This window comes from Diplotaxodon limnothrissa, linkage group LG23 (assembly GCF_057381915.1).
Source record: "Diplotaxodon limnothrissa isolate DT_005_m linkage group LG23, D_limnothrissa_male_GT1.1, whole genome shotgun sequence".
Lineage (NCBI taxonomy): Eukaryota > Metazoa > Chordata > Actinopteri > Cichliformes > Cichlidae > Diplotaxodon > Diplotaxodon limnothrissa.
In genome coordinates, this window is record NC_140617.1 from 40,505,787 (window position 1) to 40,577,875 (window position 72,089).

Below are 72,089 nucleotides of genomic sequence, written 5' to 3' on the forward strand. Positions count from 1 at the left end.
GTCATGTGTGAGAGACGCAGAGAATATCAAACCCTGGGAGAGTTCAGCGGGTTGATGTGTGACAGGTGAGCCGCAGCTGGGCTCTTATGAAGAACATATGAGCGGGATGCAGCTTCTCACGAAGGACTGGAGGAGAGCGTGGGGGTGAGAGAGGAAGAGGAAGAGGAGAGAAGACATGGAGAGGATGGCAGTTTTGTGATGTTTCTCAGCCTCAGTTTAAAATGAAAAAAAAACAACAACAACAAAACACTGATGTGTGTGTGTGTGTGTGGGGGGGTTCATTACATTTATAGAGGCCCTGGAGGGGCTCCATGGGGTACTCCAAGCATGTTTACTGTTAAATGTGACTGTTTTATTTATTTGAATCAAGGTGTAAATATTTATTATCATATCCTTAACATTCCTTCACCGACACAGACAACTTCCGGGGTCCTTATTGCCCCAATATGGCTATTTAAGGCCCCTAAGACGGGTTTTTTTGCTGCCTTTTGTCTGTGGCATCAGAGCATTTATTTAGAATTACAATGAATTACAGCAAACTGGAAAGCCTCTCACCTTTTCACCCTGATGATCTGATCTCTCATGGGTTTGATGTCCTGAAAACTTTGCTGGTTGACCAGGCTGTAGACCAGGATGAAGCCCTGGCCGTTTCTGATGTAAAGGTCTCTCATTGAGGCGAACTGCTCGGTGCCGGCCGTGTCGAGGATCTCCAGCACCGACGGAGAGGAATCCACCTCGATCTCCTTCCTGTAGAAATCTTCAATGGTCGGGTCGTACTTTTCTATAAATGTCCCGGTGACAAACTGGACCGTCAGCGCGGACTTCCCCACCCCGCCGCTGCCGAGCACCACCACCTTATACTCCCGCATAGCGCTCCCGCGGAGTTAAATCCGGCATGCAGAGAATAAAGTGATCAGCAGCGGATCAAAGAAACGCATGCCCGTGCACAGCAGCCCAGACTCACGCTACAGGCATGACACAGCCTCCGGTAAACGAGATGCTCTTGCAGTTATAGGCGGCCGAATGATGCTGGAGCATTTAGCCCTGAGATGCACAGCCACACTGCCTTCTACTGAAATATTCCCACGCTATCTTGAAGGGACACCATTCCGGAGGCATCCATAATGCAATAAGGCGTCGGTGCAGTTAAAATAAGATCGGCTATTATTAGAAACAACTAGACGGCGCATCTTTTTATGTGCCGACAAAATAAAAGGCTAACACTACATTTCCCCTGCACAGTGGGGTACAGTGGAGTTAAAGGCGAAGAGCACTCTGGCTTATAGAAGACAACAGTGCTGGGAATCCACGCCTCTGGTGTGCTTCATCCACTGGATGCTACTATTTCCTGGAAGATATGGAGGGAGATTAGTGCCACATGGCAACAGGGAGCAGAGCACAGATGTGATGGAAAAGAAATAAGAGAGGCTGCTGTGACATAATTGTTTTTGACCTCGTTTTAAACGGAAATATAAGCTAATCTGTAAGGAATGCTGTCAGCAGCCAATGAGAGGCACAAGACAAAGCCAGAGGCTTGGACTTGGTTTGCAGCACATAATTTCTCAAGACAGTGTCAACATATGATGCTTGACTCTGAGCTCTTCTGAGGGATGTTAACTGAAGCCTCAGGTGAACTAAATAATTTGTTAAAAAGGTGAACATGTCAAATTTCCACTCTGCAATTTCAGTTTATTTTTATTTCTATGGCACCAAATCACAACAACATTCGCCTCATGATGCTTTATATCATAAGGTAAAGGGAATAACAGAGAGAAAACCCAACAATCAGATGACCCCCTGTCAGCAGACACTTGGCAACAGTGGGAAAGAAAAACTCCCTCTTAATAGGAATAAACCTCCAGCAGAACCACTGTATAAACACATAGTAAGTCTTTTAAAGGGTTTCCATTTAAACGGCATCTTAGAAGACCAGATCAACCAGAAGGGGACAGTGCTAAGCACAAATGTGAAGGTTCTGCATAATGCACTGTGATTGAGCACTTAAACAATTTTCCTACACATTTAATCCTTTAAAGGTTTCTGAACCATGCCAGAAAAATCAATTTTCTAAAGAAATGTAGATTCTGCTGAACCTTTTAACAAAAAAGTAATTAAAAATATTAATTTGCATTTATATAAGTTTTAATTTGTCTCATACTTGGTACATCTGGCATTTTTTATTTACATTTATTGCTTAAAATGTATCGTTATTAATTTAGGTTTTTATTGGAAAACTAAGAAATCTCAAAAACTCATGTATCAGATATAATACACTCAGAATTAATGGTTTAACCACTCATGGTTAAGTGTGCCCAGGGAAATATGAGTGGTGCAGGGCGTGGAGGCTCTTTTTTTGTCTTGTATTGCAGGAAAGCACTTTGGCCTGCCAGTCTCTGGAGCCATAGTAGCCCATGTCTGTATATTAGCTTGTGTTTTGGATTTGCTAAAAGAAAAAAACAACCTGCTGCTGGACTGTCAACCAAGCATCAGATATCAATGGGTGTAATAACTGTGTAAAGACGTGGTGCAAGACAGGAACAAATAATCTGGACAGAGGCTGAAATTCAAACAAATTTTGGGGGCATTTTTATGATGATTCTTTTTACTTTCTTTACAGTTAATCTTTGTCACCATGTTTCTGCAATAACCTGTGTTTTTTATTTATTATAGTTTGTGTTAGCTATACCCTCTGTGATTACTTTGTTCTAGTTGTAGTGTAAATATCAAGAGCACTAGAGAAGGGAGGCTGTGTTCGTGTCATTTGTTCAACGAGGACTGCAGCTCATCGTAATGAATTTAAGAAGGCTATTATCTAATTAGTGACACATGATAAGCAGCTGCTGAGAGGCCCGTCCACTGCTGTCATCAAACGGCAGTTAACTACACATTACCATTGTGGTACTAATAACCCCTCATAGCTGCTTTCCCCCTTCAGAAAAGCACTACTCCACTGCAGTAACGGGAAATGGCAGAAAATAAATAATGGAAAAAGCGCTTACTTGTCCTGCTCTTGGGTCCTCTCATTATGTTTTATCAACTCCGGCAAAAACTTCATGCTGCAACTCTCAGATGTTTTAATGCACGCAGCTTTATAATCTCTTTTCATGAGAGCTGATGTTTATTTGCTTTTAAGGCAGTGGGCTTTAGGGACCACCAGGGGCCCTCGAGAGGGCCTCTAATAAAAACTCTGGGTAAAGCAGGATGTTCGGCACTGCAGTAGACAGAGCTACAGTACTGTTACTACTTAGAGCAAACATCTCTGTGGGTTACTGAAGAGAGAGTGTGACACAAACGAGATCCAAAGCAAAAATCATTACTTTAATTTTCTTTATTTCTTTCTTTCAATAGATTTTACACTATCTTGCTGGAACCAAAGAAACATTTGACTATAGAAACATAAAGTAGCACAAAATATATGCAAAAAAAACCAAAACATTTAAAAATGTTTACACTGAAACTAGAAATCTGACGTGGGTCTTCTTGTCAATTGGTTTTCATGTCTTGACTTTGTTGGTGAGGTACACTGCAACAATGATGACACAGGCAGCCACACTTCTTAACCTTCAGTCTCTGGTATAGTGTCCTCTGCTGGCTAAAGCTGTGAATTGCATGTTCCATTGTAAGGCAATGGGACCCAAACGATTTCACTCACAGATTTGGGAGACAGGAAGTAAAGATCGGTGACTGTTTGCTCTGCTGCAGTCTCCTCTCACTTTTGGCCTTGTGACGCATACGTTAGAACCTTAAAAAAATGATTTCCGATATAAAGATTCATAGTTCAAATGAAACTCTGAAGGGATTTGAGAAGAGAAAGAGAGAGACCCACTTAGGTCTGTTTAATAAATTTCATAAGAGCTCTTTAAAACATAAAACCTTAAGTACGATGGACTCAAGATAAGGCAAAGTGTTTGGATAAGTTGAGTCTGCTCAGTCGGCCAACTGCTCAGAAAGTGCTGTTACCATCAGTCAATCATTGCCAACACAATAAAAAAAAAAACATTTCAAGAGAAAGTCCATACACAGGGGGCACCAAATAAGGACATTTTGTGTACAGACATTTTTTTTTATTCACTAGAAACATTCAGTACGTTATAATTTAGTAAGAAAAGAAAAGATTGTTTTCTCTCATGCAACGTGTTGAATTGAAGTCATTTACTGGTAATATCTGCCATTTACTGATGAACAGATTTACCCTTGAAGGAAGTGAAAAACAGAACAGATCAATAAACAATATGAAAGTGCAATCCTAAAGACTAGTGATACATAAGCCTCGAATAAAATGTATCTGTGTGGAACCTAGAGGTCCTTTGTCAGGGGGAAAGTTGAACATCTTATTAATTTATAGATTATTTAGTTCTTATATTTATATATATATATATTTTATATATATTTATATGTAATCTATGTAACATCGATGAATTTTATATCTCTAAGTGTTACAGTCACAGCACTATAGAGGCTGTTACTTACTAATGAAAATATTAGGTCACTGTCATAATCTCAGAGAAGAATAAGAAATGTTCATATCTTCTTTACAATCTACCTTGTACAGTGTTCTAGCAAAGAAAAAAAAACAGAAACAAAAACCAACTTAACAATGTCATTTACAAAAATACCCAACTTTAGTAATTGCAACATCTGGTTGCCACTGCAACAAGTTATGTTATGAAATACTATTATACTAGAGTGAAAAGTACATCTTTTTTGAAATTTTCTTTGCTTTTTTTGGTAAAATGTCATCTATACAATAAACATTTTTTTTCCCAACAACACAAGCAACTCTATAACTATGCTCATTACTGCAACACCGTGATCGTTTCTATGGATGAGAAGGCAAGAAAGGTCCAGTAGCTTTCCATCGAGGGGAGGGCTGAGGGCGGGTCGACGTTTAAACCCCTCCCACTCAAGACGTGCGCAACTTCTCATTCGCCGGCCCCCTACGGGTTAGACCTTGAAATGACCAACCGTGCAGAACGTAGCACAGCTCAATAAATTACATTCATTTCAAAATAGAATAGTTTACAACATTGTGTTTTCTTTTTCTGACTAAATTTTGACCAAGAGTAACATAAGATAAATTACAACAAAATAGAAATTTTTTTTTTTAAACCACCTTCCACAAATATTACACACAGATCAGAACGTGTGTGAGGACATTCAAAGTGAATGAAACTCAAAAAAAAGCATGATTGTGGATTGTCGATGTTAATCAAGCACCATGAAATTACATCCGAATTTTGAAGAATGTCAAATAAAATTTAGTATAATGAGTTAAAACACACCGCTAGTCGTCAAAATACAAAAAAAGAAAAAGAAAATAATGTTGGTGTAAAATGACCAAAGAACATTTTATGCTCTAAAAAAACAAAAACAAATGATTGTTCCAGGAGGTGGAGGGATTTTTTTTAGAGAGGGGGGGAGGTTCAAACATACTTTGATAGTAGACACAACACAAACTCTTAAATAACTTTGAATACATTTCTAGAACCATGAATATAAACTCTCAAAATAAGAGACACTTTACATACATTACACAGTTTACAATACATGTTTGTCTCACTCACGTTCCTCATGTAAACTATTCAGAACCATGGTAAGAAACAATGGTACACTGTGAAAGTCACCAAACATTCTACAAAGCTATTTTTGATTTGTCGTTTCTTACGTTTCTTTTTCAGTAAAGTCACTTGTGATGTTAATGAGCGCTTAGCTGGAAATCTCCTCCAGGGACGCCAAAAAGTGTGATGTCTTTTCCCCAAAGAGTCCTTGTAGCTCTCGACAGCCCAGTGTGTTGTGTCTGTGACTTTTTAGTGATACACTCTGGATGCAAGTGTTGTTGATGAGTAATTTTTTTAGGCACTTCTACAGTTTTCTAAAATGGAACAGGATTATCGGTGATAGTAGGGTTGGACAGAACAACCGACGGTCACAGATAGCCCTCCAGTTGAAGTTCAAGTCATCTGTTTGCTTGACGAGTGTCGTCGAATGCACCGTTTTTTTTTTGTTTTTGTTTTTTTTAATTGTTTAGTCTTAGCACTTAAATCCTTCACCCTCCTCCAGGTAAAAAGCTCTCCTACCAGGCTTGGTGTCACCATCATGTGCCAGATCCCACTTTAAGTCCCAGTCTGCCGGCAGACCATCAGTCTCTAACACACACGCACACATGCACACGCACGCACACGCACGCACACACACGCACAAGGCTTGGCATGTCTGGAACAAACCCTCGCGCTTTGCTGAGCCCTTGGCACACACCCCAGCCTTCAGGCTTTTTCGGTAATGGCCACGACTATCTTCCGACTTCTCCTGTCACGACTGCATGCACAATCTATCAAAGATCTGAACCCAGCAACGCAACTAAAAAAGATGGCGAGTGGGTCCTATTTGCAGTGTGGGCAATGGCAAAAGAAAAAAAAAAGTGACCTCTTCCAAGCCTCAACTTTGGCAAGATGTTTCCAGAGATGAAAAGTTGGCAGAGGGAAGGGAGGGAGGAGCTTCATCATGGCATCTTAACAGCATCGGGTGGCAGATGAGGGTCGCGCAGGAACCCTCGCAGGGACAATCACACGAAGAGCTCATGAGCCTGGCTGCCCCGAGGACATTCAACTTTTGCAGAGAGAAAAGCAACGACCGCAAGACGAAAAACCCTCGTGAAAGCATCGCGTGCGTAGGTGTGTTGTGCATGGGGTCTCTGTGACTCTTCCTTGTCTTCAACATTAAACACTATACTTTCATATAGTGCAAATCAAACATCTGTGTTTTTCTTGACTAACCAAAGGGATGAATATTGTGCAGGTTGGTTTTTAGAATAAATATGCAAGAAGAGGAGATCCACGGTATTCTGAGAGAACAGTTGTTAAAATGACCTCTATAGTGTGTCTGCTATGTATGTACTATACATAAGAATATTTTTTGATGTTTTATTGTTAATAGTTTTTTTTTCTAGCAATACATACAGTATATATCTTTTTATTTTTTCCTGTGTGTGTGTGTGTGTGTGTGTGTGTGTGTGTGTGTGTGTGTGTGTGTGTGTGTGTGTTACACCGGTACTGCAGTTCTTATGGTTAAATTGAAGTGTTACACTCTTAGCATGCAGGTTGCTGGACCTCTATGGGAGAGGTTAGGTAGTATTTACAGAGGGGATGTTTTGGGTTTCCTAGTGCAGCTTCTTGACACTCCGTTCCCTTCCTGACTCTTACTTCAGGATAATCTGCAAGACAGAGACAGAGAAAGCAACGACAAAGAAAAAAAGAGAGAGAGCGTTTCAGTTTACCTATAAGACAGAAATACAACTTTATCTGCACACACTATTGTGTTTAAAAGCTTTGGAAATTCTTTATAAATCAAAAGACTAGCACTACGCCTAAAAAAATGTGGCCATGTTTTTGGAAGAAAATCAACTTTGTTTATTTCTAAGATTACATAAAATTGATTAGAAATATTGTAAAACACAATCTTCCTCCTCTCACCCCCAACCTGTCAGACAGCTGACCTGCTCTGAGCCTGTTTCTGCCCGAGGTTTCTTCCTGTTAAAATTGAGTTTTTCTTTCCCACTGTCGCCAAGTGTTTGCTTGTAGGGGTTGTTTGATTGTTAGGGTTTTCTCCCTATTACTGTATAAATACACAGAGCCCCATATCCAGCTACAAGCAACCCTGTATTCAAGTGGAGCATGTTGCTATCTAATGCAAAATGTGCCGAGTAAAGAAGCAATAAATCTGAGCATCACCCTCTGTGGCTTTCTAGCATTCCTAACAACAAACCTAATAAGACACTTAAATCCCCATCACCTAGTCAAACATTTTAAAGAAGCTAACAAAGAAAAAGTGGTTAAAGCTAAAGCTGTTCGGAGTTTCGAGCTAGCCACAAGCCAGCAGCCTCGGTATGAGCAAAGGATCAAAGCAGATAAGTGGAAAAATATGAAGATGAGTGAAAAACAGAAAAGTGTCGACGTCCTGTTACTTAGCAGCTTTTAACACACTGAAAAATGTAGTACCTGAACTTTATTTTCTTCGATAATTCTGCTGCACCTGCTTTTGTTTTTGTATAAGTGTCGTACATCAGATAAATATGTGTGTAAAACTCATTTTCAGCGTTTTCTCCCTTCCAGGAGAAAAGCACTTCATTTTCGTTAGTTTCACACAGAGAAGGCTATTTAATTGTAAAGTCTAACAACTAATTTATTATGAAAATAATATTCTGCATTGAAGCGAAGTTGATTTTTGTTTGAATGTGTTGTCATTGACGTTGTTGGAATCCTTAAAAAATAGCAATTGGTGCATCTCTAATCATTTTATTTTGGTTCTAATAAATGACAGCTGTTCGAGCTGAAGATTTCATACAGCACCTGCTGCCTGCGGGCCCTTGCTGTTACCACAACAGATAGAAAAGGTCCTCAACTGGCATCTTCATTAAATGGTACTGGTAAATGGTACCTGCTACATCCAGATTATTCAGCTGTTACTGGCATATCTTTATTGAGCTTCAGAAAAAAAGCTCATTTTTTAAAGGAGATTTTGAGACTATACAAAACCTGCAAAGTCTCAGCTGTGCTTGCATGACACAGTAGTATTTTAATATGATAAACGTGGATGATGTAACATTATGGATCTTTGTTATCTCTGCAAAATTCAGACCTAATAGAAATATGATTCCATTACCCATAAATGCATTTTATATTGTGACATTTATGATCAATTTAAGCAGACTGGCACCAAAGCAACAGGTATGAGGTGTTTACCACAACAACAATGTGTGAGAAAGGTCAGATGAGCACAGATAAGTATTTGCCAGTGAATAATACATATCTGTCTTACTGATGAGCTGTGGCAACATCACCAGCTTGGTGTTTCATGCAGATAAGAACCAAGCTTCTAACTATTTGCAAATAGCATTTAACCCTCGTCTGGTAACCTCGGTTTGTATTCTCTCTTTAAGATTAAGCCTAAACCGCCACACAACAAAGAGAAAGCGAGACAGTGTGAGACTGTCTATAAGGGGGGGCTGACAGGTAGGAGAGATGCTGGCTGCCATCATGTGGGCGCCACTGGCAGCAAGCCAACGCAGAACAAAGCCACATGACGCTTGTTAATAGACAATGGACGGCCAGCAAAGGACAGAAGCCGCTGGTCACACCACACATCACAGGAGGTCACCACAGTGGGAGAGAGCGTGTGATGTGCACAGGTCGAGAGAGAAGGCAGTGCAGTGTGGAAATTAGGGGAAAAAATTTGGGCTGCCAGATGGGTGGGATTTAACAGATAGGACGCTACAAACTAATGCCAAGAACTGTTTGCAGGTCCTGTTTGCCTTTGATTTGGTGCAGTGATACCAGCAGCGTGTTTCAGCCCAGAACGAGTCAGAGAGACAGCAGACGAAGATGACGTGCTGCAAAATCACAGCGGACATTTAAACTGCTGTACTTCCTTTTTTACGCGTTAATATCAGCTAATTATAAGAACTGCACGGTATCACAGTGACCTAGTTTGCAAATTTCATAAGATGAAATATTAATTAAGTGATAAGAATTAAAGCAGGTTCCCTCTACAGCAAGGTGAAGCATCCAACTCTTATGCTCCAGCTGAAGAGCTCCTCGACATAACAATGTGAAATTCTACTTGAGCATAATCTTCCCATCAGTCCAGCAGCCAAAGCGATCCCCTCTAGGCTGCAAGTCTGAGTCGACTGCAGCACAGCGACAGCAGAGGGTGCTGCAACTTCACAATCTCCAGTAATATGTAGCACTTCACAACTGGAGACCCCGGCAGCATTAGGACATGCTTAATATGTGCAAGGACATGCAACGATGTGCGTCGCATGAATAGTTCAGAAGGTCATGAATCGACCAGACTCCTGAGGTCTTAACGAGTGTCAGCATCCTGGCGTCACAGGGGTGTGTAATACCCTTTAGACACAGATTTCCTCGGCTGAACACGACGCCCAATTAATTATCGAGTTCGGCTCAAGCTGTCTCGGCCCAGGATTTATGTTAAAGAACCAATATAATAATCAAAGCTAAAAAGCTGACGGCAGGCCGCTAGTATCGGGACAAATGCGCCACTGTTTAGGACAGAGTGACGTCGGCAGCCCCGTACCCTCAGAAAATGCCTGGGTGTGTATTCGGAAAAGCCATATGATTTTTATGACTGCACTGAATGCAGCACAGCTGGTGATTACAAGGGCTAACTGTGTCCGAGGCCCTGCTCATACCTGGCATTAGCTGGAGGGATCTTTATATGGGCTGGAGAGGAGGTGAGAGAAAGAGTCGGGTAGGGGGTGGAGTGTAAGTGGGGGGGGGGGGGACACACGGAGACAGAGAGCAAAGGCTGACGTCAGTGTTTCTCCGGCTCCTTGTCCCACATGCATCTTTAAAGAGCAGCTCTGCTTCCTGCTGCTACTGCTGCTGCATGCCAATTACAGGACGAGTCGGTGACTCACAGGAAGTGCACACGCTGCTGGCCTATGAGGGGCAATAAAGCGCACAAGTGGTGGGACCAGACCCGTGGTTAATGATGGAAAGGGGATCTTGGAGAAAGCATTTATGTTCCTTTTTTTAATTTGAAATGTGAGCAGTCATTTCTTACGGTGAGAGCTCTAATCTTGATGTTAGATATCACTTTTATAGGCATCATGAAAATGTTTAATTTCAAGGAAATGTAAGGGGTTTTTTTTCACATTGAGATAGTAAGCAAAAGTACAAAAAAAGAAAAATATGGAGGAGCAGAGTCTGAAAAAGAGGTGGGGAAGGATTATATTGGTCCTTGGTATAGTAGTAGGCACTGCTATTATAATAAGTGAGATAATTTTACGCATTTATTTGCGTCTTTCGTCATGTTGTCATGTTGAATGTTTTCCTAAATTCAATTAAGACACACATGCCGTGTGGTGGAAATATTTTTCATGTGCTCGCCCGTGTGTCCTCAGCGTACCTCTATACAGAACTACCAGTAAATGATTGCCAGCTGCATGAGGCATTGTGCTGAAATTTCCAGGTTTAAAATGGGGCACACATGCGTCACTCTGGCATTCAAAAAACTGGCCTTGCTTCCCTGGCTCTTGCTTGACACGTGGCAACAGGAGAGCCGCCGATCAGGGGCCATTTTTAGACAGCTTCTGTGATCTTCTTTTTTTTTTTTCCTGCGTCTCTCACCCTGACAAGTGTAGCCTAGAACTGTTGCCTCACATGATTTATTCTCCCTTTTATCCTGCAACCAGGAAAAGGTAAAAAGGTGAAGCCGAGAGGAGTGGAAAACAGGAATAGATCCAACATAGCTGCTGTTACGAACCGGCTGTTAGGTGCTGCGGAAATCGTCTGTGTGTATTTGCTTGAACGTGTGTGTTTGCAGAGAACACAAGCAGTACAGATGAGGCCCCTACTGCAGATGGAGAGGCTTATTTGACGACAACAACAAGAAAAGTGGAAAATAAAACTAATTTTAAAAAACAAACAAAAAACAAAAAACAAAAAACAAACAGAACATGCAAAAAAAAACAAAAATCAGGAAGTAGTGCAACACAACACAACTACTACTTGCAAATGTGGGAGCTCTGAAGAAGTGCTTATCGGGTTTGCCTAATGCGGGCTGTGATTTATAAGAGGTACACTGCTTTTTGCTTTAAATTGTCTAGAAAACACCCACTCACAGGCTTTCATGCCAGTGTGAGCGTGCTCTGTGCAGGTGCACCGATGGACAGATGGGGATGGGCTAGGTGTGGGTTAAGGTTATCGCAGCCCAGTACTTATTCAGAGCTCCGGGGACTGATGAAAGAAAGCTTTAAAAGGAGCAAACCTGATTGGCTGGTGCTGTTGCTGCGTAGGGGACACTTGTGGCAGGAGTTGTTGCTGCAGAGACAGTAGCAGGCGTAGCACTGTACATCATTGGGACTTTGTTTTGAGGGTGGGAAAGGGAAGAGGGGAGGAAGAGGAGGAATGGGGGTAAGAGGGAAGGAGGTGGTAGCAATGGACAGGTAGGTGGAGCATTATGGTAGTTGTGGTAACAGTTGTGGTGCGTGCGTGCGTGCATGGGTGCGTGCGTGCATGTTGACGAGGTGGTTGTTGTTTATTTTTTGTTGTTGGTGTTGATGGTGGCGGATGTTACAGAGAGCCAGCAAGCCATCGTTAGGGTTACACCGGCAGATGGCATGCAACCATTCACAATGCAAAGCAAAGGAGGTCAGGAAGAAAGAAAGAAAGGAAAAGAGAGCATGGGAGAAAAAAAAACAAGAGGAGAGAAGCTGATTACAATCACAAGTAAGGAAATTTATGTGGAAAATCAGTTTGCTGTTTTTCCCAGAGAAATTAAAGGGCACAAGACACCAATTAGGATGAATCGATGGCATGGGGATGGGAACTTTTCAATTCGTGTGGGCTGACGAGTCAAACAGCAGAGATGTGGCTGTTAGGGCTTATTTCTAGTCATTAGTTTACCTTGTTGCTAATGTTGGACCTGCTGATGTTATCAGCTGAATTTCTGGTAATTCCCATCCCCTGTTGTGCGGCGACAAATGCTCCGGTTTGTGTGTAATTTCTCTGGGAAACTGATTTAAATTTCCTGATCAACACAGCACAGCAAACAGACAAAACTATCCTACAGCTTAAGAACAGATCAGTCTGCGGCGTCCACGCTAACACTTTAAACATTAGCAAGAGAGTGAGTCAGCGGCGAGACGAGCGCTGAAAAGTCACATCTCTTCCAGGTGAAACAAAACGGGCAGCTTGATAATAACTCACAAGTGTTCGAATCATGTCCTTTTGTCTCACCTGCAAGGGGGGCTGCAGATAGTGCCCACTCATACCCCCACCCCCACCCCTCCATCCCCCAAAACTCCCACCTAAATCAGACAGTGTGTGTGTGAGAGAGCAAATAGAAGGTCAGAACCTACCAAGACTGCTAGCGGGAGTCATGCACAAGACTGACCCTGTTGTGTTCATGCAGAGAAAGATAAAGAGAGAAAGGGGGGAAACAGAGAGGGAGAGAGAGAGAGAGAGGGAGAGAGAGAGGAGGAAATAAATGGGTTAATCGAGAGGAAGGAGAACAACAAGGTTAGACAAGACACACAGAAAAAAAACCCAAAAGGCTTGAGGACTTCACTCAGCTCAGTTGCTATTGTTACTGGAGCAATGTCGGCTGATTATGAAAGCAAGCAGAGATGTATTAAGTTGTTGAGTTATTTATTAGTTAGAATACTGTTTATATGCAGCTGCAGCAAAGTTTAACATAAAGCAAACTTAGGTACGGAAAAATCTGGACAAGTTTAGCAAAGTGCAATGCAGCGCTAATGTAAGTCTGTCTGTCCAGTTTTCCATTTTTCAGGGAGTTTTTCCCGAGGTCAGAGGATATTCATTTTTGGTGACATATTGTATTAATGTGTCATTTCAGGCTGCACAATATTTAAAAAAGACTTGAGCCTGCTCGTATTGTATGTTAGGCTTCTTACAACAACATGCTGTTCTGCATGTTTCTTGTTTTGGAATTTCTGAATAGCTGCACATGATTAAATGATCATATCAAAAAAAATAAACAGACAAAGAAATCGCACTTTTTGGTCAAAAAAAAAAGAGGCAAGAATAAAACTGAAGAGGTGTGCCAGACAGCAGCATCATGCAGTATCAGTACAATGATGTGCACAGGCTTCTATCCAGATCAGATGGAGATACGTGGGGTTTTTACTGTACTCAGGTAAGCCTCCATCACATACATATTACAGGCAAACAACTCCTGAGACTTTTCTTTTTATCTTAACTTTGAAGAAACCCCACCTATCTGAAATGTAAAAGGTTATTAAAAAAATGCAACTGTGAGCCAGGCTACGCCCCACACACAGATACACACAGAGGAAGGGATGATGAAGCACCATTAGGAATCCCGTACCAAGGGAAACAAAAAGAGCAGGCAGGTAGTGAGAAGAGCGAGGGATAGGAGTTTTATCCTCATGAGTCATGAGTGTGGCTACAGGCTACCATATTAGCTGCAGTTAACTCATTTAGCAAGTGACTCAAGGGCCCTTCAGGTACTGCTATTTTCTGTGCGAAAAGCAGACAGAGTGTTCATTTGCGGGTAAAAATCACTGAATAAATTTGGTAAAACTGGAATAAAATTATCGCCAAAATAACAATAATCACCATATTTTGTATATTTTAGTATTGCACTTGTGCTGAAACAGTTGGGCTTGTTTTGCTCCTTTGTATGCTTGGGGATTAGACTGGCAGGTGTATCATATTGAGGTGGTAATATATGATAGCTTTCATTGCTCTGATCAAAGCGCGCACTGCCCTTCCACCTGGCAGCAATTATGTGTTTATATTTGCAGGCACTAGATCAAAGTTTTAGGGATGGCGCAGTGAATATTGAAAACACACCCTCACAGCGAAGGCCTTTATTAGCATCACTCAAATAAATCCATGCCAAAAGATGAAAATTAGGCTAAACAGATGTAAACGGTCATTTGAGAATCCCCTCTTTTATGCGTGTGAAGCTCCAAAACAACAACACGTTTGGAGGATAGCTGTGCGTCTGTGTGTGCGTGCGTGCTCCGCATACCTATGAGTGCTTTGCTTCTATCTGCATCTGCGTGCTGCGTGTGTGTCTTACCTGTGGGAAAGAAAGCGGGCTGCTGGAGCTGTGCGTTGGCCAGCGCCTGCTGGTAGTGCAAAACACTGGGGTTGAACAGGGAGCTCGCTCCGTTGCTCTTCTCAAGTGCTGGTCTCTTTGGTAGGGGCTGGAGGACGCCGTGGGGGAACGCCTAGCCACCGACAACACACACACACACACACAACAGGAGCACAGCAGATTTGAACTGTATACTCACACAAGTCGACACTAACATTTCCTAAATCTGGTATTTGTCTATGCACAGCACAAGAAGGCAAAAATGGAAACTTGCTGTAACTATCACAAGGACAATGAGAAACTACACCGTAGCAGGGCAATCGTCAACAACACATTAAAGAAAGTGCGATAGCTGGAGTTATTTTAACATTACATTGTAGTTGTTCAGTTAACAAATGTACAGTACAATCTAGACTTGCCACTGGTGATCATAAATGATACGTATTTATATCATTAAAGTCTTTTACAGGGTTTCACAAAAAACAAAAGAGCCAAATTAAATTTTGTGAGTGGCTACAGTACAATTAAAGAAGCTACATGCAAAGCAAAAGGTGAAAGGTCAAAGTACCAGGTCTACAGTTGCCTCGAGGGGTCGCTTCATTGCTTTGGCAGTCGACTGAGTCTTTAATTAGCAGGCAGCGAGCACATGATGGCAGTGGGCCAATGGGATTCAAGCGTATTAACATACAGGTAACAGCAAGCAGAGGTGCGTCATGGGGGACAGCATTGCATTGTGGATAGGTGAGAAGGAAAAAAACAAAAACAAAAATAATCTGAATGCAAGTATACCACATACAAAACAATAGGCATGCACATAAACAAAAATTTGTTTTGTTTCGTTTACTTTAAAGAAACATTGCTACTTTTTGAATTAGTACAAAAGGCAAAAAAAAAGCATCTACAATTAAACTTTGGTTAAAAAAATAAGCAAGATTCTACAATGTACTCCAAAGCTACCGGGAAAGCATTTAGTAACTAACTACTTCTGAACAGCAAGAACAGAAAAGTAGTACGCTAAACACGACTGGCTCAGACTAGGAATATTGATCTGACACTTGATGTGAGATCTGCGCTGAAGTTCTCAGCAGTGTTCAAAGTAAGACACTACAGACCTACGCACACAACCATTAAGGCGCTCCTGGAGAAAGCTAACCTATTTGATGACGTGAGGTGGTTCGAGGCTGACAAACGTTAAAATGTACACAACAGACTCGGATGTGAGTGAGGTAAAAAAAAGACACAGCCCTCACAACCAGCAGCAAGAACTGGATACCTTTGTGAAGGCAAATTTAAAAAAACAAAACAAAACAAAAAACTACAAATTAGTACAGTTACTAGCAAAGGCTAACAAAAATAGTTTAACAACCACATCCTTCTCTGTAGCGTCAATTCAACTACAGACACATCCTCAAACTAAATCTGCGTTGTGAGGGTGTGTGGCGTTGTTAGGTGTGATCAATGAACTCGGGAAGGTGAGGCAACGTTACAGTTTAATAACATAATGTGGAGCTCTGTTTATTAAAATTCCTCTAATCTAACAAAGTAAAAATAAGTCATTTTATATCAATTGTTTTTGTGCTAACTTCTTAAAAAACATCCTGATATTTGATGTCACTGCTGAGAGGGGGAAAAAAAGAAAAAAGATGACACGGGTGTGATGAACACAGCACTTAAGGGTCCATGCACAAGCCTATGCTTCATGTATGTGGGTTTTTTAATAGTATGTATGTATGTCCAATTAAACAGCAACAATGCATTGCTGATGCACCACAGAGTTAAACATTGCGGTTAGTTAAAATGAAAGATGCTCTATTAAAGTGACATGAAAAGCAAAGATGACTGCATTCGCCTTTGTAATGAGGAAGAAGATCACAGCATGGCAAGCAACACGTAATGTGTCACAGTAAAACAACATAATCTCAGTGAGAGGACCTTTTTACTGTAACTGCATCAGTTAATGTGTAACCTTATCTACTGTGCGCTTTATCCTATTTGCTTTAGATTTTAAAAAGTGAATTATGGATAATGGTATTACCTATTCACAGCAGTGCAGCAAAACAGGTTTTATGGGTCTCTGCTTCAATAAAAGGACTAAAAGAAAATTGGATTAAAGGTGCTGACTAAACAACTCGTTGTCCTAAGGTTAGCCCTCCTCACCTCTAGTGCAGAATCTGACTGCACAATTTGGGAATTGGGTCATAAAGTTGATAAACTGGGGAGGAAGACGGGAGGAGTATGAGCAAAGGATTGTGAAGAGGATGCACCGGCAATATAAACTCGTGGTACCTTTAAGAAAACAGCGCAGTCAGGTCAACATCAGGTTACAGCGCCTTCGGGTCTCAAGGCCTTTTTTCTTATTTATGGATGCTTCAATTTGCTGTTGCTTGAATGCAGCTGCTAATATGTGCACACGCTAGCCTGCCTTATCATCCACGCTGTGGATCAGTCATGAAGGAAGAAGAAGGAGAGCAAGCAGCAATGGAGCCAGCCAATGAGAGGTGTGTGCGACGCACAAAGCATGCCCATGCCATGGAGGAAAAAAAGTCAGTGAGCACACTGGCGCAGTGCAAGGTGTGCGAGTGCAGTTAGCCACAGGATCATTCAAAAGAAGCCGCTCAGAGGCCGGGGAAAGGCGGGGCACAGCCAAGACATAATGCCAAACTCTTCTCACTGTCTCTCTGGCTGACTTGAATTCTGTCTGCTCCTCACATTGTTGGGGAAGTTTTATTTATTTATTTATTTATATTTGGTCAAAATAAAGGCAGAGGTAGGATGCTGCATCCTCATCCGTCCCAAATTCAATTTGTATTGATCTGCAGAGAACCGCACTTATCATTGAGAGCAGTGGGGTTGGATGAGGGGGTGAGCCAGGATATTGTCTTTGTACGAAACAAGGGCATTGGAAAATAAAAGAGGACTGCAGAGAGATAATAACAGATTGTTCTTGCGGAGTTACACTGATTTGTTTAGGTCTCGCTAAAGCCTTTTTATTCTATACAAAGGCCACTCTTTGGGATGACTATTGTTGGTGAATTGTGCACTGGAGTCCACTAGAAAAAACCCGGCAGAGGTGGGTAGGTTTTGTGCAGTAATAAAGCAGTGCTCCACATTTTATGTTACTGTAGGTGACACGGTCAGCAACATGTGCTTAGGTTTCGTGTACGTCAAGATGATTTGGATTAATGTTTTGCCTTCAGAGGGCCTATGTGTTATGTAGTCTAACTAGTACAAACTTTACTCAGAAGGGTCTCTTGATCTGAAACATTATGTGATTTGTATAAAGGCAGGTAGCACCAGGCACAGCAGTTTTATTACCACCTCCCCTCTGCTATAATAAATTTGATTTCACTGCGATATACTGTATATATTATGTTGTGCTTCTTATGTCTATCCATAAAACTTCCAATCATCATTTATTTGATGCACAAATAATAGAAAAAAGTATAAAAGTTTTCCACAGCCTCAACTCTTAGAAAGTTCCAGGTATGCTGTATATAAGAGCTATAAAACAGCCCATCTAAATGTTACAAGCTCTTCCACTATAAACACTAAACAAGCAGAAACCTTGTGAAACTAGTATGTTTGTGTCTTTCCTGCTCTACTGCTGTGAAGCCACGAGACACAGAAGGTGGGCTGTACTCTCACCATGGCTGCAGCTGTGGCAGCAGCTTGCGCAGCCACAGCTGTCTGGTTGGCCTGGTGTTGGGCGGCCTTAATCTTGGCCTGCAGGTGGGCGGGGGGGTGGAAGTACTTGCACTTCTCGCGAGAGCAGCGACTCTTGATGTAGTCCATGCACACGGTGACCGTGTTGTCGCTGGTGTCGATCATGGGGCTGTCGCTCGGGTGGGCGAAACGGCAGTCTGTCTCGCCGCGAGCGCAGTTGCCCCGCTGGAACTCGCGGCAAACCTGGAAGCGGGACAGTCACACGCACACAAGGACACACACGCACACAGACAGACACGCATGGACACGTTCACACAGAGGAAACAAACACACGTAGAAGACAAAACAGTGAATGCTTTAGCTTTCGGTACATGTCAGGAAACAAAACAAGGCTGCTCTCATTGCTTTAGCTAGCAGCGGCTCCTTATATTTCTTGTCATCTTAAAGCAAGATGACTCAAGCAGACATCAAAATCTTGATAAGATTATTAGATTTATCTTTAAGGATTTGAAATTTTGTCATCTGACTGTTTTAACTATGACAAGCCTGAAACATCAGGGATTTTCCAGTCGAGAAAAGCTTCTGACACACCCAAAAGATGTCAAAGCCATTAATGCTGGGCATCATTTACTCAAATATTACCTACATTTCTGTTGATCAGATGATCAAAAACAACAGAATGCATGCATTTCTGTTCAATAAGAGATTGCTCTTTTGCTCTTTTTACATTGCTCTCACTGATAATGCTTACAAGCATAATCATCCTCCAAGTTTAATACTGCATAATAGAGCAAAAAGACTTTTTTTCACACAACGCCTATATGATAACAACAATAACAATTACCAACACATAATGAATTATGGCTGCAGTGGTTCATGTGAGTGTAAGGAGTGTGAGAAGCAGCACAGCGGGTTAATAAATAATATATTACATATATGGGAGAATATTAAAAGCACACTGTGAGATACTGTATAAACATTTGCCATATAGATTTATTCATAGTGATGCGCTTCTCTCCAAAAAGAAGATAACTGCAATAACAATCTTCTCTCAGCGTCCCCCAAAATAAAACGTATATGTGATACACATAATATTAAAAAAGGGAAAAATGAAAAAACATAATTTTGTGTTATTTGTTGTTGTTTTTTTTAAATAAGGCTATTAATTAGTTTTGGACACAGTGTGAAAAGGGCTCAACAAAACGTAACAAAACCTAAGTGTGTGTGTTCAACTGTTCAGAGGCTTGGGCGTAATCACAGGAGGGATCTGCTTTTGACTTCCACTCTAGGACTGAGACACACACACATATACAGGCACACACAGACATATACACACACACGTGTGCACGATGGCTTTGTGGGGGAGTATGTAAGTGTCTCAGAGGGATACTGTTTCATTAGAGGCTGCTTCATTCAGTTGCTAAGTGATAGCACTCTGCAGAAAAACACATACAGGCACACACCTACACATCACCTCTAGGTCTTAGGGAGATTATTGTTTATCTTTATAAATATAGCGGGGTAAAAAAACAAAAAAACAAAAAAAACTCCACTGCCTCACAATCACAGAGCTATTCTCATTCAGCGTCGTTTGCCAGGGGGGCAGATGGAGATGGCTGAAGTTGCTGAAAGCGTCCCAGCCGAACTGCATCTGTCTAGCAAGTAGCAGTTTATCTTGAAAAAATTCCAATTACAAAATCTTCAATAACACCATCTTATTTATTACTTCTACAAGGCATAACAAAATCATACCCCTTAAGTTGTGTTCAAGGACACAGCTGATATAAAGATCTATGAGGAGAGGAGCCTAATACTGATGTTTCCATGAAAAATGATCCCCCCCTGAAAGACAAAGCCTGGATACGTGCTGGTTATAAAACAGCTACCGCAGTTACAAATCTCACAGCCTCTTTTTTTTTTTTTTATAAAAGAAACATGATTTGAGATTTAATTGTTTTGCTCCCACTTAACTTTTTCAGAGCCTGAATTGTTTATTTGGACTCATTCCAAGGCAACTTCAAAGTGTATTTATTCACGTCATTTATAACTTGCTTATAAAACAGAATGCTAAAAACTTGCTTACCCTTTCAGGTCATTATCTAAGGTAAATTATACTACAAGTAGCGCATTTAAAAAAGCTAATTCAAAGTGGAGAGTTTGTATATGGCTGTATTTTCATCGCTGCAAACTCTTGTGGAAATTAAAGGAAGTAGTTTGCATTTTTTACCAGTATAAAGAAAATCTTTGGAGAGAGCAGACATGTTTTTGGAAGTACTGCATCACAGAGGGTCCTGTAAAAGCTCCTGAACTATAAAGGATACTCATTTATAATCACAGTAAGATGCTACACTAATTACACTTCACAGCCTCAAAGAGTACATTCACTATGATTAAGTGCCATGCAGGAGAATTCTGATTGGGTGGGTCACCTCCAGCTTGTCAGTACGCAGAAGTTTCTGGTTGGAGGAAGAGCCAGCGGTCACGGAGACGGGCGGGCTGCCGGGGACGATAACCGGAGTGCTGGGCAGGATGTCTGTTGGCACCAGACCCATGCTGTGGGACATGGGAGTCAGGTAGGGTGTGTAGCTTAAACCTGCGCTGGACCCCAGCCCCTGGCTGACTGGAAACGTCTGCTGCAGATGGAGAGAAACGACATGTTTATGACTGCTCTTTCAGTAGCTATTTTTCACATCCTTAATTAAAATGGTAAGGATAGATAAAAAAAATGCTGAACTGAAAGATGATGGATGTAGGCAGGGACAGTGGGAAGTGGAGGGTGAAAGGCAGTAAGAGGGTATGGAGATGAGAAAGAAAGAGAGAAGTAAGGGGGAAAGAGACACCAAAGGCAAATGAACAGAGGGTGCAGCTGGGGAGAGAATGTGGCAGGTAGAGAGAGAGAGAGTGGGAAAGGGATCGGCTTGAGAAAAAAAAAGAGAGAGAGGAGTGTGAGAGTAGAAACAAGAGGAGGTTCAGTTTTTTTTTGTTTTTTTTTAACCGTTATGTATCCCAGGAAGATTTTGCTGAGCATGCACGTTCTTTTTTTGTTACACCTAGCACTAAACTGATGCAGTTAAACAAAGTCACACCTGGCAGCTACCCAGTGCAACCACAGTATAGGGCTGGCTGCTGAGCAACTCCCTGAGGACAGCTGGGGACTTTTTGTACGTTGCACAAGGGCATTACAAAAGCGAAGAAAAAATTTCTGATCTTCCAAGCCTGAGACGTAATCTAAAAACAGTCAAATCTGAGAGTTTAGATAACAATAAAGTACCTTACCAAAGACTGGATAAAGTCAGTGAATCGCATTGCTTGACGCCAAACTTTTTAATGCTAATCACGACAATGGAATTCACTGCTATTTTCTCAGAGAGACAATCAATTCCCACAGTAGCGAGTTCACACTAACCACAGGTTGCATGGTGGTGCCGGGGATCATAAACTGCATTTGTTGAGCCAACATGGCGGCAGCTGTCTTCTGCTGGATCAGGTTATTTCGCCCGTTGATCTCCAGCTGGGTCTTCAGGTGAGCAGGTGGGTGGAGGTATTTGCAGTTCTCTCGTGTGCAGCGACCCTGAGCACAAGTAAACAAATGTGATGGGGGAGAGGAAGGCGAGAGGGCGAGGGAGACAAAACAAGTCGTTAATGGTCCGAAAACTTCAACTCTCTCATCAACAGCATGAACAGAAAAGCAGCCAGTTTTTTGTTGATAAAGCTGAGTGTGACTAGGCTGTGGGCCTGCCTGAGGATGTGGCAGATACGTGGGCACTGACTCCAAAACATCAGGTGCTTGAAGGCAGCATACATATTCATACAGAGTGTGAAACAGAAATTCATGGGGATGGTTTGTGCTTTTGAGCAGAAACAACGCTATGGAAGATGATTACCATTTGATCTACTAGGTTTTTAACTGGAAGGTTAAAAGGTCATGCTTGCAACATGGACACACTGTCTACCTAGTATTCGTTGCAGATTGGGGGGGGGGGGGGGGGGGGGGGGGGGGTAGGCTTGCAGAGGCCATGGTGGATAAAGGCAATTACACTGTCAACCCAGAGGCTAACAGCAAACACAATAATCCAATATGGATCCAGGCTGCTGTGCTTACTGCAACGAGAGTGGGTGGAAGAGAGAGGGGAGAGGAGAGGTCAGGGGGGAGCGACAAAGTGAATGGTAGCATGAAAAAGGACTCTGGAGCTATGTGGAAGATGGTACATAAAGGCGAGGAGAGAAGAAGAAAAGATGTGGGCAGAACAGACTGTTCGGAATTAGCAGAGAGGACAAAGGTCAAGGAGAAAACAGGAGAGATGACACATCTGGCATGACACGGCAAGTCTTGGTGAATGTGATCGAGAGAAGAGGTAACTGAGCTAAGCTTAGCGCAGTCTCGCACAAACGGCTCTGCTGCTTTGTCCGAATGCCCCTTTAACTCCATGACACAGATGAGCGTCACCACAGTGGCCTGATTAGCATTATCATACTCATCACTCCTCTATATGAAAGTATGACAGGTCTGCCTAGCTTCCACGCAGTGATCGGTTATGACTGAGTTTAATTACACAAGCGCTGCTCTCAAACACTACATCCATACCCAGACAGACAAAATGACAACAAACCACCAGGCAAAGCTACACACAGGATGTGTCTCATGTACTGTGGCGGTCTGGCGTGTGCAATGATGTGTATTATATTTGACAGGGTAGGGGGACTCCAGCTGAGTAGTGCAGTGAATTGTGAAAATGCCAATGACAGACAAAAAAAGGAAACAGCCAGCTTCAAGTTGAGTGGGGAATGTATAAATATTATATCAGTCTCCTGATATTATTATCATTCTAATGATAGTTGTGATTATTAGTACATGATCTATATATATTATATATGCGTGACTGAAACCCATGTGCAAATTGTCGCTGCTAAGCAACTTAGGAGGCCTATTATCTGTCTTATGTATACTGTTACAGTAGTAGAGTTGATGTCTGTGTATGTACAAGCAATTGATATAAAGTAGTAACTCAGTTTCAGACTTAAGTTTAATAAAGTTTTTCTACTCTTGGATCTGTTTGATATCAAACTGAGTGGAGAACCTTTATAATGGTCATCTCAGGGAGACTATAACTGTGAGCATCGAAGGGGTTCACCCACCTGCTGCTTCAAATTTTACAAGGAGGATGCCAGTCAGAAGAAAAGTGAGGGGGAAAGGAGCTAAAATACTTTGTTTCAGACCTGTTTTTTGTGTTGGAATATCTGAGGTTTAAATCACCAAATGTATCTGTATCGGTTTTAAAAATCCTATATGCATGGCAAAATATACATGAATGATTATTAACTATGATTCATGCAAAGCTGCTAAATAAATAGTCTCTTCAAGTCTCATCAAAGCAAAAACCAATATAACTATCCTGCTATTCTGTTCTTCGTGGCAGATATTAAAAGGCACTCCCAAACACACTGTTAGTGTTGTTCCAATTACAACTGATTGGAAGCGCAAGAGAGCAAAGCCACAAAGGATATGAAGTCTGTAAACACTATAGGCTCCTTTGCAATCACTTTTTCACATGAGTAATAAGATACATACAAACAAAGTTGATCCCAGGTTCAAGACTTTCAGAGACCTGGGTGCAGAACTATGAGTCAAAAGAGACTGACCTCTAAAACCTGGTGTCAGAGCTGCAGTGAGCCGGCTCTGGTGTCAGAGCTGGCTCACTGCAGCCACTACCTCCCTCCTCCTTCATGGCTCACACGCACAAAATCACACCTGCCCACACATACGCATACTAAATCTCTCAATCGCAACAAGCATCACCCACACACACACATACACACACCGGCTTAGGGATGCAGGCTAATGGATATACACACTGTTGTACTCAGCTCCATTCAGCCCTGTCCAGATCAGAGGAATAATGTTAGTGCTGGACCAAAAACCTCAGAGGTGTCCAAACTAATTGAAGCCTTATGCACCGCCACCACAGTCAAAAGTGACAAAAGGTGTGTGTCGGTGCTCTATGTGTGTTTTGTGTCTCTGTGTCCACAAGAGAGGATGCGTAGGCAGGTGTAACTGGTAGGCAGGGAGCTGGTGCTGAAGCTGAGCTCTGGACAGCATCCCAAACCGAGTCTGCGGGGAAGCGCAGCATCAATATCGCGCCCCGCAGAGATCACAGACACAGACGGACACAAATAAAGAGACACGCAAAAAAAAACACACACCACAGACCCTCACCGCACACTATGTCGCTCAGTTCACTCCAGACTGCACTCTGGAGCCATTACCTCACTTTCTGCTCCATATTCGGTTCATCTACAGCCAGTGAATGACATATGCTTTCTGCAAATGCTCGTCATTAGTCTTCACTTAAAGCGATGAGGTAAATGGTGGCGAAGCTCCTTGTTTTGTGATTCTTACTAAATACAGGCCTTGGAATTGTAGAACTTTCTCCTTTTATCTCGTCAAACTTTATTTAAGAGCATTTTCTTACTGATCTATTCACGATCTTTCACAGCATTGTGCTTGGTCTTTGCATAAATTTGTTTTAATTTATCCCAGTTTTCATCTAGTCTGTAGGTGGAAGAAGAAGCAATAAAAATAAGTAGTTTCAGTGCTCGAATTTATTATATAAACATCCCTTATTTGCAGGAGATTGCGGGATATAGTTCGTGTACGTAAGCTATATCGATCTCCGCCTATATTTACAGTGGTGTTTAAAGCAGAATAATCAATGTTCAGTAATTTCCCCAGCAAGAAATTTTTATTTGTTAGCAGGATTACTCAAAAATTTATTGACAGATCTGCATGATATTTGTTTTTATCAGCGGTGGAGATCTTAAAAGCACCTTGTATAATTGATCCAGATCTGGATCTATTCATTTTTGGAATTATTACCAAAAATAATTGATAAAAGACATTTGGTGCCACAGTTTTTAAAACAAATTATCCTGATATTCGCAGGAAAATATCACAAACTAATCTGCAGATATTTTTCTGGACCCAGAGTTGCAGTTTATGCATATCAGACCTTTTTTTCTTCTTTTTGTTGTTAGTTACCGTGTCAAATCTCAAAAGACATTAAAAGTTTATAGTGACACAAAAGTCATACAACTTATGTAGATCCGTGGGACTGAAGTAGTTAAAAACTCAAAGGTTAGCAGATGTTAAAACATGTTTCGGCATAAGTGTGTAAGGTAAGGGTGTGTTGGGGACTAAGGCCCCTAGGCAGTTAGCTACCTTTGATAGAAGTCAAAGTTTACTTAATAAATCCCGGTTGCTAATGTGAAATGGGATCCATGAAGACCAGTTTGAGTAATGGGGTCTCAAGACACCACATCAGACACTCATAATACTGTGCAGTGAGGATCCTTGGACTGTGAAGTTCAAGGCTGCAAGATACTAAAATACCAATTTGGCCGATATAGATAACAATATTTTTACAGTCTTTTAATTTTGTTTTTGTTCTTATTTATTCACCTTTTTGTTTTACGGTAATAAATTAATCTTAAAATAATTTACTGACCTGTTTAAAAGTCTTCAAGCTCTACAGCACACAATTTGTCTACCACAGCTTTAATAAAACTGATTTGACAGCCAACAGGACCGATACTGGGTGATACCTACATGAAGCCAATATATTGATGCATCCCAACTGCACATTGGCTTTTATTGCTATGAAACTTGTCTTGATTATTGTGTATGAGTACGCATGAAAGGCTGCAATCTTTTAGATTGATTACCAAAGCTGGTGTGAACACAGCCTTACCTTTAACGTGTCAAAGTGTCAGAGTTTGTTTTTCTGTTATTGAGTGTCTTTTAAGAGCTTAACCTTCTCTTTGGATAATCATAAGCGGAATATGAATGGGCTATAAATACGTTTAACTGAGCCTCAAAACGGCTTGTAAAACATTAGGTTTCAGACACAAGAAGAAATGAGGTCATTTAAAAGAATTTCAGCTGTGTTCAGACTAGATGTTTAAGGTCAGTGAATCTAAGACTATTACAGGCTAAATCTAGACATGGAGACATAATAGTTAATGCTGAAAAGTTCAAAGCAAAGAGAAGGTTAATAAAAACGTACACCCCAAGACATAGAATATTCATTATACTCATCCAGGTGGTAATTTTGGTAATTGGACACAGCAGCAAAGAGGGATGAAGATCTAACATATGCTTAATCGCAGACATGATAATAATAATTCTTGCTTAAATAAAATATGGCAAGGCAAATTGCAGTTACGATCTAGTGATGGCTACACATATCAATTTGGGAGTGCGATAATGATGGTCATGAATGAAGGGTCCAGGCTGCAGTTTGAAATGCCACACTTGATGATTCAAAGCACATAAGATGAGGTAAGCTTTGTGGAAAGGCACCGCTGCATCGCACATAAAAACGAAGCGTGTTTATGGCTTATGGTTTAAGCAGTGAGCTGGTTCACCAACGCATCGATGACGGTGCTAAAAAGCTGTGGCTGATGACAGTGCTGTGCCATCATCTGGTTTTAAGCCTTCATCCTTTGAGAGGGTGGCAGGCACATGCAAATACACAAACTCCCACACAGAAAGACACACACGCACACACACGCACAGGCCAAGTGCACTATGCCTTCTGTCTAAGCTACCCACTCAGAGCAGAGCAGAAATCCATTCATCGTGGGCATTGCCTCTGAGCAGCTGTCTATGAAAAGGATCTTTGAAAGCACCACGGCACCTCTGTGATTCGTACGCCGGCCGCTGGTGTGTAGCCATAGCTACACTGCAAAATTACACCTTTCTCGAGGATCGCTCACATGGCAATTTCTTATTGCAGGCTGCAGGGTTGCCCTTGTATGGATGAATGCTGTGATCCATGCTTTGGGATACACTAATAACTGCTTTGATTCAGATTGGATAATTATTTGCATCGCAGTGAGAAACAAATGACAATGAAGGCGAGATCAAAGATAAATTAGTGGTTGCTTTCACCTGACATAAAGCCTCAGTTCGAGAGCTGATAAAACATATTACTTGCAGTGATGTCCTTCAAATCCCCACAGCCATTGCCAACAAAACAAAACAGCACTTACTGTTTGCCAAGTTTTCATATACGATTATTGCCCATACAAATGGGCTCCACGTTAGGGCTGTTCCGAGGGGGAAGGGGATAAAGAGACCTAATTTCATAAACAGATTAGGATTACACTCACTTCACCCACTGCGGCTCCTTCAGTTGTTCATGGAAATCAAACAACAATGTTAAAAGCTTTTTTTTCTTTGTATTATATTAACTGCTACTATGTCACATTTACCATATTATCATTTTACTTAATGAGGATAAGTCTGAAGATCTCAGACATTGTCTGGCGTTTGTCTCGAGTGCCTAAACAATGTGTGCCTTACTTTAAACATATATCTACAGACTGATATATAATAAAAAGCGTGTTATTTGCAGACCTAAACTGTTGTCTTGTTATCATTCATGGCACTGAAAAAGAAGGATAACTAATTTTTCTCAGCAATCCGCTGATCACGCTCCCAATCTGTCATGGCCACACAGTTGACAAACCTTTAGCAAAAGGCAAAGTGGGAGAGAAAAACACACGGCAAACATTTACTGCAGCAAACACGCTGGTATGAGAACACAAAACACACACACATACACACACACACAAACCTTTTTACACAGTGACAAAGTGCTGAGGAGGGTACAACAGTGCTTCTACACAAACATGACAGAGCTATCACACTGCAACACTCACAGATACACAGAGGCAGGGCTAAGCCTACAGAAAACATCCTCTGACTGTGTGATGCACATTTTAAACTGCCCGTGCTGAACTACTTTGTTGTGATTTTTGTCCTTTTGTATTTTTTTTTCCACGGTCAACTTTGGATGTCTGGATGCACTTCCACAGTGAAAAGACAAATGATTAGGTACACCACAGCAAAGTCTAATTATCTTCTGAGTCAGCTGTGGCTGCTAAGCACCTGATTCAGAGCCACACTTAAATTAATTTGCTACTTTTGTCACTTAAAGCAATAAAACAAATCGAACAAAAGGTAAATTAAAACTATTTTTTACTATTTTTTTTACACAGGATAATTACTACTACAATTACAAAGCCATAATTACACTACAGCCACTTCTGGAGGTGGCACACATTAGTGAAGTGTAAAATAAATTCACAGGGAACACTGGCTCAAACGGCCCATGTATAACCCTGGCATCTTCATCAGTGGCAGAAACCCCTTCCACAACGCCACCCCGCCTCCTTCATCAGCCCCGGCTGAATGGTCAGAGTGATGACTGTTGTGTGTCTGTGGGTGGCACAGACACAGAGGGCCAGTCTTCCACCCCCTCCACAGAATAGCGCTTCACTTGTGGGCCCCTCCGTTCACCACTGTAACATTTGCATTTTGCCCTCAATGGGCGCTCTATGCTCAGCACTGCTGGAGACAGAGAGGAGCTGCCTATAGGCCGACAGAAGAGCTGAAAATGCCACTGCAAAGATGTCTGGCAACCCGCCTTTATGCTACACTCCTGTGGTTCCAATCAGCCTTAATGGGTAAACTAGGGCCCTGGTGCTTATCCCAGATTGATACGCTCGAAATGAAGCATTGCTTTTCTTTCGCACATCAACACCTCAAACCGAGAAAAAAAACAAAAACAATACTGATCAATTAGGTAGTGTTGAATCTTAAGGGTCCTGAGATGTGAGTGTGCATGCATTTCTCCATTAATCCACCCCAGTTTTCGCCAGCAGCACAGAGAAGCTGTGTACATATCTAAGCCCTCGTGATGTCTTTCTGACGTGAGAGTAGCTCTCAGTGACATGATCAATGACAGTGTGATTGGCAATATTGGCAGACTGCAATCCTGAAGAAACAATGAGGGAGGAAAATCATGGGGAAAAGAGCTTAAACACATGCATGGTCAGCACAAACCAGGCACTGGCTACATGATGGCTGAAGACTTTAGAAGTGAAAAGTCACAAAGATGGGACTCTAACTGATAATGTTTAAAGTCCAACATACCTAGCTGACTTTGGCGAACCACAAAAACGACACTAAAATGCTCACAAAGGCAGCTTCTGCAGACATTGCTTTAAAAAAAAGCTTCTGCCTTTTTTCCGACAGGACGTCCATCAGAGAAGCTGTAACAATGTCTTCTTCCCCACATTTATCCGATTGTCCTTCTCAGCGTGAAAGCAGGAGGGCTGCTGTGAGAAACTGATTCAAATTATTCTGACGTGAAGCCTGTGATATGTGTAATCCTTTTACAGCATAGCCAAAGAACCTGTTGTAACCCAACTGACCAGCAAGAAGGGGGTGGAAAGGCACTCGCTCTCTCTTGTCTCTCAGCATTCCCACATATCTCCTTCTTTTCTCTCTCCTTCAGTGCCTTGTCTCAGCAGTGTGCCATTTATATCCAGCCTTTTAATGCTAAGCCATTTACATTGTTGAGAAATGACTTGTGGTCTTCCTTTCATTGGGTGTTTGGTTTACAGGTATTTGCACTTGTAGCTATAAATATCCAAATGAGAACATTTCATGGCTTGCAACACTTACAGTACTGAAAGCTTAGCTTAGTTTGAACCCTCAACACTCAACACATTTTGCTTTTTCTAGGGCATCCATGAAAAAAAAAACCCAGTTGCACTTGTTCATAATGTCCTTCTTTCTCTCCTCTCTTAGTTTACTCCAATAGTGTCTTGTTCCAAGGACCCTAACAGCTGGTTATGGGTCAGCCTGTAACAGTTAGAGGAAAGTACTTTGGTGAAAGCCCCCAGCTATGAGACACCAACAGGACAGGCACTCTGGTGCTCAGAAGACTGGGGGAAAAAAGCAGACCCAGTGATCCCAGCAGCCGGTAAAGTAGTGAGGCGCTAGATGCACATGGACAGGGCTTCCCTTTATCCTTGAACCCACAGAATGCTCCCTCTTAAGGATCTTGTTTTGTTTTTAGGCTCTAATGGATCTGTTTGGGCTAATGGGTCTGTTTGAAGCGGTGAGGCCCCGGGACAGCAGGAAACACTGAAAATCCATTATGAAATGATAGCCAGAGGCTTTTTGTTTACATTTAGCCTGGTAATGGAGAACAGGAATCAATGGTGAAAAGCGGGAGGAAAACTAGTCATTTAAACTTAAAAACTGTGGCAACTCCAAACTTCCTTTCACGCCTGATTGTACTCTGCTCAACTCTATTTAGCATAACATATACAGAAAAGAAAACACCACTGTAGAGCACAGAGACTTGGTATTTTAGAAGCGTCTGCTTTCTTCACCTTCGCCCAAGACACACATAAGACATGTGTTGCCTCAGCAGTAATTAAGTGCCTTTGTTTCATGAGCTATAATCCCTCAGATGAACAAGTGGTAGTGTTGCTGACACGCTTGAGATTACCCAAGAAGAGGGGGGGGGAAGGACAGAGAGTGGGAGAGTGGGATTGAGGTGATATAAAGTGTGTTGTTTCTTCCTTTCTTGTTTGTCCTGGGATGCCTGGATATCATGAATCTTTCTCCCACAGGCCGTAAATCTAAACACTCCCACCTCCATCTGAGGAGTGTAATAAAGCCTGTCCTTGCTGATCAAATGTCTTCAGCAACTGGATGTGTTCATTTTTCTTGTTTGGACAAAACAAGAACAAAGAACACATCGAAATTTCATCACACTGTGTCCTTATAAGTCTGTGTGGTAACATCTCTGAACAGTTGCAGCACGTTGTGCATCAGCTGAAAATCACATGCCCATGATCTCATGACACAGAAATGCACTGGGAGTCTTCAGTTAGTTAAATCCATAAAACTCTATAAAAAGAAAGTGCCTTTAAAATGCATTATTTGTAATGACCAGCAGGTAACGAGGAAGATATGGCAGAATTTGCTTTACCATGTGACTGACAAGCTGCAAGCACACAAGTATGCAGTGTCCCAATGATCATTACGTCTGGTTTCCAAACAATGAGATGACACGGCCAAAATGCTCAGCCTTCAAAGAAATTCACTAATCAATGGAAGAAGGGTTATAGACAGTCTGACTCACACCGCAGATCAGGCAGTTCAAGAAAATGTTGGAGTTGTTTGTCTAAATTCCTACTTAGAATTACAAATAAACGCTACACTAAAGATGTTTTGGTAGTCAATATGTGCCTGACTTCATGAGAGAGAAATGAAAAACAAAATGTTCTTAATCAATACACAGGGTCTTCATTAATTTTCTGCGCTACTGTGGTTAAATAGTCTGCAGGGTATAAACAATTTTCTATCAGGAGCTGTGATATATATACTTGTTGCAGGTTGTGAAAACCATCTAGGGTATGGATCGAGGAGCTTTTGTGCAGTCGTGGAGCAGCGAAAAAAAAAGAAGCCTATCAGCATTCAGCTGATGGCTATAATAACTAACTATGTTGGATACGAGTGTGAGTATTGTAACCGTCTTTTGAGGAGGCAACGTTCAAAGTGTGGCTGCAGTGGCACCGTTGCGAGGCACCTGCAAAGCCCCGGTTCCCGCTGCTAATCCAGCTGGAGGCTGAAGCCTTGCTTCAGTTAATCTGATCATCTGTGACCTGCTGAGACATGAAACCCACCCTGCAGAGCTCATTTACTCTGTACGCACAAAAACGTAAACAAGTATCAATAAGACACATAGAGGGAGATTGGCGAGGAAGCTGACATAGACACTTGGGCACAATCATACAGCGTGTTTGAAGTGAAGCAGCTGTCTCACTTTCCCATACACGTCTAAAACTATATACTATCCAAAAGAAAGGCTCAGCTATGACATTGCCACCTCTCAGTCTGTTGATAAGTGAGTCACAGCTAGAAGACGGAGGCATTAACCTGCTTTCAACAAGCTGTCATTTCCCTATGCTCATCCTGTCAGCTCTGCAATGATATGAGGGCAGTCCTACAGCTAACTTCAACTAGCCATATTGGTGAAAGACATCATAGAAATAGGTTATATGATGTTGATGGCCTAGTTTGAAAAGAACTGTGCCACATCCCCAAGAGGAAATAGCAGAAAGCCGGTAGGCTCTTTTTTAAATTTCCTAATTTTACATTTGTTGACAGATACAATTTCAATCATTCTCTAGCGATCAAAGGCAAAACTACTCCACAGTGGTGCAAAAATAGCACAAATCAGCTACAACTGCTAATGAAATAAATAAAATAATGTGGGAACATGAAAAAAAAGGCTAGCCTACATCTTCTTTCTCTGCTGACACTATCGACCGCATGTCAGAACATGTTGAGGAGTTGTGTAAATCCATAAAACAGATACAGGAGGATAATGAGATGGAGGGGAGAGAGGAGATCTATTCATCAAAGCCTCTTTCTAACACACTCAGCAGATAGGGGGAGAAACGCTGGATGGCTGCTTACTCTCCTGTTTGGAGATTAAAGCTTTGGTTGCTGACAAAAAAAAGTTGCGAAGTGCAGGTTTATGATTCAACCTACAAAGAAACCAGACAGTTTCTTTTACTCAAGAATTAATTTTACAATCAAACTAATAATTCAGTTATTGAGTATAATCTTGTATCTTTGATGAAACTCCATATGTCGGAAAGTTATTTATGTTTAATAAATACATGGTAAGCAAGACAAACCACACTCTGTGTTTCGGACTAACCTAAACATTGCGCGATGATAAATCAAGAGATGACATTATAAAAGGGAGTTAGATAGAAACAGTATCTGTTCATGCAAGCATTTTAATACACTTTCTAGATCCATCTATATGTGTGAAAAAACACAACACAATATTGCTCATGTACATTGGGCGTGTATGTGCTCACGTAGAAGCCATTGCTTTTTAAAAATTCTTCGGAAGAAGAACCAGAAGGGCAAATAGTAAAACCAGAGTTTTCTTTGGCTAGGTCGATGATAAAACTGATGTTCTTAATGAAAGGAACACATGGTAAAGGGTGGCGATACCAGCAGAAAACATAGCTTGGGAGTGGCTGCGAAACAAAAAGGCCCGCATATTAGAGCGGTACTGGAAGCATTATCTATTGCCAGAAGTCTCGCCTGCACCGCAGGCAAAAAGTACTCACTACGCACCACTGACTTTGTTTTAAATGAAAATACCTCCTTGTCAATTCTGTTTTTCAGACAGAATTCAGAAAGCTGTAGAGTTTTTTGCAAGTGCCTCAGTTAATACAGTACCTTGCTAAAACACCAAATTAGATCCTGGGCACTAGAGCACTCATTTAATGTAGTAAAGTCTAAGATTTTTAACCAGCTAAATGATTGTTTTTTGTCTTTTTTATGGCTCAGAAGCATATTGTTTTCCACTCCACTGGGCAAAGTTTCCAGTCTATGACATCTTGTACACTATTTCTGTTGCAGTGCAAAAGAAGTACCCACACAAGCATGTTGAAATAAATTGTGCGTAGCTATATCAGCAACTAACTTGGATATCTGTGTCACGCTTTCCAAAAGTCTGATTTTATATATTTACTACTGTGGAATCTAGATGTACATGTAGTGATAATTTAAGGTTTGAAAGTGTCTTCAAACGCAAGTTGTTTTTGTGTTTTCGTTCTATACACAACCAAAGGTGAATAAGAGCAACATCACTTGGTTGTTTGTTGGCCCTGGTGATGAGGCCACTGAGGCCTCTTCTCTCTCCTGTGGGCTGTGGAGGCTCTAATCCCATATGGAGATGATACAAACAGTCCTCATAAGTTTGAGAACACTGAGGAAGACAGAGTAGAAGAAGTGCTCATACCTGGTTAAAGTAATAGCTGCCCTTTGGTCAAAGAAATAAGATCAATAAACCACGGTAGTGACACAGTGACTCAGCCTTTGAGCTGCAGGGTGTGTTTTATCTTAAAATCGTCCGAACGAGGCAAACACATTGATCACGTTATTCACTTATGTCATCACCTTGTCCTTTTCCTGTTTTCTCCAAGGGAAGTCAAAGCTTCCCTTGGAGAAAACAGGTCCAAAAGGAAGTGAAAGCAAACTGAATTCAGTGGCACTATGGAAATGCAAACAGGACCACATTAGAGAGCGGCAACAGTTTATTTATCAAATGCAAAATGTGCCTTTTTTGGTAAGATGGAAACAGGCATGAATCACAGGCGGTGTGCACCTGAGCCGTGCGGCTGTTAAACCTGACACTCTTCCTTCCATGCGTGTTTCGACAATTTGCGGTGCCAATTTATGCTCACCACTGTCACCACTACTCTTTCACTCTCACCCTCCTCTGTCTCCACCTTCATTCCCTCACCCACCATGGGTTGAGCCAACTCTGCGAGGGTGCGCTCTGCCAATTAGTGTCTCCCACCTGTCGCTGTGGGTCACTGGAGCAGGCATCTGCTGGGTGTGAAATTGGCCATCTCACTTTTGTCCATGAACTTTTCAAGCCCCCCACCCCCCCACCCCCCCACCCTCTGTGGTAGGGGAAAGGAGGCAAGAGAGTGATACAAATACAAATAATACCTCTAGCTTGGGTTTTAAATAGAACAGAAGGATGCATCCTGCCAAATATGTTTTAGTGCATCAAAGGAAACACAAAAGTTGCCATTCCTATTCTGCGTAGTGATATTGCACCATTCCCACAGGTCAAACTTAACACTCTGTGTGTACTTTGTGCTTTGAGTGCCGTTAGGAATGATATCCAAAACTACATAAATAGGACACAGGTGGAAGTAAACACGGCTCATCCTTTATTAACAAACATCAGTTTATTGTTGCTGTGGGAGTTCATAGCCAAGCCAAGAAAAGAAGCGTCGACAAAGCATCATTTGAGAACCAGTACTGGATCTGAATAAGCTGAGTATGACTATGTTTTCTTAGCTTTCCTTCTAATTACAAAGCTATAAAGGGGGCCTACTGTGCTTTTCCTATTATTCTGCCATATTTTACAATGATGGAGATTCAGAAAATGACTTTGCATATATACAGGTAACACCTGTGAGCCAAAAGCTCAGGCTTCAGACAGGATCTGTGTGTGAGGGGCAGCCAATCAGAAGATAGCTGGCTTAAAGGGAGGTTGTTTAGACAGTGACTGAACTAAGGAGCTGGTAAAAGATACATAAGGATGATTATGAACCGTGAACCATACAAAGCTACTGTAGTAGAGCCCAGCAATTAAAAACGTGGAGCGTAACAGGCTCAGTTTAAGCCTTTCATTCACTAATACAGGAGCCATTTACACTGACGCCAAGACTTTCATCTAGACAGGCTCTATCAAATTACTCCATCATAGAGCTGCTTTAGCCTGGCCTATTAAGCTTGATGCTCGAGAAAAAAACTAGACTGGCCTTGAATTAATAGTCTGCTCAACCTTGTGCCACTGACTGCAACAGCATACTGGTTTGGGCGATCGGCCATTTCAGACAAAGGCACAACCCCGCATGATCTCATCAGCCTAATTCAGTCCATATGCTAACTCAAAATAAGACAAGTGACTGTCTCTTTATTATGTGTGCCAGTACAAAGCACCAACTTTTTAAGTGCCATTTCTCAAAATGGGGGTCTCCATTTAGCTCATCAGTATCTGCAGCGCAGCAGCGCGCATTGGAAGGCTTCGACAAGTAATTATGGCAGATTCCACTTTTACTGCGCAGTCCGTCACTGCCACTCAATGAGCCTGAATAGGATATGAGTCAGAACACTTCTAAAATGGAGTTCACACAGGGCACACTCCATTGTCACTTCTCTTTTTCATATGCAAGCCCAGTGTCAATCACTGTCAGTGTAGCTTTTGGTGCTTACTTTATTAGCAAAATGACTTTTTTACAGTGACATACCGACATGTAGGCTTTTGAAGTTCGCAGCACTGACAAGTCTCCACAAGGGATTGGGATGTCATGGTAGGACTGGTTTACAACTGCCTCTGACACAGCCCAACAGTCATTTAAACCAAAAAAAAGAAAAAAAGAAGAGGTCCCCTAAAGATTGCCTTTATGTTGCCTCATTAGATGGAGCCAATTAAGGAGATCTTTGTCTAATTATAAAGACTGGCCCCTAGGAGACAGCTGGGCCTGTCTGTCTAACTGTTTGCAGCTCCCAAGGTGCGTCTGCCTACAAACTGAGGGTGGTTGGGTGGAAGCATCTTGAACTCCGTGCCTCTGTAAGCTTGTCCATTTACTTATCACCAGAGAATTAAAGAACCCAGAGGAAACAGTCAACACATTCCCAGTGAAACGATTAATTTCAGTGTTTAAAATGGGCTACAGCCAACGCCATATGCTTCAGTACACTGGCAATACAGTGATCATACTGCGGCTACCACTAGGCATCGCTTGCCCTTCCAAAGGGAGGAAAAAAACACAGAAGGCTGAAGATAATGATTTTTTTTTCAAGCATGATATACAGTGCATTTTTAATCTAAGGTTAGGTTCAAGTGAATAAAGCAGGTAAATATGTGCTACCCTTAGAAAACCTGAGTCTGTCTCTCAGTGATGATGAAACTACGTATCAATAATTAATGGGGCTGATACTAAAGGTCAACCGCACAGCATGCCTCCTGCCTCACTCTGGCATAGATCTGCCTTCTGCTTTACTGCAGAGGTGCTCACAACAGCAACAACTACTGCAGCAGTAAGGGAGTTTGAGTCCAGCTGGCTTTGAAATCATCAAATGTGAGGATGCCATTGACTCTGCAGCACTGATTTAAGTTACCTTTTTTTTTTCCACAGGCAGAAAAAAAATAATGCAGAAAATGGAGTACTTTATCAGCACTGTGGGCAGCTGAGAGAGATGGAAAAAGAGGATGACTCAGAGGTAGTGGGTGGACTGAGACCAGGTGAGACACTGGTACAGCAGATGGGCAGATTTTCAGTGCTCAGTCGTTCCATCATGTTGCAGGCAGCTCATTGGATGAAGAACACCTACTATTCAATCTGACATTAAACAACAGTAATGCCATACATCTTTTTTTGCTTTTTTTAAAAGAGAAGACATAATAGAGTTCAAGATCAAAACTACAACCCCATTAGGTGATATAACAAAGGCTGCACATTAGCAGAATGGGAAGCAGAGAGTGCTGAATACTGGACATGTTTATCAGGCCTCATTATAGCACTGATTGGAGCGATGTAAAGCAGAACCGCCTTGGTGTATTTTTGATAAAATAACACAGTTTTTCCTGACATTTACTTTAACAAAAGTAAATACTGCTTATTCTCATCTGTCTGACATCTGAAAACCCATAATTTCCACACAAAATTGCATGAAATATTGTCCGATGATTTTCATTTGGCTCCTTGTTTTATTTTTAGGTTGGCTGCCCACATGGAAAGGAAACATTTTCACCAAAAAATCCTGTTGCTAGAGCACAAGATTTGGAACCAACAGCGCCAACAGTATCCCAGCAATTGAGCTCTGATTTCTCAGAGCAGCAAACGAGAAATGTGGAGCTGATATTGTGGAGTTTTTCAGCTACAAATGGCAGACTCACACAAACAACAACGTTGAAGCACACTGACCAACACAAATGTGGGTCAAAGCGGTGGCCCAGTTAAAATATCGGCGTGTGTTGACTTTGCTGATCAACAGCAGTAGTGTGAAATTTTAACCTGAAATTTAATTTCAGCTAAAAAAACATGTAACATGTCAGAATAACATGAAATTTAAAAGACATGGAAGCATTTTGGCTGCTCCAGATGTTTTTATTGCTATGCCATGCTCCTTCATAATACTAATTATAAAAGCGTCTTGATCAGACTATCTTAGTCAGCACAAACCTTTTGTAACACAACAAGTAGAGATGTCAGTACATGTCATGTTGTTATGCCGATATCAGGTAACAACGCCGATAACAACTAATACTGACTGTTTAACATCAATGGATCCCCATGTAATATAATAATATAACACAGAAGACAACATTTGAACTTCTACAGTAGGGCTGGGCCATATTATACCGTTCACGGTAATACCGGTATAATGTTAGGCAACGATAGGAAAATGAAATATCGCGATAGAATGGGAGTAAAACGCGCATGCGCAGTGCCTTTGTTTTCATACGCACATGGCCGATTGTTGAGTGAAACAGATGAACCAGAATTGGTTTGTAAAAATGGTGCAACTTCCGTGATGTGGAACTGGTTTGGTGTTTGTCCGTCAGATACACGACAAAGCACATTTTTTTTGCAGAACATGCAAGCGGCCGTTGTTATTGTCATATTTGTCGGACTAAGATGCTCTTAAATCTGGGAGTAATCTGGGTCCTAAACTCCGTATACTTCAGGTCAAACAACACTGCAGCGTCACTTAGAGTTAAAAACTGTCTAAATTCTTTCATCTTTAATAAAACGATCAGCATTGCTGCTTTACCAGGTGTAACTATAAAGTTTAACTTCCAGGCATCCATGAAAACAAAAGTTATTACATTTAACGGAGTTAGAAGTTAGCAGGAAGCTAGCGGAAGTTAGCTCGCTAGTTTCGCTAGTTACCTAAGCATGATATTGCATGTTCTGACTGAGAGATTTCTGAAAAAAATCAAACGTACAGCTCTGCTATCACTTCCAACATAAATGAAGACAGGAAACTAAACAGCAGTGACGTTTGTAGGGTTACTGAAGTTGGGCTAGCTAGTATATAATGATGTGCTACGAGATCGCTAGCGACACAGCTATGTTAGCATAACATAAACAGTGAAGCTGGAGGACGAACACTAACACTTTTCCACTTATAAAAGTTAACGTGAAGGTTCTTCATGGTTAGAGACAAATGCAATCGCATGGCAGGATGCTGTAAACGGACCAAACTTCAGTCAGGAGAACAACTGAGATAATCCATCCACAATACGAGGTTAGTCATTAATATACTGCAACAACATGGGAATAGAGCCGCTGCCAGAGAATTCAACATTAATGAATCAATGGTACAGAAGTGGAGGAAGCAAGAAGAATGAGTTTAATAAAGTTTGATTTATCTGACTGCTTTGTTTCGCTTAATGTGCCTTATAATCCCGTGCACCTTACGGTCCGAAAAATGCATACTGCACACTGCAGTTTAATGTTGCAAAGCACCTATTTTTAACTTCAGTGGATATTATATATGGTTATGCTCAGGATATGTCAGCCCATTTCTACTGGAAATGCCTTTTGGTTAAACTTTCAGCAAGGAATTTGCATTTGCACTGTTACATTTTTATAAAGCTTTAATGTACATAAAAACCAGCTTCTTGTTTAAGTGAAAATAAATGGAAGGTTGTCTTTTTGCGCTAGTAATGTTGTGGAGTTGTATTTTGTCTCGCATCAATTATATCGTCGGTTATATCATTATCGCAAATTTTCAAATATATATCGTGATAAATATTTTTGGCCATATCGCCCTGCTCTATTCTACAGGATGTAAACTATCAACCAAATTATAACACACAGTCTCAATGATCAACATATGACCTATAAATGTGACCAGATGTAAAACAGAATTTTCTACACTGCTCAAGGACTCCTTACAAATCCCACTATAACAGTGATCTATCACTGGGGTTTAATGGTGGGTAATATGCTTTCACATGCATAAACAAATGTTTTTGTGGTTCTTCTTTTAAACATTTCCAGCACACAGAGTGACCAGACTGACTAACTAGACCTGAGTAGGAAACAGAGATCTGATCAGACTTCCCTCTCCCTGACTCTTATCTCTATACCTTTGTAGATGTTTTCAGATAGACTGGGGCTGTGGAGGGGGTGAAATCACATGGATCAAATGAAATTTGGCATGGTTTGCACTGGCAAGATAGTGTGTGTGCATGCATTTGTCTGCCTACGAGGAGGCCTGTTTAAGGAACGGTAGCAGTGTGGGGTCTCCTAGGGACTCATCAAAAGCATGCCGCATCCACTGCAGCCCCACATTAGGCTCAAGTCAGTGCCTCATTGTGTCTGGGTGAATGACCCTGGGGGGACACCAACTCCTGCTGCGCGGCATACATTCCCCTCCACATGTTTGCTCTGCCCAGGGTGTGGCCCAGTTCGGGAGGATTACACTGAGGAATGTAGCCGAGCCCATCTTTTAAAACAAGAGAGGAGAAGCAAACTGAGGCCACGGGCAGAAAGTTCATGTTCACTGAAGCTTCCCACAAAAATTCAAATGTACTGAGCTCAGAGGGGGGAAGCTATGGTTAAGTTACAGATCCATTAAACTTAAAAAGAGGTCTTTGGGCTGCATTAGTATTTATGTTTCAATGTCTGCTTTCTGTCTTGACAGGTTTATCTGGAGTAAGAAATTAAATCAAGGTAGTAGGCACACTTCTCTTGAATCCTAATAAGAGTTTTTGATAAGTGGCTTAAGTTTTTGCTCTACTTCCCTACCTGGTGAGATCTGTCGTTTACAGACAGGAAACAACCTTAAAGTCCCACCTTCACAGTTTTACTCTTGTATTTTTATTCTCTTAACCGTTCAAATATGAACACCTTCCCTTCTTCCCATGTTCCCTCGCTTCTTTATTTTCAGCCGTCCCACGCCCTCCGATAACACACTTACAGTGGAGCATGCTCTTTTAAAGCACAGTCCGGATTAAGGTGTTCTTACTAAGTGAGGGAAACCAGGGCGCTTCATCCCCATGGGGACTGTGGCGAGCTTGTGATACAAATGAGAAAACACTGCACACCTGAAAGTAGTAGCTCCTATTGTTTGTCCTGCTTCACTGCTTTCTTTTTGACGACTGCAACTTGACGAAACATGATCGCGCTCAGATGCAGCAGGCTACCCCCCACCCCCAGCCCCAACTCTCAGCCTACGGAAGCTCATTCAGGCGTGGTGGTCACCTGGTAAAATGTTACTGGTGCAAATAAGTGTGGGGGAGGAAATCTAAACAGGCCGTGCTGTCAGGCATTCAGTCTGTTTTGTAAAGGCTTCAAAGTCTGCAAAGGCACCAGTGAAACTCTAAAATGGCTGTTAATTTTCTGCAGCTGATTATTATACATATGTGTCTTATGCTTTAACTTAGAATGAAAAAAACCCCATCCAGACATGTCAAATATAGTCAAACCTAACCACTGACGAAAGGCTGATGTCTAATGGTTGCACAGTCAATGTGACATCATCACATGACCGGCATGATTGCATTTACTCCATTAAGGTAGGTATTCTCATTCATTTACTACCCAAGCCCTCTCTTCCACTCATCTCTACCACCACCACCACTCTATGATGGTTTCCATGGTCACGGTGCAACAATTATCAAAGAGCTTAAAGGAAATGGCTTCAACCACAACACATCTCTGAAACTACTGGAGACACAGAGCTGCCTCTCTCGGTTTTCTATCATGTTTAGCTCGAATTATGTCAAAGTTGCAACGGAAGAAATTATGTAAACAGATTAAGACAAATCAAGGTTCAGATGACAGCACAGACTTAACGTTCTTGTTTTGACTTACTGATAGAACTATATCTCCATATTTATTTAGTTTAAAATAAGCTAGCTGTATGGAGGTAATTTGCTGCTGACATACAACAATTTGTATTCATATATGACATTTAAATGTCATGTTCTGTCTAGCAGCCACCAAACCTGTCTGAACTTGTTCCATTTGAATGTCATTTTCCTAATTCAGAAGATAAAACATAGACAAGATTGTTAACACCACTAACATATAGAATAGCCTTTTATTCTCATTCTACATGTACAACGAAATTGTGACTATCGCAAAGCAAGAGAACAAACATACTAAAACTATTTGGACAGTTATGGGAGCAGAGCTGGGCTATAATGGGCTCCATAGCCATGTTGGAAATCTGATATGTGGTTGAAAAAACAGTTGACATATCTGAAAAGTTCCCACTGCGAGGTCACCACTCCCAAACATTCCTGTCAGGTCTCAATTGAAACGAATGATACTTTATAACCCCTCTCATGCACACCGACTAAATGTTAGTTCAGCTTTAGCTGGACAGGGATGAAGAAGCTTCTCCTATTTTGAGAGATGATAAATGTAGCATAGAAGGGCTGTTTCTAAAACCCACAGAGTAAAGCAGGGGACAAAAATAATCCCCTAGAAATTACACCATAGAAATGCTGAGAGCAGCACCGTGTGAGGGTGCTGCAAGCGTTATGATTGAGAAAGTAGGAAGTAAACGAGAAAGGAGTGATCCCTCACCATTATTTAACCCATGCAAAACTCTCTAACAGAAAATGCAAAACCAGATATTTCAGATAAAAGAAACATGCACGAGCGACTGTTTGACCACACTACGAAAGTCCCCCTCTAACGTAGACATGCATTTGCCGTAAAACCCATGATCTGGTGGCTTCACTGCTTGCTGGAGTTTCTTATTATTGGAAATCTAAAAAGCCACGCTGTTCTTTGGGTCTCTTGGGTAAAGACGGATCCCCACACAACAGCAATAAGTGAATTATGCTTTCAAATGCAATTTATATCCAGCAGAACTACAACGCCCAATTGTCCGCCAATTCTGCGAGGTATAACTTTCCACCTTAATTAAGCAGTCCTGCTGCATCATGTTTTAATTGAATTGCACCTTTTAGAAGCTGCATTATGAAAAAAAAATGACCAAAACAAGTCAGAGATCCCTGCAATTTACATATCACCATGCCCCAAGTCATTAGATTTAAAAAAACAAATGCTGTGCAGCCCAAAGTAAAATATCAGTAAGAAAATTAGGGCATAAGCGTTCATCCAAAATAAAATAAAAAGCAAATGCTTTTATTTTGGCAGAGAGCTGACAAGTTTAAGATAAAACTATGATGGTGCAGAGCCGCTGTGGTCACAGAAGTGTTTTTAGAAACTCAAAACAACGACCATTCCTTGGAATGTTTGCCTACTGCTGCTCGACAAGCGCAGCAGCAGTGCTACACCTCCTTCTCTGCTCCTTTCCCAAGCACTACCATTTACGTGTTTATGAGAAAGACCGTTCTGATCGTTGGCCAAGTCATGCCTGGCAGCACCCAACCCTGGCATGATAACCCTATCGGATGAGAAGACCCAGGAAGATGATACGGGCATAATGGGGGTGAAAATCAGCCTGCAATGGACTGAAACACACTTCCTAATGCATAATAAAGCATTCATTCTCTTGTCACGAGGAAAGTCTTTGCGAGAGTGGGGGTGAGTTGGAGTTAAAAAGTACAGAGAATACTGTATTCTCCTTCTGTCAGTGGGCTGGATGGGGAAATTAGGGTTAGAAGGGGTGAAATTTTGTGTCTTTGTCTATACATTTAGCTTTTTAGTTGCATTAGGAGTTAAGCTGGGTTAAGGAGGCAGTCTTCAATGACAGCAGAAGATCGTAGATTAACAGGCTGCCAGACAAGTCCGGGCGGTAAATGTAAGAAATGCTACTGTTTTGCTAGAATACTGCAGTATAATGCAAGCCACTTATGGAAGGGAAAAAAGCCCATGTAGGGGAGAGATACCAGCAAAAAACTTATCCTGTGTCATGACCTTTAGATTTTAAATTTTTTTAAAAATTAAGAAACCCCCCAAGCAGTAAACCAGCACTTATATGGATCAGGATGGTGTAATAGCTGGCAACAAATACAACAACATCAACGGTGTGGGAGCAGACTTATCTATTTGTTATACTACCTGTCTATGGTTGTGAAGCTGTAGTTAGGCGTGCTTATCTTTTTTCTGGTCTAACGTATACAAAACACAAATTTGCATGGCATGAAGTAGAGCTGAGCCAGTAATGAAGCCACAATGAAGTTGTATGCTTGCGTAATAAAGTATACCATGCAGAAAAAAGAAAACATTTCACCTTATCTGGGGCAAATTTAGCAAACTTTTCAAGTTTTTGTTTACGTGATTTTATGCATGCAATCCTTAGGACCCATCCACTACTGATGTAAAAGTAATGGATATCTCCCCATATATTTAGGTAGCTTCAGAAACTGTCCCAGTAACTGTTAGGAGGTTTTGCTGTTAAGGAAAAAAAGGCTTACTTGTAGATGGCCTTTGGTCAGACCACAAAAAAACAAGAAAGAAAGAAAGAAAGAAGAAGAAGTCTGGTCGCTGTGGTCAGAAATCCCTTAAGGAAACAAATGGGAATCAGTCGAGGATGCTTGTAGTCCATACCTGAAAATGTTCTGGGTAGAAACTACCATCAAGATTGTGTATTATAACAGAAGTGATAACATAAAGGCATTTTTAAAGTATGTCAATAATGATAACTGAGAACAGGGTTTACAGCATAACTTGAGGCTTTGATATCCAGAAATCCTGAGTGCACATTGTACACATAGACTTTTCTTTTATTCTACAGCTTAAGCCACAGCTGAAGAATGAATTGCCAGATGACTGCCTCAAAGCCAGTGTTTACACAAAAAAATGTCACAGAGCACAGTCTAAACTAAACATAGTATGAGGTTGACTACTCAGGTCATTCTAGTTCCCCTTCAGCCAAGAATGCCAACTTGGAGTTATTAAGGAAATCATAGCGATTGCAGAGATTCCATATCAGGCTTAACCTTACTTGGTGCAACAACAAATCAGTTCTGATTAGAGTCAGCTGTTTGCTCATTAAACAATCACGGCATACGAGCTCAGAAGATCTGGCAGCTGGGAAAGAATGTCACTCAGTGGCTGACTGTTAGCAATAACTTAGCCAAGGAAGGAGCTTGTAGCAACATAAAAGCAGCTTGTTTCTTTACAGTGTCAAATAAATAAAGACCATGAGAAACTTTGGAATGAAACTGACTTCTTACACATTTTGCAATGTGTTTCATGAAGGTTGCGATCAAGATTCAAAAATGTCCTCTACCATTATTTCACATTTTTAACATTCAGAGAAACGTGCCAATCTAGTAGAACCGCTTTTGGCACGGGCCTTAAAAAATGTGAAATGCACTCACCACACATTGCGCTGTTCTAAATGTGAAATGCAGCTACAGTTTATACCTAAAACAAAGACAAACTCCTTACAGTTCTAGTGTTCTGCTCTAGTTTCTTTGGCTATTTATCATTGTCACATCTGTTTTTCAGTTCTTTTTTTCCCTGCACAGCCTGAAAATAATAAGGGTGCTCTCGGATCTTATTTGCACCATGAGGGGGGCATGTGTGAATCGACCTTGTTACGACTGGGTTGGCTTTAAAGTGTCTGGTGTTGAGCTAATTTAAGTGATGTTTTACTACTATGAAACTGTGCAGTAAAATCTGTTTCAAACGTACAAATTAAAACAATTTAACTTTTGATAAAGGGGAGGGAGCAAACAAATCAACTACAAGCCTTATTAAAGGGATAAACACTTCAACGTGGCTTTGAAGCTTCTAGTGGATTTTCCCTGAACAAAACGTGGTACAATGTAATGCCGCACATATTCAATCCATGTATTCAGGCTGACAAAAGCAGATTATCCGCATTTTGAAGATGTAATGCCTCTTCTTGGATCTGTGTGAACCAATATGACAAAACAAGCACTGACTGGTGTTTGTTGGTTGCATGTGACAGCTGACATGCATCCAGGAATAGAAGCCCTGGAGTGACTCAAGGCGATCAGATGCTCACCCACAAGTACGCATGATGGACAAGGCACAGTAATATTAGAAGAACTTCCCATGAAAAAAAAAGAAAACGAATTGCACACACATGACAAAACCTCTGTGGCCTTTTCACTTCACAGGTCAGACTGGTCGGCTAACAGCAGCACAGCGTGGGGACATGACATGACGCGCTGAGCGCACAACCTACAACACGCTGACCATTTGAGAGCACAAAGCTGTAACATTTTGTGTCAGGTATTATACTGCTTCTGCAGAGATGTAATCCAAGTGCACAAATGTGTTTTATATCACACGGCAGATATAAACTAACAGTAATCACTTCTGTATGCCTGGGATTGACAGATAACAAATCAAGCAGCTCAAATTCTAGACGTCATGAACAGAAAACTGCAGTCCTTACCTTTAACGAGTCAAAGCAGGCGATCACTCTCCCATTCTCCACCTGGCAGCTTTTGGGTGGGTGGGCAAATTTGCATTCTTCATCACTGCGTGAACAAGTCCCGCGTTGAAACTGCCGGCACACTTCCAGGGTCAGCCATTTTGTGTCCCGTATGGAGGCAATGTTTAGAGCCATGTCAACAGCGCTGGCTGTAGAGCCGGGTTGCAGCAGAGCCACTAGGTTTAATGTGGAGGTTATCCTCTGAAGAGGAGCACTCCAGTTAAAAAAAAGAAACAAAAACAAAAATATCCCCAAAAAACAAAAGAACTAAGAAGCAGCAGAATGTGTAGCTATAAATGATCTGCTTCAGGTCAGTGGATCAGGCTTGTCCTTGCAGACAGGAACGTGGAGGTAATGGACTGGCAAAGTCTCTGTGACCTGAACATGGGACTACACTATTGCGCTATTGTGGAGTTTCTCAGTCAAACAGCTAGTTGTTTATCAATCAGTAAGTCTCAGGTGCGAACGTCTGGAAAGGCAGAGGGGGCATGCTCAGAGAAAAGCTTTAGTCGATGTACCCGTGTCCCCAAAATGTCCTCTGCGTGAGTGATGATATCTTTGCAAGGGGTGGATATCAGGGTTATTTTGAGGTACAATGGCACAGTTCAGGATAATACAAAGTTTGTGGCTTTTTATTGTTACCCTCTCTCTGAGCTTTGGCACGTTGGCCAGCTATGCAGCAGCTCCAGCAGCTCTTTACTTTTCCTTCACACAGATCACAGGTGAGGACAAATCAAGGGTCAGCGATCCTCACAGCCGAGCCGTGTGGCGTCACGATCGCAGAGGGCAAAAAAAAAAAAATCTGGAGTTCTTCAGAAACACTCAGCGATCTTCAAGTAGGGATGCTGTCTCACAAGGCACTTTCTGTCAGTGATCTAAAAGGGAGAAGTGAAAGAGAGAAAAGTAGAGACAAGAGACAAACAGAGTGAGGCTATTTTCACAGTGAGAAAATGGCTCGCTAATTATGACGGGAAACAATTTATCTAACAGGCTTCAGCAGGCGTTAACGGTGTTTGTTTTATGCGTGTCAATCTGAATTTGTGTGTGTACTGCCCCAGAGGAGTGCTAGCTCCAAAGGGGACAGGCCTGATAAACCAGAAAAAAAGGCAGTTAAAAGGTTATTCAGAAGCCATTTGAGTCTAAGTCCCACAGTCGCTGCTGTCCGCCTTTGTACGGGGTGACTGCAAGCCCAGTGGCTTTCCAACATATTGCATACAAAGTGGGGAATGGCAAAAGCCACTGTGCTATGAGACAGTGGACAAGAACGCAGAGTCAGAGCAGAGATAGAAAAAAGCCCCGGGGTCCAACCCGCCCTGTAGAGCCATGCACGGAGGGACGAGTTCAGCCAATAGAAAACCGCGCAGAGCAGCACTATTCCGGGCAGTCGTCCAGCAGCCGGAGAGGGACCGAGACAGATGCATATGCCAGTGCCAGACACGATTATGACGCTGCCCAGTGTCCGGCAATATTCACTGGTCTCCCACCATCCAAATTAGGTACTGGCTCATTGACGGCAGCCTGTCAATTTACATTCATTGGGGGGAGACGTGCGTCGGTGCGTCTGTGCTGCCTGTCTCATCCTGCAAAGACGCTGGTCCCTGTGTTTGGCTGTTGTCTAGGCACTGAGGAGGGACAATTGGTAGAGCAACAATATGAGGAAGTGACCTTTAGTTTGAGCATATGAAATCCATTACGGAGCTACTGCGCAAGGAGCTCTTTCATTGGCACATCTGGAAATATTTTTCTGCTAAATGCAGGCGGGTAAGGGGCTGAGGACACAGACTGAGGGAGGAGAAAGAGAAGGACTGTAAAAATATATAGAGTTCTGGTTAACAGATTACCCCACTGGAAAACATCTTGACCAATCTCACATGGCATATGAAAGGCTACACTTGTTAATGAAGGTTTGTGGGGAATTGTACACCCGTGTTCGCAGGGTTTGTCCCTGACAGGGAAGCAGCTGTCATACAGGTGTATGCTACTGGCAGATTCAGCACAGTATTTATTTTAATCTCTTGTCCACAAGACAGAGGTCTGAAGTAAGACGCACTTATCCTTTCTTCCTGGAATCTACTAAATTCTTCAGTTTGACATCCAAAATAAAAATTACATCTAAAAGTCCAAATGGAGAAGCCCATTTTTCTATAAGCTAATTGATTTTTTTGTTGTTTATTTCAGGCATATAGGAGGGCAGATTTTTTTTTAAGCTTCTCTTGAAATTACCCACCAACCTTTGTCTAGCTAATCTAATTGTCCCACTTCAGAGCTGATCATGTGAAATGAGATCAGAAGCTTCCTCGCCTGATCGTACTGACGCCCAGGCTTCACTCTCCAAGGTTGGATTTAATTTCACATCATCACCCCAGGGAAAGAGCCAATCACTGCAAAAGAGACAGTCAGGTAAGAATCATGTCAGATCTGACCTTTAACAATTAATCCCTTCTTATTTTTAGGAGCCATAAGAAGTGTGTGTGATCAAGCTAACCTACTTTGTCAGAGAGTGTAAAGGGATGATAGTGCCATTTCTCTGAGAAATGACTTACTTTGAAAGGTGCAGCAAGTTGTGCTGAAATAGTAGGGGAACACAACCACTAGTCATTTTCTATTTTTCTATTTAAAGCAGGGGTTTACAGCAATCAAAGTTTGGATGAAAAGAAACAGCCTGACAGAGTGGATAATGCTTGGTCAGGGTCATCTGAACACTCCGAGGTGTCTCAACAGGCAACATTCAAACAATGTTTGCCAAGAAAGATATTCAAAACGAATGGTGAGGACTAGAGATCCAAAGGAGACTTATGTGGGTGGTAATAAGACTAAAACGAAGGAAAAACAGAACATAAAGAAAAACAAAGAAAATCTGTTGATATTGTATAGAACTGTATGTTTATGTAGTATTACTGCTGTCAAAAACACAAAACAAAAAACAGAATAGAAAAAGTAAAGTAAATATCTTAATAATATCCAACATCCTGACTAAGAAGCATTTGGTAATAACAAAGACATGCCGGTTCCACCCTGCTTCCAAAGAGCCAATGAACAGCCAAACCTCAAAAGATATTGTGTTGTTGCATTGACATATGCACAGATTAGACTGTTTACGATAGTTTTAACTATGTTGTGGGAGATATATCGACGTGCTATATTGGTAAAAATTTAGGTAAGAGTACTTGGCTCATCTACAAATAGAAATTTAATCGGGTTTTCCATCAAGATTAAGCTCGTAACAAGAGCACTCAGAGAACTCCCCCTCAACAGTGTGACCTTGACCTTGACCCAATTTTTAAACTAAATTAAATCAGCTCAAGCTGTTATTGGTATATACCATCACACAAAATTAGCACATGATATCTTGAACACTGTGGACACTGAACTGATTACATATTTCCTCCCTTTGGGGGGGGGGGATTAGAGTCTGTGGGGCCAATATATCTGTTGATATCAGCTATTTAACAGTATTATAACGGTATCTGCATTTATAACGGACAATAAATGAAAATTTGAAAAGTAAAGAAGAGATAGCAGAAACACCCTTCAACCATGTTTCAAATTATTGATTTGCATAATTTGTCCACAAGAGGGCAGTCTGCTACATCCCTGATGGCAGCACACATAATTACCTACACATAACAAATGTTAGGGAAAAACAGTTTATGTTTCTTGTTTCTGAAAGAAAAAAAACACAAGAAATAAACCATTTAGATTGGATTTTAACATCACCAAATATTAGTATTGCTCTTAAAAATCCTATATTGGTCAGGCTCTAGACAGAAACAGCAAAATAACTACCCTTTTATCTGGAGGGGTTGCTAAGATGGCAGCAAATTGCTGAGTTGCACTTACAGAGGTTTAGTCATTCATTTATATGCCAAATGTTTAGTAGACACATAAAAATTAATAATATATAACTTAATAAAGGAAATAATCAATAAAGCAGCCCTAGCAGTATTTTTAAACAGACGCTACATGTGCTTCGTTAATGTAACCTTTTAAGAGATGGGATATCTAACTGTAAAGTGATGTAGCCATAAATGCTAGCTAGACACTCTTTAGCGGTGGCAACTGAGAACACTCTTATATCCCTAAAACATACCAAAGCCCCTGCTAGGAAGTAAACTGTTATCATGGGGGGTGAACCTCTTATCTGTGTCATATAATTACACCCGATCCTAAGAGCATGAGAAACTCAAGCACAGCAGAAATAAATTGCTTTGGAATAACTACTATTGAAAACTGTAGCTGAAGTCAGAGGCGGTGCACACACTGTAAATTTAGGCTACTTTGACAATCCTTAACAATGTGACTCTGACATATTTAAAACTGCCTTAGTTTGCTCATGCATTACATCAACATGCAGCATGACTTAGTTTACACTGAGCTCTGTAGTCACGCTTTGAGGACAATGCCAATGATATGAAAGGACGGAAGGGCAGATGGTCAGCAGGTAGGAAGAGCCACACAGCATGTTCTGACTACTGCTTTTCTGCATAGGATCACTACTAAACACTAAATCCTTTTAATACCATTTCAAGGTAAAATTTGCATTAGAAATGAGCCTTTCTGCAGATCCTCATGGCTGAACCAGGCATTGCTTCTGCAGATCTGTGGCCTTTCTGGGGCAGAAAATTGCACTGCGGCTTTTGTTCTGCAGAAATGAAGCCTCTCTGTGAAGGACTAGTATAATAACGTGGCTCCAACAACACAGAAATATAGTCTATTTCAATGTTACTGTAATGAAATCGATTAGCCATTATTTTATAGCTGATGCTTGCTGGCTAAAGTCCACTGTCCTGTTTCAGAAAGGCAGCATTTTAAATGACACTCAAACTAATAAACTCATACACATGCACATTAGTGTATATGTTAGGAATTTTTTTGTTCTGTAATTTTTTGCTCTGTAATTTTTTTTGCGATGTTGAAAGAAGACTTTGTCTCCTCTTTGTCCTGTACAAACAGTGGTCAGACAGGGTGACCTGATAAAGCTGGATAGAGATGTAAAGTAAAGCACCACAGTACTAGACTTTATGGATTACTGATGCTTACCAAGGCCAGCTGGCTGAAGCATTATCTTGGTCAGTCTGGTTAGTTGAACGAGAGTCAGAGGGACTGGGGTGTCTCGAGTGAAAGTCATGGGCTTGACCTCTGATTACCACGTATGTAACCCATTATTCTGGTATCTGTGCACACCGGCTGTGCTGGGCAATTTATCTTTAACCGCATGTATTTGTTTAGGGGAGATGATAAGCTACCTGGTTCCTACTGGTCATAAGCTTTGTGGAAACGTTTTCCATGGCACCAGCAAGGTGTTGCTACCAAAATAAAGTCAAAATACAAATGGCTGTGACAGATGAGCGCATGAGCAGGGAGCCTGAGTGGCTGAATTTCCATTTATTACCATTTTGTGCTGGCAAACTGCAATTGTATGGCCATTTGCATGGCCAAGAGGAACAAGTGGTCAATGTTTTTCAAGGCTGTGTAGAGAGGGCCTCATTGTAGAGGGGAAATAGGAAAATGTTCAGTTTCCAGTGAGTAATGGAAAACGAGTGAGGCTTTTAGTTAAGGTTTTATCAGAATGTTCTCTATTCCTAAAAAACCAAACCGAGACGTCAAGTATGACATCACCATCATGTTCCTTTTTGCAAAATCTTCCTTTGCATCTTCCAGTGGGGATCAAGAGCAGGGCTAGACCTTGTAGCCTAATTCGTATTTAATACCCTGGAGGCTCTGATGCTTATGAAATTGTCTTTGGCATAAGCTATGGATCCTTCAGTTCAATATCATCAAATGCCATTAGCAATAAGGATGGGCTCAGCAGAGGCTATACCCGGACTAAGCTACTGTTCGGAGGCAACGCAAGAAGCATTTCACAGAGTCAGCACATAGGTGTGTCCCATATCATAATAGCCTTAGCTAAACCAGAATGACCTGAATAGCCCTGCTCGTGGTATGGGACTGGCCACTTGTTATCCGTGATCCTTTTCATAACTGGATGTATTTTCTATGTTTTTATAACCACTTAATTGAAAACAGGCAGGAGAAAGTTTCAGTAGATTTGATCGATCTTGACCCCTGCACTCAGTAAATGGATTTGTTTTCGTGTTGAAGTGAACCTGTCCTCTACCTAGTTAGCTACAAGGACTCAGGCAAGTCAACTAATTATAGTGCAGCTGGCAGCCGGAGATGAACACTGCTGTTGAGATAAATATGATGATTAACAGGACGTCCAGTCCCACTCCATTTAGTGAAACCAACACAAAGTGCACCTACTGCAAATGGAGCCAAGTTAAAATCTTACTTGAGCACTTGAAAACATAAGAGCTCAATGATTCAGCAAACTTGCCCTTGTATCACAGATCAGTTGAAAAAGCTCTGTTATGCAGAGGATGTCTGTAAAATCTACCAAGCACTAAATCCTTTTAATATTAGCTCGAGGTAGAATTTACATTAGTGTCAGAGAGCGGGGATTTCTAGCTGACAAAGTCTTGCAGTAAGGACATGTCTGAGATTAAGACCCCATTATTTTCTCATCAGGAAGGGCTGGACTGATGTTCCATTTTAGAAAACACCCACTTCCCCTTGATCTACAGCCAGACGCATGACACCACTCTAGCCTTTTCCATGCAGGCAGTAATGTCCACTGCTTGGCTGCCACCGGCCGAGCGTCTATTGCAAGGCTAAATGTAGACAGACAGCGGTAAGCTGAAGACACGTCAACCGTGCCCCATCTCACTCAGAGGTTAATTATGAACTGTGCCTTATTAGAACTGCGAACTTCCAGCTCATTTGAGCCATCGGCTATTTGTGTCCACAACACCGGCCTGTGCTCTTAACAAACAACCTTTGCCTTGGGAAATTTGCGCAAGAGTCACGAGGAAAAACTTACACAAATTGAACAGCGACAGGACAGATGCCACACAACAGGAAAGTTTTTCTCGAGGCAGTGAAAAATATACAGCCCATGTGGCAAAAAAGGAGCTCTTGACATTTGTACTGAGGAAGGGGCAAGTCAACCGCTGTGATAATGCCTCTCCCGCAGGAGCTGAAAAAGAGAAAGTCCATTAACGGGGCTGGAAACTGCAATGAGGACAGTTGCTGCGTGGCTGCAAGCTCCCAGTGCTCCTACGCATTTATCCCACTCTGTCTGCATTTTCTTCCCTTTTCCTTGTTTTTAAGCATTACACTCTTTTCTCTCACACAGATAAAACATTCCCTCTGGTCCCTCCCCACCCAGACTGGTATGCAGCGCACTGCAGCAAAACTCCTGAAAAGAAAAAGGAAAAAAGCCAGCCAATCTGTCGGCTCTTTCCCACCTCCTTTCACCGGGGGTCCCGTAGCTCTGTGTCTGTCTGTCTGTCTGCTGTCCCAAACGCAGGACGCTCCCGGTGCTTCTGTGACGCGGAGCTACAGCGCAGCTCTCCCCTCAGCCTCAGCGACAGGAGTTAATGACCATGTGTTCTGCTGTCATTCCTCGCGAGCTCTTGACTGCTTCTGCCGGAGGTCCATGCCTAGACAGGGATTTTTCTATCAGTATCTCTCTCTCTCTCTTCCCCAAGCTGCCGAGCAAGCGAGCGAGGCAGGCAGGCAGGCAGGCGGGCAAGCAGGCAGGCAGGAAGCAAAGAGTGTCTACTCCAACTATCTGGCTGAAACACTTCCAGCCAACCCCTCCAACACCCCTAAAGCCAGCCCCTTCCTGCCCACCAGCCTGTGGCAAAGACCTGCCCCTTACCATGTTCAGCCAATGAAACAGCAGCTACTGCAAATCTGTGTCTCTCCATTGGAAGAGCACAGACTAAGTGATGGGGTGAAAACTGCTTTACAGTATAACAACCCCTGAATGCTGATCTGAAAAGGTATTTCCCCAATTTCACACCCTGCTTAACCAACTATCACAATATTTATTTCTTGTCTATTCTGGTGATAATATTCAAAATGAAATCATCATTAACTGAACTGCATTTAATAGAATATAGATAAATATACATGTTTGATGTAATTAAAGTGTAGCTGCAGATCCATGCTGAATATCACGTCCATCGCCATCATCACCCCAGGTAACAGGATCACTACATTTCTTCCCTCGCCCCCTCTCTCCTCTACCTCCCATCAGCATCTGTCCTCTGAACTCATTTGCGACATCAACCAGACAGTCAGACAACTCTCTCCTCTGCTCTTAATCACCTAATTCTATCCCCCGCCCCACCTTGTCTCTTTATCCCTACCTGCATGTTTTTCTACATTTCTATAAGCTATCTTTCAAGCTCTATTTCAATCCAATTCCTGAGTTCGCTGGACTGGAAAATTACACAGTAATGAACATTTCTGTTATTGTTATTGCATCAGAATTAGCTTCGAGAAAAGGGAAAGGGGAAAAATAACATGACGGCGGCTGGTATTGGAAGGTCCCTTCCACCCAGCTGATGACATGCTGGCTGGCATCATATGAGCCGTGAAACTGGAGTGTCACAGAACTGATGAGTCAGAGATCCAGCTTCATGACTTTTCGATCCAGATTCAATAGAACAGCTGTACTGTCTGTCTCTCTCTCTCTTTCGCTTGCCGTCCATCCGTCTCTCCCTCTCTCTCTCCCGCTCTCTCTCCCTCACATACAAAGGTTGTGGATGACGCGGCAGCCTGGGTGTTTCGTTGACATCAATGAGGATAAAAATGCTTTACAGTTCCACAAGAAACAAACCTATCAGCTGTGTGATTAGGCTTTGACAGTTGATGCTCCACAAGCGAAACATTTGTCAAAATGTTGTGAGAAGATAGAGGCTCGGGGTGATTAATCCCATTCGGCATGAAAAAGTGTCTACTTCAGCAAATGATGCCGAACACTGACGTCATCTTAGGGATCAGGGCACCTGTAGGTAAATGACACAGACAAGCGCTCTGCCGCTGCATGAGGCACGGGCTGGGAGGCGGGGCTATGTCATCCTTTGTTGAAAGAAAAAGTGCCACCTTACACCATCAGTGAAAGTAGTTTCACTACTACCGTGTACACAATACCAAGCGATCATTTTAATGATCCTAGACGGTGAACATTAGTTATGACCTGAATATTGAATGTAAAAAGCAAAAAGCAACTTCCACGGATGAATGAAGCTTATCAATCTCTAATTTGCCTGCAGCCAACTTCTCAATAACCCTCACTGAATAACTGTCAATAACTGCATAACAAGCCAAGCCACTGCTAATTTCCACTGGCAGACCTCAGATAGCCTACCTCCTAAATAGATTTGTCCGACAGGAAAACAAACAAAAGCCTGGCAGCCAAACAAGCCGAGCTACTTCCTTCCCGCATGGTATCCCCTCCCCTCTTATTATCCCTGTCCTGTTTGACCCCAAACAGCTTGGCTCACTCACACACAACCAGATTTAGGATTCTGCGGCCCAAAGCAGCTTCATATTCAAATATAATAGGGGAATAATCTGAAACAATGGCTAATAGAAAATGAAAACAGTGATGGGTTAAGACTGTGTTTGAAATACTCTCCCTCAGCACAGAACACTGTCTGTGCTTTTTCTGTTAGTTACATGCGACAGAGAGAGAGAGAGGGAAAAAAAAGGGCTCAGAAATAGGGCAGTGAAGACAGATCAATGAAAAGGCAGCTGTCCTTTTCTATTATTAGCAGTAATCAAATATCAAGCAGGAAAGAGTTGTGCTTCCTTCCATTTGAAGCCCATTCTGATAAGTCTGTCAAATGCAGAGTCTGCATTAAAATATAGAAGAGCTTAATGGATGCAAGGGTCAACCAGGGCTTTTTTAAAAATAAAATACACACCAACAAAGCCATTCAAGTATATTTCATTCTCACTGAACTCATACTTTCTGGAAACTAATCTAACATTTGTTTTATCCTTTTCAACATTATTGAGCAAATGTTACATTCCTTATTATACAAAGCTCATTTTCCACCAATTACACTGTGCTGTTGAATGTCATGTCTTACTTGAGCTTTAATAACCACGACATATTCCATCCAAATGGCAAACCAAGGTCTGGTTTCCATATGAAAATAAAGACACTGGTGCAATGCTCTTCTGTGCTGCTGCTTTGCATGTTCACAGGGATTAATAATTGTAAATAACCGATCAGAAGGTATTAACCTTAAATGTGTAAAGGCTCTAATTTGAAAAAGCTGCAATGGCTAAAAGTTTGTCTCCACTCATGCCTCATCAGTCCTTTACTTTTCCTTTAAATCGAACAATCCATTAATCCAAGTAGCAGCTAATTTATCTCAAAATGCAGAAGTTCATTGAATACTGAAAAAAACGCACCGTTAATGACAGCTCAACAAACTCACCTGCAGAATTAATAATAAATGAGTTGTTATTAAATCTATTCCCAGTGGGCTTCGTTAGGTCATTTCCCACTTCATAATGCAACATAAAGCACTGGACTGAACACTTTTCGGATACACAGGGAGCACGAAGGTGCAGCATCTGTGGATTTGAGTTATATTATATTATATTTTACTTACGAGCTTTCAGCTGTTTTTATTAGCTATTTGGGCACAGATTGGCGGCTAGCCCTACAAAACAGCCTTCCGTGAATTATTTTTATGATGGTGGAGTAATATTAGCCACCTCTGCTGTTCCAAGAAGTCTCTACATTTACCATAACGCCACACCGTGTGAAGTAGCATCAGAGTCGAGGTGTGCTAACACTACCTGCTAAGCTAACTACCTGATGCTTACCTGATGACGAACCTGTCACATCCAGCTGCACTTCAGCCGCTACCAACGGTTTCTCGAGAGCGCTGTTTCGGTTGATATGGGACTCACGGTTCGGCACAGGACGGCAGAAACGTTCTTCGACTAACACTTGCCTCTATTTGCGTTCCGCAGCAAACTTTTTCGCTTTCAAAACAGATGTCAGTGAAAGTAAGCTATCAGTCGCTACACGCTAGCTCGCTAACTACTTTTAAGGCTAGGGCAGGAAGCAACAAGCGATTTTGACAGTTCGAGGAAATGTTGAGTGTGCTTCCCTCAGGGGGGGTTACTACTATGGTGTAAACGTTAATAGAGTATTTATTATCAAATGTTTGAGCCACTGTAGATGCTACTGAAAGAAAAACACTTTTCGGTTAGAGTGAAGTGTTACATGTATTCCGTTTTACCATTGAATTCTACTTCTATTCGATAGAGAAGATAGCCCGCTCACCCTAACAGTAAATATGGTACAATCCAGAGTGAGCAAGGGAAGGGGTGGGGGTGGCTGTTACCTAGGAAACAACAGTGAATCTCCCTCGGGTAAAAAATGTGGCCACTGATTTATGAACCAGTGCCTGTCTGTCTGTCAAAGTAGCCTCCAATCGACAGGATAAAAACATTGAAGGCATTTGATAAAGCATATTATCCTTCAAGATGCTCTGGTTAATCCAGATAAGTTCTAACACTTTTTGACTCCAATAACCAATCATTTCTCAGGTAAATATCATTTTTATTAATCGTATTTTAGGGGGTATTTGTGCAAGAGTGATTTCAGAAACATTAACCTTTCCTAAAGTAATATTTGGATTATAGATATATATGCTGCATGGTGGTGTATGAATTTGTTATAGGCTAATGTTGTTGATGTTTCAGATCAGCTGAGAGAAATTATCCTGCTAAAATGATCATAATTCAGCCCATCGTCACTGCTTCATGTGCAGCAGAGCCTGCGCATTTTGCAGCGTAATTGCATACAGCTGGCTGAATTTAGCACTTTGTGACACACAGGGACCCGTTGTCAGCAAGGAGCGCAACGAGTCAACAAGGAGCAAGTCACAAATATCCCCGGAATGAGCAGAGAGGCACAAATTTAGCCCCACTGACTGCTGCCCACGCCATGTGCTGCCTATTGAGCACATGAACAATGAACATAGCCAGATCGCAGACTGCCATGTCAGGGCCGAGGCCTGCTTCAGTGGAATGCTACTTTGGATAAAGGCATCCCAGTTTGTCAGGAGGCAGCAGCGTGATTAGATGAAGATTTTGTTGGTGGGCTGTGGTTTGATGACAACTGTAATAGTCAGAAACTCAAACAGTTGAGTGTTGAGTGTGTATAATTATGGGATCAAGTTAATATTTGTTATAATAATCTGACCAGGGTCAGACTGGTAACTGCACATACTTTTGGATTGGATTACCTCGTGTCAGATATTGGTCACACAGTTCAGCATGTGACATTTAATACCCATCACACTGCTGACATCTTCATATTTACAAAACATGACCTCAGAAGGGCAGCAGTAAAGGTCTCAAACAACACCAGGAGATTTCTCTTCTCCCTGCTCCTGTTCTTGTCAGCATTTTATCAAGAAAAAAAAAATCACCATGATCTTGCATGCTCATGTAGGATGTTATAACAAGCAGAAAAGTAAACTACATCAAATCACAGCACCACAATGGCGAGAATCTAATGATTATGAAAAACCGCTCACATAGGTCAAGCTCAACCCCATCACCCCCCTGAAGACCTAACATATCGATCCCAATGCAGAGGAGGCATTTGTAAAAAGAATTGAAGAAATCCTGCTGCCGGCATCCTTTTCTAAAAGTCCCTGAACGCCCACACTCTTCAAACACACTCATTGGGGCTCGCACTCATAAAAACGCACGAGTAAAAACAGAACAGGCTTCAAAAATATCAGTTTAACAAGACGCTTTCTTTATGTGACATGTTTGAAATGAAGTTGGAGGTTGAAAATGATGGAGGCGTAGCACTGATGCGCTTCAGTCATTTTCTCCTCCTGCGTTATCCAAGACAGAGTCATTTAAAGTCTGCACACTTGTATGAGCGTGAACAGCATTTTGGGTATAATTTGTGGGAAAAAAAGAAAAAAGAAGAAGAATCTGCTCGGGAAGCAGGTGGCTCCTTGTCGCCGGAGACACGGATTCATCAGAATTCAAAATAAATTATTTTCCTATGAGTCATAAATAAGGAGATGAATGTGCTCATATGTATGCATTCAAGAACATAATGTATTTGAAATATACACGTATACACACACACGCACGCGAGCAAAATAAAAAACAAAACAAAAATGACCCAAAGCAGATGCCTGTGTGTGTGTGTGTGTGTGTGTGTGTGTGTGTGTGTGTGTGTGTGTGTGTGTGCTGGGCTCATTAATGGGTTTTGACTCTACATTTGTTGCAGTAGCAGTCTGTAGAGTGGACCTTGGGATCAACTGAGGAGGCGTCAGGCAGAAAAACAACCGCAGTATCTACAGGACGCCACTGATAGTTTCTCTCACACAGAGAATAAAGAGAACGCTGTAGAAAACAGTTTGCACCCGCAGACAGAAATCAGTAAACAGACACTCATACGGGGAGAATACATGCAACATACATGCACATCACCGCCGAAGCTCTTAAGTCTGAGGCACACATACACCTACACGCAGTGGGCAAAGCTCCACGTCAAGGACAGTATTGATCTTTTTAAATGAGAACGCACCTGATTATGAAAGCTTTTAACCCAAATGCCTAATGCAGCACAGGTTTAATGGAAAGAGCTTAAAGCGGATACAATACTCAGGAGAGAGGGCGCGTGCGTATGCGTGCGTGGTGAGCGTCCACGTGCACTCTCCACTGAGGTGCAGTCAATTTGATTGATTGTTGAGAGATCACCTAGGCATTTTACTCCCGCCATGACGAGGATTTTACTGATCAAAGAGGCTTAAGTAATGATGGATTGAAGATGGTCCCGCCGTCATTAAAAAAAAACAACACCAACAAAATAAAAAACCCTGATCCCAAAAGTAGTGCACAGCACACCAGGCAAGACTATTCAAAATGCTGAGAGGGAACCATTTCGAGGCAGGCTCATTTGTTCACTGAGAAATGACCACTTATGCATCATCATAAATCACCTGCTGCAGCTGTTTGTTCATATTGCTTCATCCATTCCTCCAGGATCCCTTTCAGCATAAAGGCAGATGCTGCATAATCCATAATGAATCAGATTTTATGAAATTCACAAGGAAGTGAAATGTTTGACTCATCAGTTTATTATGCACCAGATATTTACACCAGATTATGAAATGTATTTCCAGTAAACAGTGAAAGCTAACAAATGCATTGTTTGTTTTGTTGAACTTGAAAGTCAATATTTGGTATGACCACCTTTATTCTTCATCCTAGTTTGAACTCTTTCTTGTCATTGTTTTATTAAGTAGTCAGGAATAGTTCTCCAGGTTTCTTAAAGGACATTTAAAGCTCTTCTTTGGATGTTTCTGCTTTTTCTATTGTTCGCTGTCAAGACGATCCCACACCGCTTCAATAATGTTGATGTCCAGGCTCTGGGGAGGCTAATCCATCGATTGCGTGTTTTTCTATCCAGGTATGCTTTTACTGCATTGGCACTGCGTATGGACTCATAGTCATACTGAAAAATGAAGCAGTTGCTGACCAGATGCTTTCCCAAGGGGACTGCATGGTGGATCAAAATACTTGGTGGATCTTACCATACTTTTCTGATTTCATAATTCCTTGAATTTTGACAAGATCCTCAGCTACACTAGCTGAAATCAAGCCAGTACAGCTAACAGCAGGGAGGAAAGCTAACAAATGTATTGTTTGTTGAAGTTTTGTTGAACTTGAAAGCCAATATTTGCTTCCAGTGATGCTTCCAAACAGGAAGTCCAAGGTTTAGCAGTGCCCCAAACCGTGACAGAGACTGCACCAAGTTTTACACATGGCTGTAGACGCTCACTGTTATGTATCCTGGTCTCCTCCACTCATTTTTTTAATCCAGTTCTTGTGTAATTTTTAATGCCTCAGCCTTTTCTCCTGTTTCCCTTCCTTAAGGATGTCTTCTTCACAGGCATCCTTGGACTGAGACCATTTCTGATGAGGCTTCAGTTGATCAGCAGTAGATGATCAACTAAAGGGCCAGATGCATCTCTCAGCTCCTGTGTCAGGTTTGCTGACATTTTTCCTATTTATTAAGGACATACATTTTGGATACTACTGTAGATAGTTTTTTAGTCCACTTGTCCAGTTTCCTCAGATTTTTTAAAGGACACACTGCACACCATGCAGACATGTTTTCGACTGATAGCTCTTTGGGAATCACCTTGTTGGTGCAAAAATACTTTTTTGATCCTGACAAACTGTTATCTTTGCAATTGTTTGTAGAATCAATTCTATAGAAATGGGATAAATTGTGTTCCTCTGACAGGCCAAAAGATACAATTTAAAACCTATTCTTTGCTGTCTGCAATCTGCAGACACAACACTGTGTCATCATTTGAGTTGGTACCTTTTTTACGTTTGAATAGGGCAGTATTAACCCCTTGAGGGTGGCTCAAGAAATAGACAGAGAGGGTTTGGAAGCGTTAATGTAGCACAGAAGGCGCCATTCTTACTAAAACAAATCCTAAACTTTAAAAAGAGACACCTCACAGCCACAGAATCACACGAATAATGGGAGAAATTTAAGGTTGTATCCAATGGCTTCATCATTATTGAACCCAAAAGCATCACAATTTGCAGCAACTTTCCACCATAGCTGCCTTATATTTGAGGTGTTTTACAGTTGTAGGATCTCATCTCACGAGAGAGTAAATCCAATAACGAAGGGTGGCCTTTCAGAAAAGAAAACATACTGGCAGAGTAATTGTGAGAGATGAAAATCTTGGAAATGTCAGGAGAAATGGCATATTACCATGACAACCCAGCTATTGTCTCATCAAGGTTGCAGTGCGTGGAGTGTGGCAACAAAACGAGACCGTGACTGTTGTTCACCATCAGGAGTGATTGCAATAAATCGGCTGTTTTCTACGAGCCATTGTTCAACACTAAAATTGAATTGACTCATTCCCTGAAATTGCTCAGCCGAAAATCAATCTGGTATCATCAGCTTCCCCCCACTAGAGTCCAAAGTGCTTCCAAATACAGTAAAGGAATTTATATTATTCATGAGCTCAAGGTTCACACAAGGCCACCAGCGAGGCCCAGACTCCTTAATGGCTTAACCGCCCTTCATCACAGCCAAGCTGGCCCTGTCATCCTGATCTGGCAGTCACTTAGCCCAAAGGACTAAGGCTCCTCTGAAAAACACTGTTGAAAAAAACAACAACTAATTTTTCACATAAAATGTAAAAAAAAAAACGTAAAAATACGGTTGTGTTTATAATTACAACCCACAATTTACTGTTAATTTTTAATTATATCAGTGTAATGGGGTTTTATGCATGTTTTATGCACGTTTATGCAAACGTGCATGTTTAGTAGATCTTTATTGTTAAAAAAGCTTTAGCACTATAAATTTTAACTGATTTAAAAAAAAGGTCCAGAAAATGTCATTGATAATACCACGACTGTCGTATGTGTTTAACATTTATTGTTCCAACTTCTTATATTTCTGAATACTATTATTTTTCTGTAATTTTTCTAATTTCAGTCAATAAATTTAAAAGATACATAACTACTCGAAAATTAGTCTGTGAAATTGCAGTAATTGTAGCAGTTTTTAATTACAATACTTTTTAGATTTATATAATATAATTTAAAAAAACAATTAACAAAAGAACCCAAACAATTAATTAACAATTAACAAACAATTAAAAGTACAAAAAATGTACTTATTTTCACTCATTGCATCAATGAAAAAAAAGATTAAATGTTATGTTTATTCTTGGTTAAAGTTTTTTTAAAATGTTATTTTACACTATAAATGCTAATTCGCAGTCTGTTTTTTGTATATTTATTGACATTTCCTGTATTTAACATATTATATTTAACATAACATATTATTATAACGTATTATAACAGGGAAATTCTGTAAAAAAAGATTCTCTTAAATCCCAGTATTTTTTACAGTGTATTTAAGAATAAATTAAAGATCACAGACAGAAGTCAGCTAATTATGTGCTAATTATGTTCACACTGTGTTTCTCCCTTACGCAAGCACTCATAAACACCAAGGCAAATTGTGGAGGTAGTAATTAAGTATTTTGCTCTTTGATAAGCTGTAATGATGTAGGAATTTTTGTGAATGAAAAATGAATGGGTGCGTGGGGATGACCTGTTATTCCGCCTTCCAGTGTCTGTGTCAAGATCGGTTGATGTGACAGCAGGAAAAAATGTTTGCGTATATGTGTTCCCCTCAGTGTAAGAGACAATAATAATCTCAAGGCGACCCATCAAGGTGAAATATTGATGCGTCTGCTGCAAAGCTGCTGCAGGAGGTTACAGGGCCACCTCCATTGCCTCACTCCCACAGAAATGCTGACCTCCAAGATCGTGTAACAAACAGTAGATATCCCTACATGGCTTATGCTGGTTCTATCACTCGGACTGTGTAATAGGAATTTTCTATTTTTGCACTACAATTTTTATCAGTTTAAATATTACGCTATGATTTTCCGAATTATAGCGTGTTCGGGTGTTCTTCATTTATACTGTAAACAACATACAACTATCACTTGGCTTCATGATGCTGCTGCTCTAGAGTTCAACCTCCTTGACATAAGAAAAAAATTCCATTGAACTGTTTAGCCGTCAGCAACTGATTGCAAGTAATTACAGCAACCAACTGGGTACTTAAAGGCTGAGTGGGCAACACTCTTAACCTCTGGCCAACCACTTTTGATCATGAGACAATAGTACAGGTTACCGCGCACAATGGGAAGCAACTTGTCTTCAAATAATCCTGGTATGACTTGTACTGACTGCTATCACTCTCACACAGATTTGCAAACACAGGTTAAATTTTAAACATGTGAGTCTGCACTGATGAGCTCAACTCGGTTGAGTTGCCAGCTGGTTTTATTCTGGTTATATTCCTACATAAAGCAGGGTTGCTGGGTGCCTATGTCGTGGAAGAACTAAATTTAGGTTGGATTAGTTTTTGTAAATGTCTGTTTTAATGGGAATTTATGTGCACGTAGATAGCAACTGATTTGAAACACACATCAACGGATTTTGATTTATATTAATATAAAAGTGTTCATCACAAACAGATTGACTCCATTTAATCACAAACTATTAGCAGATTGACTTCACTTTAATGCTGTTAACTCCCATCTCAATGTATCAAGAACCTGGTCCCCATGTTGTAAACAGCTATTTCAAAGGCAACCACACTTTGCACATGGTCACAACAATGCTGGTTGTGCTGTCATGTCCAACCACTGTAGCATAAGTGAGAGGTCTCTGAAGAAGAAGGTTAGCTTGCGCAAAGCCAACTAGAAAGACTGGGAAAACATATGTAGATAACTAGACTGGACAACAGTTTGTTTGTTTTTCGCTAAATCAATCAAGTCTGAAGGAAAACCCTTTACCAGGATGGAAACAGCATTGATTACGCTTTGTTTGCGTGTTTGTCATACTGTGACCAAAACCTCTGGCCTATATTCCAATCCCACATTTCCAGAAAGGGAAAACTAGATGTGTTAAATGTAAGGATGATGTTGTTTGTAACACATTTAAACCACACATAAAATTCACAGATCTTTTCGACTGTTTTTTACTGCTATTTCTTCTCATTTGTTTTATTCACTCCCTATTTTTAAGCACTATTTCTCAGGAGCACCTCTACAGGTGGCATTTGCTCCTGAGGGCACCTGACCTGCAAAAGGCTTGCAGCGTCCTCTAGGCCTGTGGGCAGCCTAAGGCAAGAGAGTGGAGGAAAGAAGGCATAAAAGGACAATTAAGGGCTAAATATGCTGTATAACCTTCGCCTTCCTTTTCCCCGGGGCCCTGTCTCATTTTTCCTCTCCTCTCTCTCCCTCCCTGTTACCTTTTTCCTCATTTCGATCAGGCGCTCCACATCCCAACACACAATTCCCAAACCACCCACACAGACAGTTACACAGATAAAGCCATGCAAATCCACAACACGTCCTTTTACTGTAACAAGCGATAAAGTCTATGAAACAGAGCTTCATCTGAGTGACATAAAAGTCCAGTGTGACTGCTCATGCAGAGCTCGTATTACAAGTGAATGAATGAATAAACAAACAAACCTGATTTAGGGCTCCGTATGGCATGGACAAAAACAGATGAGTCATATATAAGATAAAGAAAAATCAGCTTGGGTCACTCTGAATGTCAGCTTCTTTCTGCTGTCCCTAACTAACTTAAAAGCTCTGCGGGTTCAGGTTAACCTTTCTCGTGTCCTTAACATTGGACAGGCAAAAGTTAAACAGAAATCACTGTAAGATTTATCCATTATATAACAAAAGATGTGACAATCAGGATCTCACTGCTCTATATGTGATTCTGTTAAATGGTCATAATGCTGGTGTGGCTTTAATCCACCTACCATTTACATTTATAGCATGCTTTTGTAATGCGCACAAAACCTAAATGACCACAAACGAATCACCACGTTAATGGTAAACTCAGGGCCTTAAAGCCTGCCCGAGGGCTTGAATTACCCAGCTATTAGTCCAGATATGGAAAGATTTTTACACTGAACCCAAATAAGATCCTGAACTGAAGAATTCAGAAATATTCACTGATATGATATTAAATTTTAGTCAAGCTTTTGGCCTGGTCTGTCCTAAAAAGTCATGATACACATACACAGACACAGAGCAAACAGAAATGTCCACTGTCCAATGGTCACAATGTATACTTAATCTTCTCACTCTGTTTTCTGCACCACATCCTGCTTAGTGGATCAAACAGACATTCAAACATCCACTTTGCCGCTAAATGAATCCAGCATTGCAAAAATTTCACCGTAATTATCGATTTCTAAGTGGCCTTACAAGCAGCATCAGTCAAAGTCTCCTTCAAACACAACAATTATTATATTACAGTAACCATGGTGATTTATTTGCTGTATGATTTGCAGTGGAAATGTATTTATGGATGGGAGTAGGCGGAGGATCAGCAAGTGTGTATGTGTGAGTGCGTTTGTGCCAAGGGCTAAATCAATTAAATACCTTGCCAACATACACTCTCGGTCTCTCTCTCTCTCTCACACGCACACACACACATACACACACACACAACCCCTTTGACCTCTGAGCTATGAACACAGATTTATATGAGAACGAGATGCTTAAAAAGTCTTCCGCATTTATTAGTAATAATAATAATATTGTTGCTATTTGCAGACATTTAATTGGAAATAAAGGTTAAGTTGGTTTGCTGCTAATAAAACAATAAAATATTCATATAGATGAGTAGGCAGATATTAAAAATGCTCTGACTTAATTATTCTTCAAGCATGTGTGTTTATTTTGAAACATTTTTCATCAGTGGTACAAAAGCTGTTAACCACTGAAATTCTTCAATCGCAACAATGGGTGTATTGCTCCATCTAGTGGACATAGATGGCATAAAAACATTGAAAGCTGTTCTATAATGCACGGGCTTATAGATCCAGCGCATTCAGATTGAATATACTGAGTGGACTGGTGCTTTTAGACTGAAAGGTACACTTCCTGCCATGATTTCCCTCTGTGTCCCCATCCAAAAATAAATAAATAAATAAATAAAATAAAAATCTTTTCAACTGATAACCACATTTCACTTGTTTAATCTTATACAGAGTCATTTTTTCTTGTCTTGTATATACTACATACACTATATTTATTTTATATATTTATTCAATTTCGTTGTTCTTAAAAGCACAAAGACAATAAAAATTCTGATTCTGATCTGAAAAAGTGTTGGTTAAAAAAACCTCCCATCAAACAGTGTTATATCTATTCATTCTCACAGCGGGTTATATTTACATGATAAATATTAGCTTATTATTGGAACACCATATGCAATAAAGAATCACATACACATGCCATAGCAAAAACAACAACTGACTAGAAGCCCAATAATCAACAACATTCTTATGACATGACTAACAGCTGCTTTGGTATACCTTTCCCCAGTCACCCCTTACCTAACATGTGGATTATAAACAACCCTGTAAGCTAAACAAAAATGACACTGGTTAGACCCAGATACACAAATCTGCCTTTAAGCTGCTGGGTGACTTTCTGTCTATATATACTTCACTAGTAATTAAACCTGGAGTACAAAGTTCTGAGTAAAAACACTCAGAGGTTCTTTCAGACTGTTCTTTGCCAAAGTAATGTATCCTTAAATGTTAATATTCCTCTGTGGTCCAGCACTGAAGGCTTTTCAGGGAGTTTTTTTTAAACAACCTGATAATAATAAAATACAAAAGTCCAGCCTAGAAGTAATAAATGCATGAACTAGTTTTTCACCATCACTCTGAGACAGCCCGTAATAGTAATTTCTTAAGTCTGCTCCCCCCCCAGCAGCTCTTTATCCCAGTGGGTCATATATCAAGATGGAGGTAGCCATCATGATGTTTACTTTGTGAATTCTGGATTTAGAAGCGCCATCATTGTGTGATGGAGCAGCTGTGCTCCTGCACGAAACGATCGATGCTGACCTGACCGTGATTCACAAGCCAGAAGTCACAGGTCGCGATTCTGTAAAACATTTTGCAGAGGCAAGTCATTTATTGACTCTATGCACTTAAAGTCCAAAAGCCTGCCATGCTGTTCATCTCTGTAAATGGAGCAGGAGGTGGATCCAGGAGGTGGGTAAAACGAGGGCCAGTTTCTGGCACTTCTGCACTGGCTTTAATTTTCAGCTCCGGAGGTTGATTCACCGAGTTTTGGCAAGATCTATTCTAGTTAAATATTGCTACAACACCTAGCTGCATTTATCTTCATTGTAAACTGTAACCATGTTTCAGTTCAGTTAGCCAGTGGGTGACCCTTGGCTTACTACATCCAAGCAGCACGGCTCTGTCCTACATGAGTGCAAATATCAGCTGGAAAACAGGCAGCCAACAATCAGAAACATTTAACCAGGATCTGCTCACATTTTTTGAGTTAACGCGCAACTAATGATATTTGCCTCGACAACCTTATGCTTATGAGTTTTTCAGCTGTGAATACTCAGCATTACAAAGTGTTATAGTAGATCTACAACCAGATCCACTATAATATTTCAGATGTTTCAAAGGCAAATCAAACATACTTGACAGATGTAATATTTCCAGCCCTCACTAACATGTTTCACCAACTACCAAAGGCTTAATTTTTATTCTACCCAATACTTCCAGTCATTTTCCCTGAACACGATCTGTGCTGAATACTATTCTGTTGAGAAAAAAAACCAAAGGAACAGCTTCAGCTTACATTGTATTGTGCAAATTATAGATTTTTAGGGATAATAGCCTGAATTTGCTGTAATTTTGTTCAGTAGTGCCAACTACCCTGAGCCTAGTTCTGCCAAAGCTTTATTCATGTCTGGTCTTTACCTTACAAAGTAAAGTGCCTTGATATAGCTGTTGTTGTGAACTGACCACTGAACTGGTCATTCAAAGGCCGGCCTATATACAAAACGGCACAAATAGTGCACTTCTCCCGGGGTGTCTGAGGTCCTCAATAACTGAATTGTTCTGACCTTGTCAACACTGCCAACATAAACACACATTTATGTCAATATTTAAAGGATTTAAAATGAAACTACCATAAAAAGAAACTGCACAATGTCAGCACTGGTTATCCCATAATGTGCCACTACCTTGGTCTGCCACTGGAGTGCAGCATAGCAAAATAAATGTCACAGAAAAAGCAGCAAATAGGTTTAACTATATGTTACATATTGAAGTATTTATTTGGATGGTCTTAGAAGATAATCCTTGAGCACAAATAGCACAGTTTTAAAAACAGCAAAGTAACTGGCAAGTGAAAATGTTCAACTAGGGGCACTGACAGTCTTACTCTGTTCATTTATTACTGTGATAGAGTCACTATGTGACCTGTAAAACTGCAGAACTGGCATTAAAATATGACCATCTAACAGAGCATTCATGTATTTGAAATCTGCTCAAGGCAAGTAACATTTAAAAAAAAATCAAATATCTGTGTCTGATTGATCATGTCTGATGTTGAGGCAGGCTGGTTGCTTCAGCTGCAGGTGGCAATGTTGCTCTGTGATAGATGGCTCCGTTTTTTTTGAGCTCCTCTGCCTTTTTTGTTATTGTTCTGATGAATGGGTAAAAAATGCTGTGTGGAATAGAGACTTCACTGAGGCACACATCATTAAAGGTAGAACAGATTATTCTTGACAAATTGGATTCGGCCTGCGTAGACAACAAATCATAGCGGCGGAAGAGCGGCAAGCTGAGATGTAGGAATTTCTTATTTTGCATTATTTTAAAGTGATGCATCCATGAAACGTTGATTTTAAAGGCTCTGGAAGAACATGAAAAACAAAAAAAACAATATAGATCAACCAGGTTTTTGAGTCTGGACTGCAGATTAATCTGTGGTCCCCTATCCTCAGCAGCCACAGGTGTCAAAACAGGAAAAAACTGTACATGGGTGTGATATAGGAAGCTAGTGGTGGAGAAGCAAGTAATGGCTAATATATCTTACAAACAGGTTTAAAGGCTGACAATGTGGAAAATCCTGTTTTCTTTGTTCCCAACCTGGAAATTGTGCTGCCGATTTATCAGCCGTTGAAAGATATAGGCCCAGTGCAGGAGATAAGCAGGAAAGAGGGATCATGTATGGATGGTGTGGCGGGATACATACGTCTCACGCACACGGAGGGAAATGACTCTCCGGGGAATGAAAACCAGGAGGATGGGTCGGAGAGAAAAACAGGATTCTGCCTCTGTATGAGGCAAAAGCAAAACAGAGGTGCTGACGGCTTCCTCCATCCAGACCCGGTGGGAGCGCTTATCCAGTTTTGCGTTGTGAGATAAGAAGGGGATTTATTTATTCAGGTTGATAGCCCTGGCACACTTTGAAGGATAAAGGGTGTGTGCGCGTATGTGTGTGTTTGGGTGCTGTGTGTTCATCCACTTTCAGCATGCCAGTCAGGATTAAAGGTCATGGTCTATAGGACAAATGTGTGTATATTAGAATCCATAAATGAGGGGTGTGAGTTTCTTCATTTTCTTATGCCTTTGTCTGGAGACTTGTTCCTGTTTCGTGCACCTGAGAGCAGCGATCAAACACATTTCCATTTAAGCACATGAAAAACATGAGAACAGGGGGAGTGGGTGGGTGGGTGGGGGAGCTCAGATCAAACGCGAAGGCCAGAATATTTTCATCCATTGTCTTCCAAAGAAAACCACATCTAAAGTGGGAATAAACGGAAAGGGAGCCCTTTGTTGTGGTTATCCTCCTGGTGGTTAAAAGGAAGGTGTTGGGTTCACTGTGCAATGGATCTGATGTTATTTCAGTCAGAAAAGACATCTGTTCAACTGTAAGTCACGTCCGTGCTAACTTCCCTGGTGCAGATGCTTCCCTGCGCGGTGATTTATTTGTCTCACATGGCGAGTGTTTTGGGCCGGCGAGGTTCTGAGCGGTTCTGTTGGCGCAGCTGACGCGGAGCCACGGGGAGAGCTGGCCTTCGGGAAATACTTTCTTTTGGGTTTAGGAGATGTTGCGTTTGGCTCGTGCACCACATCTACATACGGTTAAGAGGAGAGCTGCTTTTGAACCACAGAACTGCAAGCCTGAGAAAAGTTTTCAGTGAATTAATTCTTCCTCTGCGCTCCCTCTTTCGCAATCTTTAGTTCTGAATTGGCTGTCCAGATGTGGAGCTTGACTCAACACTGACATCCCAAAATATGCAGTTGGCTGAGATTTGTTCCACTACCGCATGCAGACACAGGCTGTCCCTATTTTTATTCTGAACATTACTTCACATGGTCCCCCCAAGATATTTGACTTCACTGAAAATTTTAAAAGCAACCAAATGAACCTTTAAGTAATACTTGTGGGTCAGGATACTATTTGTGAGACTAATCGCGAATTGGGCAACATCATGAGAAACACAGGATGTAGAAAGACAAGCGAAGTCTAAACAAGGGGCTTTATTTTTAATCTAACAGTGGTAGATGCTGGGTTCAAATCTCTGTGGAGGTTTCATGTTCTCTCTGGGCCTGCGTGATCTCCCGGTACTCCGGCTTCCTCCCACAGTCCAAACACATGCAATGTTGGGTTAACTGGTGATGCTAAATTGGCTGTAGGCATCAATGTGAGTGTGACTGATGTCTCTCTCTCTTTGTAAGCTTTGCAAAAGACTGGTAACCTTTCCAGGGTGTACCCAGCCTCTTGTGCTATAACAGCTGAGAAGGGCTCCTTAACTCGGTAAGCAGAAAATGATGGATGGATGGATTTGCAAGAATAATTTGAATGTGAATTTTTCTAAATTAATTCAATGAGAAATGTAATTCATTTAATTCATTTGGCCCAACAACAACATCCAGGACTAAACATCAAGCCATTTAAGAAGTTGCTGCAGTTCCTCAAATGGCCACTTGAGGCTGGCTCCAAAAGTTAGTCAAATAATGAACGCTCCGGTGTTTTCTCCCTTTATGACAAATGCAATTGGTGGGTCAGTGTTTATATAAATTACCTGCTTAGGTCTAAAAGCCTTTGCAAGAAAAAAAAAGACATGTAATCGAATGAAATGAAAACATTTGCAAAACTTTTTAGGCATCCGGTGAGTAAAGTTAGGTGTAATTACAGGTTTGGCTGTTTCAAGTGACAGCCCAGCAAACATGGTTGAGACCCAGACATTTTATCTCTGGTCAAACTGTTTGAAAAATTGAACCGATCTGGACAGATGAAAACGTTTGTACGTAGACTAGATGTCTAGTAGGATTGTCTCTTACCAAGTGACAAGTTACTGCAAAGGATTTAAATGCATCTGTCATTGATTTCTTGTGACAATGGCTAATGTAATGGTTATTAAGATAAGATAAGATAAGATAACCTTTATTAGTCCCACACGTGGGAAATTTGTTTTGTCATAGCAGGAAGTGGACAGTGCAAAAGTTATGAGGCAAAAATTAGAATACAATAAGAATAAATACAGTACACAACTGTACAGAATAGAATAAAATAAAATACTATATACAGTAGAATAAAATAAAATAAATATACACGGCTGTGAACAGCTGTGAATAGAGACAGACTCGTATTTCCAGATTTGCATCTAGAATTATGCCTCATTTGTTTGAATGGTGAACTTGACATGTGAGACTGTTACAAAT

At 41.2% G+C, this 72,089-nt stretch overlaps 2 protein-coding genes across 8 annotated transcripts in view; both read right to left on the reverse strand.

The window, feature by feature from the left end:
• Window positions 1–869, reverse strand: part of LOC146608670 (ras-related protein Rap-2a-like) — a 13,666-nt gene extending 12,797 nt beyond the window's left edge. Inside the window, exon 1 of the mRNA XM_085348950.1 lies at window positions 556–869. Within this exon, the coding sequence (XP_085205076.1) occupies window positions 556–869 (314 nt within the window). The remainder of the gene's footprint in view (window positions 1–555) is intronic.
• Window positions 870–6,990: 6,121 nt separating this feature from the next.
• On the reverse strand, window positions 6,991–57,000 carry LOC146608671 (muscleblind-like protein 2a). Of its 7 annotated transcripts, XM_085348546.1 has the most exons (10): window positions 56,789–57,000; window positions 53,401–53,595; window positions 46,055–46,968; window positions 21,677–21,841; window positions 20,700–20,903; window positions 18,253–18,513; window positions 14,590–14,740; window positions 12,881–12,916; window positions 11,788–11,882; window positions 7,132–7,210 (listed from the first exon to the last, which is right to left on the reverse strand). In XM_085348546.1, the coding sequence occupies exons 3-10, from the start codon at window positions 46,226–46,228 to the stop codon at window positions 7,196–7,198; spliced, it is 1,101 nt and encodes a 366-aa protein (XP_085204672.1). In that variant the 5' UTR covers window positions 46,229–46,968; window positions 53,401–53,595; window positions 56,789–57,000; the 3' UTR covers window positions 7,132–7,195. The 7 variants fall into 7 exon arrangements, with proteins under 7 accessions (XP_085204678.1, XP_085204675.1, XP_085204672.1 ...); XM_085348547.1 differs by lacking the exon at window positions 53,401–53,595; XM_085348548.1 differs by lacking the exon at window positions 56,789–57,000 and having other exon boundaries at window positions 20,700–20,900; window positions 53,401–53,725.
• Window positions 57,001–72,089: the final 15,089 nt, after the last annotated feature.

What these genes read in the sequence shown, in the direction of transcription:
- LOC146608671 (XM_085348552.1), bottom strand. Translation starts at nt 46,228, where the DNA reads ATGGCTCTAAACATTGCCTCCATACGGGACACAAAATGGCTGACCCTG. An exon ending in TGCGTACTGACAAGCTGGAG is followed by an intron (nt 18,514 to 20,699) that starts GTGACCCACCCA and finishes TCCCGCTTCCAG; the next exon opens with GTTTGCCGCGAGTTCCAGCG. An exon ending in GCCCGCTTTCTTTCCCACAG is followed by an intron (nt 12,917 to 14,589) that starts GTAAGACACACA and finishes TGAACACAACAG; the next exon opens with GGTCAGTCTTGTGCATGACT.